The following is a 72,089-nucleotide window of genomic DNA, read 5'->3' as shown; positions in this document are numbered from 1 at the left end:
AGTCTATCGAAGTCAATCATTATTTTTCAACCTTCGGGTTGCATCCGCCAATCATTGTTATCCAAGATTTGACCTTCGTGTCCAACTCATATGCCAATTGGCTCAAAATCAATTATCAAACATTTCTCTTGTGAGGGACCCTTTCTCATAGCAATAGTTCGAGGGAGCTCGTTCTTTTTGCATGTAATTTTTTGGTTCGTTGAACCCCTTTTTAGGAAGAATTTGAAGGAACTCATATTTCGCGAACAGTTTGCAAGACAATTTTTTGTTGTCCCACAAGGAACCCTTTTTCTAGGGAGAGTTTCGACGGAAGCTCGTTCTCCTTGTGACCCCCCAATATTTTTTGTTAGACTATCCCGTCATCGACGGCCCTTTTCCAGAGAGAGTGTGATGGACTCGCTCCTCTATGATATTTTTCTCGACCTTTGTTATCAGCCACCTTTCCATAAGAGAAGCCTAGAGATAGGGAGTTTTGACAAAAACTTTATTTTTCTTCGAAAGTTCGTTTTGCAAACACCTCCTCTTTAGGGAAGAGAGGAGTATTTTTTTTATTACCCGTTCAGGTAAGGGTCAAGCCTGAGTCGCTCCTTTGGGGAAAGGAGAGGAGAATTTAACCATGGATGTGTCCATTGGACCTCAAGCAATTTCTTTCACCAAGGATTTCAACAATATTTTGCCAATTTATCATAAAAAATAGTTGTTGATTTCAAACATTTATTTCATAAAGAATTACCTCAAACTACCTTAAGTATTCTTTCCAAAAGGACAAAGCTTTTGCGAAGAAAGAAGAAAATTCAAACTCTTTTTTGTTGGTCAACCAAAATGATGAAGAAAAATCCTCAATATGACCGGCAAAGGAAAAATTCAATGATGTTGAGAAGCCATAAATGAACTAATATTGATCATAGCTATGGCACATTTTTAAAGATTATTTTTCTGGTAATAAGGCAGTGAAAGTATCTTGGGCGATATAAAAGAATTCACTCCACTCAATTTCAATATCTCTTCAATCAATCAAGCTACAATCGACTATCTGCAAAAGGGATCTCTCAATCATCATCAAGATGAAGACGAATGAATGAGTTAGACCTCCGGGGCCAAAGGAGACTTGGATCATCTCCAAATTGAAGGAGTATGTGATGTGTCTTTCCAGGGAAAGTTTAAATCATCATCAAGTTGAAGGCTGATGCGATAAACCTCCCAACAATCCCTTAAAAATATTTGATCATTGTTGTCATAAAGAGATTTTCAAACCAATGAGACAATTTTATCAATATAATTCTTGGGACTAAAAAAGACTCAAATCATCTCTGAGTTGAAGGAGTATGTGACATGTTCTTCCAGGGAAAATCAGAACATCACCAAGTTGAAGGCTGATGTGATGAAATTCTCGCCAAATCCCAAGAGAGTTCACTTTTCGTGTCTCAAAAGAACGCAAAAGATTATCAAGATACTTCAATTAAAGAGACAACATCCTTAATATAATTCTTAGGATCAAAGAAAACTCGGATCATCTCCATGTTAAAGTAGCATGTGACGTGTTCTTTCAGAGAAAATCAGAACCTCACTAAGTTGAAGGTTGATGTGATGAAATTCTCGCCAAACCTCAAGAAATCTCAATCTCTATGTCTCAAAAGAGTGTAAAAAGATCATCATGGGTAAACCCAAGATATCAAACTGCCAAGAATCCTCTTTATTTATATGAAATTCTTTTATCAATATCTTTTCATTAATCGCTTTTATGATACTGAGAACAAATTCATTTCTTTTCATATCAAGGAAATGGATAACTTCCTTGAAGAAACCCAACAACAATAAATTTGATTTTGATTCTGGATTCTACAGAGATAGCCTAGTTGGAGGTAATACTTTAGGTAGAAGAGAGAATATCTTTCAAACAAATGTGCTTACATTTCAATTATCTTGAATCAACTATAATTTTTTATCTTATTGACAATATTTTTAAGTTATCTCGACATGAAATGAGAGCTTTATGTCTATTTTGATATATCCTGGCATTGTTATTATCCCTCTTTAGGACTTGATAACAGGAGTTTTCACGATCCTTCCCTTCTATTTTTAATCTGAGCGCCTGGATTCTCAGATTTGCATACTTCCCTGTGTTCCACATTGTCCCATCATAGACAGTTCCCGTTCAGGGTAAGGGTTAAATCTGGATTATTTTTGCAAAAGGTTATCTGTTTTAAAAGTCATTTAGTCTCAGCAATGAGACGCCCAAGATCAACTCCTTTTCAAGCTTTAGGGAACCCCATTTTCTTCCTTTTGCAAACCTCTCTTGGATTTATTGTGCAAAATCCAAAGGTTCCATCATGGTTTCTTTTTTCAAGAATTATGTCGTTCCCCTTCAGGTTAAGGGTCAAACCTAAGCCTCGTTCTTTCATGGGGTATTTTTCGTCCCACTAGGTTAAGGGTTAAGCTTGAGCCTCATTTCGATAAGGTGAATGTTCTTCTTCATTCTCCATCTCATATCTACCACTATCACCCGAGCTAATTTTTTTATACCTAGTTGGATTATTCTAATTGGGGCGTTTTTATAGACCAAATTTGGTGTTTTTTTCTTTGCCACTAAACTCGGTTATCAACCAGCTTAATAGCAAAAAGGGGCATTTGTAAACACCCCAAATTTTCAACCCTCGCTCATAAACCCTTTCCTTCTACCACTGAGACCCACTCTCTGCAGCCTTTAGGGAACCAACTGGTCAATATCTAAGCCAGGGTTGTTCATAGCCCAAATTTTACAATAAATTTCAATACTTTATCCTACAATCAAGATTCAATCCTTATTTTGGCTCGATCTCAATTATCAGTTCTTATCCTCATATGAGAATTTCCAATCCATTATATTGGCCAGGGGTTCGGGATTTCAAGTCCCTCATCTAGGGTTTACATTTCATGTGTTATTGCATATCACTGCATTCATTTGGTATCTCATTCAATATCATTTTGTGTCAATTCATATCACTTCATGACATTTCATCTTATTTTCGAGATCTAGCATTTCATTTTTCAAAATCTTTAATCTAGATTCGAGTTTTAAAACCCTATTTTTCGAAATCAACTTCAAAAACCTGGGTTTGTAAATCAATATTTGCCATTTGTCAACCCCCAGGATCATATATTTCAAAATATTTTCCTTGGAAAGCGATTCAGATTCATTTTAAACTCAATTTTAACTGATCTCAATTCTCGGATGAGACTCATCTAGGTGATGTCGCTTCTGGATTACTTCTTTCATCTGGATTTCTCAAAATTTCAGAGTCCTAGTTAGATTAGGACTCTGTCTTTTCATCTTTTTAAGCCTTTTAAAAAACTCATTTTTGTTTTAAACTAGAAGTAGTCCTACCCCTTGTCCATTCCTTTCATTTTGGCCAAAATCTCATAGTCTCAATTGGATTAGGACTCTTTTTAAGAGTTTCAGTCAAATCAGGATTCTACCTTTTACTGCTATTTTTGCCTATTTTCGAGAAAACCTTTCAAAATCTTTCATTTTGGCCAAAATTTTAGAGTTTCAGTTGGACTAGGACTCTATCACAGAGTTTTAGTCGGACTAGGACTCTATCTCGATTTCACCCTTTACTCTTGTTTTTTACTTGTTTTCAAAAACCTTCTCATCTGACTTTCAAAAGAAGTCAAAAAAATAAGAGTTTTAGTTGAACCAGGACTCTATTTAAGAGTCCCAGTTAGATCAGGACTCTGACCCTGACTTCGATTTTGAGAGAATCTTTTAAAAATCCCTTCATTTATCTTTTTAGAAACCAAAATTTCAAAATTGTTACAATTTTATCACAGAGTTTCAAAATCCTGGGACTCTATTCTAGAGTCCCAGTTGATCAGGACTCTGACTCTGGTCTCGTATTTTGCTCATCTTCACCAGTTTAAGAATGGACCTTTCAAAATACTTTTGTTTTCTTTCAAAAAACCCCAAAAATAAAGAGTTTCAAAATTTTAGGACTCTATTTCAGAGTCCTAATAGAATCAAGACTCTATCCTGATTTCATTTTCTTATTTCATTCTTACTTGTTTTCAAAAAGCCCTTTTTAAAATCTCATTTGTTTTCTAGAAAACCCTAAATTTTAAGAGTTTTAGTCGAATTAGGACTTTGTCTTAGAGTCTTAGTTTGATCAGGACTCTAATTTTGATTTCAGTTTTTACCTTGTTTTAATCTATTTTTGTGAAAAAACTTCTAAAACCTCCTTGTTTGTTCAAAATTCTGAGAGTTTTAGTCAAACTAGGACTCTAACCCAGAGTTCTAGTTTGATCAGGACTCTGACCCTTACTTCATTTTTCAGCTCATTTTGAGAAAACCTTTTAAAAACTCTTTTATTCATTTTTCAAAAATAGCAAAATTCTAGAGTTTTAGTTGAATTAGGACTTTGTCCCTAGAGTTCCGGTCGGGTCAGAACTCTATTCTGATTTCACTGCTTGTTGCTATTTTCACTTGTTTTCGAAAATAGTTTCATCTATTTTCCAAAAGAAGCAAAATTCTAGAGTTTCAGTCGAATCAGGACTCTGTCCCTGAGTCCCAATCGGTTCAAAACTCTACCATGATTTCATCTGCTACCTTTATTTTACTTGTTTTTCGAAAACAAACACAAAATTTTAGAGTTTCAGTTAAACTAGGACTCTGTCTTAGAGTTTCAGGTGGATTAGGACTCTAATCCTAATTTCAAAAGTCATTCTATTTTTCACCTGTTTTTAAAAACTCTCATAATTATTGTCAGAAAAACCAAAAAACTTTAGAGTTTCAATCCGATCAGGACTCTGTGCCAGAGTCCTAATCCAGTTAGGACTCCATTCTAATTTCTGTTTCTACTTCCATTTTCATTCTCTTCACTTGTTTTTCAAAAATTAGTCCATTTCACGAAGTTTCAGTTGATTCAGGACTCTATTTCAGAGTTTCGGTTGAGTTAGGACTCTAACTCTGACTGCTTTTTTTTACTTATTTTCGCTTATTTTAAGAAAATCTTTCAAAAACTTCTTCGTTTGGCTTTCAAAAAACTAAATTTTAGAGTTTCAGTTGATTTAGGAATCTGGTCTAGAGTTTCAGTTCGCTTAGGACTCTATTTTCAAAACTTTTGATTTTCATTCGGTGATTTTTGCTCTGTTTTTAAACCATTTTCTGTCTTTATTTTAACTTTTTCCAAAACTCTGATGTGGGGCACACTCAGTTGGTGCCATATCTGGAGGATTCCCAGTCCATTCATAACTTTGATGGATTCGAAACTTTCAATTTCAAATCCAATTTCCTTTTAATCTCTTTTAAAATCTCTTATTTTCAAGTTTTAACATCATTTTTGAAAAATCAAGTGGAGCCCACTCTAGGTGGCACCACATTTGAAGAAGTTGGAGTTAGCTTAGGGTTGGTCAGTGTCCTAGTTAGGTTAGGAGTCTAGAAGAGTCAAAACTTGATTTTAAAAGTTACATTTTTTTACTTTAGATTTTAAACTTGATTTTAAATTTTTAAAAATTAAGGTTTTAGAAAAAACTAAATGGCGCCACATTTGGAGTCTCCTAAGTCATTTAGAGTTTCCTTAGGTCAATTAGGATAATTAATTAGAGTTAGTTTAGGTTAGGAGTCTTCACCACAATCGCCCCCCTTGTTGGTTAGTTTTAGATAGACTTTTGAAAAGTCAAAAGGGCATTAATTAGCTCTAATTAATATTTTGAAAAAAATCTATAAAAAGGGGCAAAAGGGGGGGTCAACCCCTATGCTCTCTCTCTCATTGTTTCTTGTTGCTTCTCTCTCCTTCCAGCACCCTCTTCTTCTTCCATTAGAACTGCAACCCAAGGTAAACTTTCTTCTCCTCTTTTCTTTGTTTTATTTTATTTTTTCCACCATTATCGCCCATTACAAACATGCTTTTCTTATATTTTCATAGAAACCACATGATCCACGACCCAAGAAGATGATCTAATGATCATCTATGGAGTTTTTCCTGTTTTAAATCTGTTAGAATCATTTATAATACATTTGTTATGCTAAATGCTCGAAAAAGATTGTGATTCGCCCATTCAATGGGTCGAATCCATTTTTTATGGCTAGATTAAAGTCCAACCATGCTTTCCCTAATTTTTTTATTTTATTTCATCATATTACTGTTCATTTTATTCATTCAAGCATCAAATCCAAATTCGTGATGTTATTTGCATGTTTTTTCTATTATTTTTCATGTATAGATTAGGGTTTTAAAGACTTTATCGATAATCCATGTATTTCAATCCCGGGTACGTGGAAATCATATTATTTTGTATTTAAATTTTTGCTAAAAAAATATAATTTTTTTAGGGTTGATTCATGGGTTTGTTAGTGACTTTCCATAAAAAATCAGATTATTTTGGGTTCTGAAACTTTGTCAAAAAAACATAAAGAACCGAACCTTATTTTTTAAACTGTGAAATCGCTATGGGGATTCAGGAATAACTTGCAGAGGTGATTTTTCTCTCATTAGAGGTACGATCGATGATCCATAAGTTACAGTGGTTTTGCTTTGATGTCTAGTATTTTCTGTAAAATTTTTAGTTTTTTTCATGGTTGTTTGATATTTTTCCTCTGTTAGAAATCAGAATCTATTTCTGTCAAGTCGTCACGTATTATGCGAACTCTAGTCCAACTTGCGTGAATCGCACCGCCCTAACCAGAGATTCGATTGACAATTTGTAAAAAGTCACGAATTTATAAGTATGTCTAGTTTTATTAGTCTAATTTCTGTAATTTTTAAATAATGTTTGTTATTTTTAATTAAACTGAAATTAGAACTGCCTATTTTTGAGTTGTTACGTGTTTGCCAGAATTAAGCGCATGTTGTCGGAGCAATATCTCCCTAATCGGAGATGATTTTTTGAATCTATAAAAAGAAAAATCTTTATTTTTATGTCTAGTTTCTTTGTATAAAATTTTACAAATTTCTATGGTGGTTTGATACCCAATTCGGGTTTGACACTGTGACAGGTTCATGAATGCTGGTAAAATCACTTATTTTTCTTGTTTTATTTCAATTTTTGTATTAGAATAATCTTAAAAATTCTATTTTTTCAATTTCAGTTTAATTTTAGGGTTATCAAAAGTGTATATGCCAATTTTTGTTAATTTTGGATTTCGTTTGAGGCTTTATTTGGTTAAATTACAAAAATAGGATGCCCGCGGAGTCCCGATTCAAGTAAAACACTGTTAAAAATTGCTCTTTTGTAATATTTTAATTTTTTATGCCTATTTTTCATATTTTTAGGGTTTGATCATGTTTATAATCATGCTAGGGTGCTTCACACCCGATTTGGTATTTATTTGAATCCATTTGAGACCTAAATCCAAAGTTTTACCAAAATCTTTTTTGAAAACCCTGATTTCAAGGCCATAGTCTTGTTTTCGGGGGTATTTTTGTTATTTTTCTTCAAATTTTGAATTTTAAAGTTATTTATCTTTATTATTTCTTCAATTTTATATCATATTTTATTATCTTTATCTCAGAAAAATATGGAAAAAGGCTTATATTCAGATAAATCCAGTAATTTTCAGATATTATTAGATAAATCCAGAAAAGTTGACATATTTTCATTAACAATTTTTCTAGTTTTGCAGGGATATTTAAGACTGTATTTCCTTTTATTTTCCTTTATTTCAATTCAATTAGTGATGTAAATTAATTATAAACATTGGAATAAGAATTTACTTTTTCTGCTTAGAATAGGGTTGTATTGCATATAGTTTATTCTTTTATAATATGATTCACGTGATGGATGATGATTCATGCATGTTCAAATCCAGCATATTCTACATGAATGGCATGTGCACTAGCTTCTAAGGAGTTGATAAACTCGGTGGGTTTCGTATTTATGGCCATAGCCAGAATACGAACAAAACCCAGATTTATCATCTTTTTCTAAGCCACAAATGACCTATACTCTTAGGCATGTTAAAAACCCATTGCATATTTCAAGGTTTTTCCAAATATTTTTTCCTTTAGAACCAAATAAGATATATTTAATTCGTATTCGTGGCCATAGTCAGGGATATGTGAAGAATTTATTTCATCTAAATTCTATAAGGCACAAAAATTCTTTTCTCAAAGATTTTTCTCAAATTCTTCAGAATAAATTTTTGTAAATTATATTCATTCATTCATTTAGGTTAGATTGCATCATGAACATAGTTTCACAGGGCCACACACACATACCTATTGATTTTTTCAATCTCAAAAATTGATTTTCTCAAAATCTCTAAGTCTTTCTCCAGAATTCAATTTTCTCAAAAGATCTTCATTTCTTCAGAAATTGATTTTCCTTTTCTTTTAAAGTATTTTCCAATGCAATTCACGATTTTCAAGGTATTCTCATTTTTCAAGTATTTCCCAATCTTTGAGGCATACATCATGTTTTCAATCTGTATTTTTCAGAATTTCATAGCACATGCCTGATTCTTTATGCATTTAGGAATAGAACATCGATTTAGATAAGTTGAGCAAAGCAAAGTATAAGATTGATCCTTGGTTCGATTACCTCTGGTTATGGTGCCAGGAATGGTTGAATCTCGTATCGATAGGTGAGTCCCATTCTTCGAAATTATTTTGCATTTTAAAACGGAGGCGAGTTATTTTCAAAATCTTTTTCAAAGGTCAGTTTGACTCGCAAAAGTAAAATTTTGCGATGATAACACATATGCTTCTAGAGAAAACTCGAATCATCACCAAGTTGAAGGTAGATGTGATGAATTTTTTGACAAACCTTAAAAGGTACTTGCGTTATGCTATCAAAAAAGATTTTCAAACAAAGAGGCAATTTCATGACATGAATCTAATCCCTAGGGACAAGGAAGGCTCTGATCACCTCTGAGTTGAAGGTGGATATGATGTTTTCTTTTAGGGGAAATCATCACATCTCCAAGTTGGAGGCTTATATGATGAACTTCTCGCCAAACCCCAAAAGAGCTCAACTTTATATGTGTCAAAAAGTGTAAAGAGATCATGATGTGTAAACCCCATATATCAAACTGTCGAATTGTCAGGAATCATCTTTACCTATATGAAATTCTTTCATCAATATCTTTTCATCCACTTGCTTTTATGAAACTAAGAATGTTTCTTCTCTTTTCATACTAAGGAAATGGATAGCTTCCTTGAAGAAATCCAACAACAATAACTTGAATTTGATCCTTGATTTTATGGAGTTAACCTTATTAGAGGAAATACTCTAGGTAGAAGAGGGAATATCATTCGCACATGCGTGCACATTTCTAATCATTTTGATCAATTATAATTTTTATTCTATTGGCAACACCTCTAACATAAAGCGAGAGCTTGACGTCTTTTGATGCATTCTGGTACCTTATCCTTTTTTAGGACTTGAATTTTCAAGATCCTTCCCTTCTTTTTGATTTGAGTTCCTGAGCTCTCAGATCTTTGCCACACTTTCCTGCTTTCCCCACTGTCCTGCCATAGATAGTTCATTTTCAGGCTGAGGTCGAACCTACTAATTTTCGCAAAAGGTCATTCTCAAAAGCTATTTCTTTGTCTCAGTCATGAGACACCCCATTTTCAATCCCTTTTCAAAGCTTTTAGGGACCCCCATTTTCCTTACCTTTTGCAACCCCTTTCGGATTCTTTGTACTAAATTTGGAGGTCTCATCATGGTTTTCCTTAATTTTTTTCCTTGATGACTCCATTCAAGCCCCCGATTCAGGTAAGGGTTAAGCCTGAGCCTCATTCTATTTGGTGAATTTTTTACCCGTTCAGGTAAGGGTCATGCTTGAGCCTCATTCTATGAGGTAAATTTTTTTTTCATCATTCAAGATAAGGTATTAAACCGGAACCTCATTTTCTGAGGGCTATTCAAAATCAATTCTTCCATAATTAATTCAGATTTTTCTCATTGAGGCATTTTTATTTCGAAATTTGGTGTCTTTTTCTTTGCCACTAAGCCCGACTTTCAACTGACTTAGTAGCAAAGAGGGGCATCTGTAAACACCCCAAATTTTCCAAGTCCATTTCAAACATTTTTTTTCATAGATGCCAATCCTATAGTACAGTGTAAGAGTCTAACCTCTAGGTCCATTCCAATTTAGGGGTCATTTTACCATTATTTTGTCAGTAAATGTACTATTTTACCCCTAGGTCATCTTAAACCCTTGCCAATTAGACTCAGCCAAGCTCTTTTCAAGTTCAGAAAAGCTAGAATGTCAGTCATTTCTAGCTCCCTTGAACTCACAATGAGTAGTGTTGTTTCATTTCAACTAAATTTGGTTCATTTAAAATGAAATGAGATCATTTCTAGCTTGAATCCCATCCAATTGTCTCCAAGTCAATCAATTCTAGTAGGTCCTATTCTCATGTGTCTAACTTGAGCTCATCAGAAGTTTGAGTGGTCTAGTTTCAGTTCAAAGACACTTCCCATATTCTTGGAATCCATTTTAGCTCATCTTAGCTCATTCCAGCAAAAATTGAGCTAACCTCAGTCAACCCAATTGGTGTTTAAGCTCTGGATTTAGTTCACCTCAATATAACTGACCTTCATTTCAGCTCAAACCTAGCACATTCTTGGCACTCACTTCACTCCACAGTTAATTTCTCATCATTTAGCTAAGAATTATGTTAATTCTCGATCACCTGATATAGGAAGCTAGCTGAGTCAGTGTCTTTTTAATTCATCTGAGTTTAGAAACCCTAGAACCGAGTTCAATTCAGTTCTATCTAGTTTAAACCAGTTGAGTCCAATGTCACCCTGCACCCTGCAGGGCGAACAAAAAAAATCATTTCTTGGTCATTTTATTCAGAACATCAATTATGTTAATTTTCAAGCTGGGACAATTCCCAATCTAGACTCGGATCAATTTTTTTATCTGATATTTTATCTATATCCAGGATCCAATCCATATTTCAATTTGGATATTAGATCCAATACTAGATTTGATATCCAATACCCATTTTCTATTATGGACCTGGATCCATTATTAAATTCACTCTATTATTTATATCCAGAGTCAAATTTACTTTCTGAACCTGGATTATCTCATTAGATATCTAGGATCCAATCAATCATTTTAGGATTTGTTCTTTAACTTTAATATCTAGGATCCAATTCTATCTTTGATCCAAGATCTAGCTTATTCTTTTCATCATCTGGGATCCATTTTGAGTGTTTTTATCCTCGATCCAGGATTCTTTCATCATTTTCAAACATGTATCAAGCTCATGGTTCGAGATCCATATCCATTTATTACTTTAAAACTTTGGATCCAAATCTGAATTCAAACTTTCTTCTCATTTCAAACTTGGGTTCAAAATAGATCTTTTAAATCCAAAACCCAGTGCTTTACATTGGATATTTTGAAATGCTTTTCAAAAAATATCCTTTTCAATATGTCAAATCTGTATCTGAATCAGACTTTTGATTTGAATTTTTTATCAAACTCAAATTTTAAAATGGATCTTAGATCCAATCTAAATCTAAAAGGCCCATCTAGGTGGTGGCACTTTTGAATCATCATTTTCATGTTATTATTTTTATTTCTTTAACTTTATTTTTAAAACCTCCTTTTAAACCTTTTAATTGCTTTTAAAATCCAATGTGGGGCCCACCTAGGTGGTGCCACATTTTGGGTTTTAATTAGAGTTTTGATTAGTTTAAAATTAGAAAAATCAAAACAAATGTCAATTAGATTAAAAAGTCAACAAAAAATGAATTTCAAATAAAACCCAATTAGAGAAAATCACCCCTCCCTAATTAAGTGTTAATGAGGCTAATTAGTTAGGAATTCTCTAGAAACCCTTACTTCAGCCCTAATGCCTATAAATATACCTCTTAGAGGGCGCCAAACCTATCTCCAATTTAGCCTCCATCTCTCCCATCCAGCCTCCTCTTGCTCTCTCTTCTTCCCTTCCTTCCTCTTCCTCTAGTTGTCGCCCCTCTCGCTTCTCCCTTCTTTTCTTTCTTTGGTTGCAGCAAGGGTGAAGGCCATCTCCAGAGTAGGTAACCTATTCTCCTCTCTTTCATTTCAGTTTATTTCATTGCTTTTACTGTTATTACGTTGTTGCATATCTTCTTTCTTTACAGACAATATGAAAAGAACATTTGATCTTCTATAGATCGAATTTCTCTTCAATCGGCTTTAGCAAATTGCTTCCATGCCTTTTATTATTTTGTTTCTTTTATTTTATTATTTCTTTAGTATATACATTTTACATTTAGATTACTGCTTTCATTCGTGCAAAATAAAAAACATTGCATCTGCATTTTCTTTTTCATCTTATGCATAATTAGATTAAGTTTTTTCATCTTCTCTTATAAATTCTGCATGATTTTTTATTTTGGCCTCATATTAGCATTGCCATTTTGGGAGTTTACTTTCATCTTTTTTATCTAAAATTTTTATGAGAGATTCATAAATATGTCTCCATAAATCTATGAAAATTTCATGATTTTTGGGAAATTGATGACCCATTTTAAAAATTAAGAATCAGAACTTATTTTCTGCATCATTATAATGGTGTGCAGAATCAGGAGCAACTTGTCAGAGTGATATCTCCCTAACCGGAGATGATCTCTCTGATCCGTAAAAAGTGTCATCTTTATCATCAAATCTAGTTTATCCTTCCCAATTTTTAGAAATTTCTATGGTCATTTCATATTTTATTTTAGCTAAATGTCAAAACACTATATCATGCACCGTTAAGATGATGTTCAGGCTCTGGGTCATCTTGCCAGAATCATATCTCCCTGACTGGATATCCTTTTCAAGATATATAAAAGAGGTTTTCTTCATTTGCATGTCTAGTTTATTTTTTCCAATGTTTAGTAATTTTCATGGTCATTTCATATTTTATTTTAGCTAGATATCGAAACCCTGTATCTTGCATCATTAAGATGATGTAGTATCTTGCACCGTTAAGATGATGCTCAAACTTTGGGTCATCTTTCCAGAATCATATCTCCCTAACCGAAGACCATTTTTAAGATTTGTAAAAGATGTTTCTTTCATTTGCATGTCTAGTTTATCTTTCCCAATTTTTAGAAATTTTCATGATCATTTGTTGTTTCATTTCTGTTGAAAACCGTGACTGGTTACAAAACACCATGTTCTGTAACAAGCTCATTTTCTTAGACAAGACCACGACTTTGCAAAGTCATTGTGTCCAAACCAAAATTGTTTTTCAATTTCTCTAATTTGGAGTGGTTTTCTGATTTTTTCAAGCAACTTTTTTCATAAATTTAGGATTTTTTGAGTTATTTAACCTCTAAAATAGCCAAATTACAGAAGCCTATCTCTTTATCTGAGACTCCTATTTCTAAAATTTAATTTCTCAATGTTTCATTAATATCTCAAAATTCAGAAATGATTTTCACATTATGTAAATAAGAGATGTTTTTCTGACTTGTCTTGAGTCTACAGACTCAATTTGAGCTTAAAGTGAGTTCTTTTAAACCTTCTTTCACTCAAAAAACGCTGATAGGTTTTACTGCAAATTTCATTTCTGCAAATTCCTGTTTCAATTTTTCAAAGTCTGATAGAAAACCTTAATTCGGGTTTTTCTTCAAAGTTTTCCCAATTTTTTTAATTCTAGATTGTTCCTAAGGTTTTTAGGAGTCTTCATACCAATTTTAGAAATTCCCATGATCACTTAGCACCTCATTCATTGGATTTTTTAAAATCGGTTTTCTTAAAAGTCATAATTTTGCTAAAACATGGGCAAATTAGGCATTTCCTCATTTGATTTTCCAATTTCGGGAATTATTTTCATGATTTAAAAATCTTGATTATATTTTGATCATATCAACATGCTCTCTAATCAATTTGATAAATTTTTGAACCTCCATGTGAGGTATATTTCAAAATTTCTTTCAGAAAACCCTAATTTTAAGGCCATAGTCTTAATTTTAGGGTCATTTTTGTTATTTTGCCCCTAATTCCAAAAATTATTTTCCAAAATAGATTGATTTTGATAGTTTGTCAAATCATGCATTTATCCTTTATTTTATTTAAGATTTTGATTTTATGAAAAGCATGGAAAAGGCTTATTTTAGGAAAATATCCTTCAATTTCTGGATATTGTTAGATAAATCCTGAAAAGCCTACATTTTTTTTCACTAACATGTTTGCTAATTTGGCAGAAAAGCTTAAGATGCTATTTTCTTTTCTTTTCTCTTTTATTTCTTTATTTTATTATTCAATTATTCAATGTAAATTCTAATCAAATATAAAAAATAGTAGAAATTTCTCTTTCTGCATTAGATAGATTGCATTTGCATATAGTTTATTTTCTCAATATTAACTGCTATGGTTTGTCATATGCATTTTTCAAATCTCAATTATGGTGAAACACGAATGACACATGCATCTTCTTATAAGAAGTTGATAAAATTAGTGGAGTTCGTAATTGTGGTCATAGTCATAATACAAATGAAATTCAGATTTATTAACTTCTTTTAAGTTACAAAAAGCCTACACTCTTAGACTATTTTAAAAAATCATTACATATTTTAAAAGGGTTTTCAAGATATTTCAACTTTAATAAGCTGCATTTAAAACATATTTATGGCCATAGTCATGGATATGTGGCAAATTCATCTTTATTAAATTTTGTAAGGCACAAAAACAAAGTTCAATAAAAAAGAAAAATTTATAAAAGTTTATTTTCTCAAACTTTTCAAAAATAAAGAGATATTCTTCAAAATCGATTTTCTCAAAATCATATAGATTTTCCTCCTTTAAAATTGATCTTCTCAAAATATTTCTTTTTTTTAAAGCAATTCCAAAGCATTTTCAAAATTTTGATTTTTTCAAAATATCTCTTTCAAAACAATTTCAAAGCAATTTCAATTTCACGACAATTTTAAAGCAATTTCAATTTCAAGACAATTTAAAAGCAATTTCAATTTCAAGTTAAATTTAAAATAATTTCAATTTCAAAACAATCACCTGGATTTTCCTTCTTCAAAATCGATTTACTCAAAATTATCTAGATTTTTCTTCTTCAAAATCAATTTTCTCAAAATATCACATTTTTTAAAGCATTTTTCAAAGTGATTCTAGGCAAGCATCACGACTTTCCAAAATATCTCTTTTCAAAATAATTTTAAAACAACTTCCAAAATCATTTCAAAGCAATTTCAAAATAAATCTCAAAACAATTTCAAAACAATCACAAGGCCATTCTAAGCATGTATCATGATTTTCCTAAAAAAATTTCTCAAAATCACATGATTGATTTCCTTTCTGCATTCTAGGACTTAAAATAATTACTTAGACATTTAAACAAAGCAAGGCATACAATTCAATCCTTGTTTTGATTACCCCTGGTAAATGCGTCAGGGATGGTTGAACCTTGTACTGATAGGCGGATCCCATTTCTCAATTTTCCCCGTATTTTTCAAAACGGGGGTTTAGTTTCAAAACATCTTTTTCAAAAGGTCAGTTGATTTGTGAGAGTTTTAAAATTTTTGCAATGATCACATGGCTAATCCAAGATTTTGCTTAAAGGGGGGCAAACAAATTTTATAATAAAATAAAATATAAAACTAAAATATAAATGGGGGCAATATAATTTTTTATAATAAAATAATTAAAAATTTCAAAACTTTAGGACAACCTCGAGCCCCTCCTTGCCCCCTGGATCCGCGCTTGGTCTTGCACTATGTAGTGTAGATTCACTGAAAGTAGGGGTATAAACGATTTATATTCAAGATCAGATGTGGCTAATATCATATTCAACTAATTAGATGTTTACTACACAGATTTCGAACTGGATGGTGAAGCTTATATTAGATCATTTTTTTTACATGAAAACGAATTTGAATGTCTGTCAAATTTAGATGTTTGTTGAATTTGGTAGTAAAAAATCAAAACTATATCTGCATCTAATTATAATTCGGTCTGATATGGAATAAAATCTGATTCTTGACATCCCCATTTGAAAGAAGTATATGTAGTTGTAGGGAGAATGGGCAAGCAATGTGAGTGTGAGAGATGAGCGCAAGCGTGGGTGTAGAATGGGACAAAGAAAAGAGATTGAGAAGATGAGACAAAAGTTAGAGGGTATTATTATGTATAAGGGTAATGTTTGCTAACCTCATGGATTAAGAACCCTTTAGTGAAAATTTCTAATATATTTTTTTTTTCAGTTTTTTTTCCACATTAACCCTTCAAATATAATTTATATATTAAGTTTAGTAAAAACTGATGTTTGCATCATTTTTTTTAACGAACATGGTAGGCTTCATGAAGGTTGAAAAATCAAGTACCTAAAATATACCAAAATTTTCAAACATAATAAAAGACATTTTTATGTCAAAAATTATGATCTAGCGGTCGATTCCTAATATTTTAACCATGTTGTATACATCTATAAGGTTAGATTTGGTCAAAACAACTTTCCCATATGAGTTTCAACTAGGGTGGTTCCTTAAATTATATATATATATATATATATATATATATATATATATATATATATATATATATATATATATATATATATATATATATATATATATATGGAGAGAAGAGAGTAACCGAGCGCATGTGGGGTTTTTGAGTTGTTTTTTTCTCAAATCTGATCACGCAGATGTGTTCAACAAGGTCGATTTGCTACAAAACAACACTTGGATCATGTTTTTTTGATAAAAAAACATGATTTTTTAAGCACATAATATTTATGATATTTATAAAAATTTCATACCATCCATTTTTAGACATTATAAAAACCTATATGGGCATCAAAATGAATGATACAAGAATTCATTCCTATAAAATCAAACACATAGAACACATAGATTCGAGAAAAATATGAAAAAACCCATCAAAATTGTTGTAGGCAGCGGTAGGCATAGATCAATGTAGGAAGCTACTCTCTCTCTTTATGTGTGTGTATATATATATATATATATATATATATATATATATATATATATATATATATATATATATATATATATATATATATATATATATAAAGTGGTTGTTGTTAACCACTTTTATGGCTAATCGGCAGCTAATTTAGCTTTTAAAGTTTTGTTTTTGTCTTTTCCTTAAATTTGACAGCTCAGATATGTTCGACATAGTCAATTTACTAAGAAATGACACTTGGATCATGTTTTTTTTTATAAAAAAAGTGTTATTATTTATTAATATTAGTATTAAAGTCAGTAGAAAAAATTCCTGGATTCTTGCATTTTGATCAAATAGCTAATAGTCTTGTTCATTGATATACTACTAAATTTGAACTAAATAAATCAGAATTGAAAATCCAACCACATTCAAATACTTTCTTATTCATCTGTTCCCAAAAAAGACTTGAGTAAAAGATCCACATTTTCTGATTTGATAATTAATTACTAATCTTTTTTTATGTCATTTTGTATCGTACAATTCCATTGTTGTGGGATCATTTACCTGCGAGGGGTAATAAGAAGAATTATAAAATGGATTGCAAACTATGCTTAGATCTGGATAGATGAAAATTTTATTGATAAAACCTCTTTAATTGTAGCCATTATCTTATTACAAAAACAATCTTGACAATTTTAGTAGAAAATCATGATTATATATATAATTCTTTGGTGCAGATGTATATACAGTATCAACTAGTTGAAACTCATTACGGTCCTGCAAATGCATTCAACCTAGTCAATTTGTTAAAGACTCTTTGATCAAGTTCCTCCAACAAAAGAAAATACCTTTTTTAAGTTGTAAAAAATTGGGGTATTTATATCTGTTGATTTTTTAATCATCATAAAAACCAATACACACTGCATTTGGGTGATTCAAAAGTGAATCCCCAATATATATATATATATATATATATATATATATATATATATATATATATATATATATATATATATATATATATATATATATATATATATAAAAGGACGTGCCACTTTCATGAACCACCTCCAAAAAAGCCTAAGCCCACTTTCACATTTTTAGGAATGAGAATACAAGAGGGAGCTGTGCGTTTTTAGTTGATCTCGCTTAACCCCTAAGGAAGAGGAGGCTGGCATATTCCAACCTAACCCATTACAATATTTTTTCCGTGCCCACTTTGACCCAACTAACGCTATACTACCCTAGATTAGTCTTCATGGATTTTTGGCTGGATTTCCAGAAGCTTCTGTCGTATCATTTTTCATTGTGAGAATTGGATTTGATAATTCACTGTTCTTGCAATATAATATGGACCTCCTGGATCCAATCCAATCCAATCCAATGAAAGATCTTATCTTTAAAAAACGGACCATCCAAAATCCATTTCCAGCAGGTTCTACTGTACAAAATGGATCCTTTATTCTATTAGCTCACAAAGTATGTAACGGATCCCATGATTCAGCTTAAGTCCCAATTTACAATGATTCAAGTCCTAATTCTTTTAGTTTGGTTCCTAAGAGCAAGACAAGGCCTGACCTCATTTGCGTTTGACTTACCTTACTCGATCAGGTATAAAAGGCTGCAAAGGCCGCGTTTGCATCACATGGCAAATGCGACGTGGTGTTTGTCCTAGACTTGCCAGTCGCACCCCAAGTGCAGACACTTTATAAAGGGTTGCACAGGACGTGCTTTGTCCTGTTCTGAACGCCGCACGCCACATGCATCAAGCGTCGGACGACGCCCGAGAAGGGATTGTTCTGTCCCGGGTATCAACTATGCTCAGACAGTACAATTCCACATAGCTTGTTTAGTAGAAAACATGTTTATGATTATGTTTTTTCAACATAAAAGTAGGTAGGTGTTCCAAGCGTTTCAAAAATCAACTGCTTCCAAAATTTCATGATTCAAAAGGCTATTTTTCTACGTGGAAAAACTTATGATTTGAGATGCAATTTCTAACAAACAAGCCATACTTAGCACATCTAACGGATTAGATCTTCCACCTATGATTTTCTTACAAGATTGTATACATAATAAATAGCAACAAAAATAAATAAATAAATAAATAAATAAAAAAATATATATATATATATATATATATATATATATATATATATATATATATATATATATATATATATATATTAGTAATGATAGGGTGCTCCAGAAACACCTACTTTCACCTAATAGAAGCTTCAAATTTTCAAAATTTGAATGTTTTTTTTGGTTGATCAGACCCTATAGATATGATCTACAATCATTATTTAGTTAATTTTTTTTTTTAGATCATGTGATTATGACATACATACATGTAGGTTTTTTAAGATCTTAAAAAATCAACAGCTCACAATATACCAAAATTTCATGACTTGAAAATATATTTTGATATCCAAACATTATCCAAAACATGATTCCTACCAGATAAATTGTTTTAAGTAAATCTATAAGGTCTGATTGAGAAGATAGAACCTACAAAGCATTACTTTATATATACATATTCAGGGAGAGAGAGTGGCTAAATGAAACGTGCTAAATGAGTTTTTTAATTATACTTTTTTTTGTTTCTGATCCTTTATATATATATATATATATATATATATATATATATATATATATATATATATATATATATATATATATATATACACGCGCGAGCTTTCTGTAGAACAATGGCAAAAAACAGGAAATTTGATTTTGAGGAACAATGGAACCATAAGGAAAAAAAATTCTTGGTTTCTTCTCAAATAAAAAAGCAAAATCCTGCCTGGTTTTGGATCCTGATCAGATCTCGGAAAAGGACCCAGGTCCGACCTTGCAACGTTTAAGTAACATGAGGCATCCCCATCTTTCACCTTCAAAGTGTTTTACACAAACGGATTCGGATCTGGTTCAATTTGGACCCATGTTCCAAACGGGAGTCCGGAAGATCCTAGCTGCCCACACTATCGAACGGGGTCCACTTGGGTTGGCTGACCTGGAATGGAAAGAGCCCTTTAACAGCTTTGCAAATACATGAGCTCGTCCATTATATACTCAAAATACAGCCATGCTGTTGCCTCCGATCTCGAAAATCCGACGGCGTAAAAGTGCTGTACAGAACCTACGCTCACACAAGAGACATCCAAACCCTCCGTTCTTCATAGTCCAACGGTTATTTACACTTCGCAGTGACGTAAAGCGATAATCGAACCTCACGCAGTGTATTCTCAATGAGGGGGGTCAGAATGGTAATTTCTGGAATCGTTGCAGAGAGGAAAACCTAACGCTACGTTCCTTCCTCCATCCCTCCATCCAAATCCCCTCGACGGAAATGTCTCCTCTCCCCAGCAAATACACTAAGTCCTCCTTGCTCCTCCTCCTTCCTTCCTCTGCTCCAGATCGTCTTCCCCAAGAAGATCTCTCCCTCAACCCACCGAATCAGAAACCCTAGACTCCTTCCTCCGATCCCTCTGAAACTAGGGCGAGAAGGTGGTCCCGATCGGAGATCCCGATCCCTTCTTCTTCTTGTGCTTTTCCAAGATTTTCCGCGTTCTGTAGTTCGTGATTTTGGGGGTTTTCTTGGCCCAGTTCGCGTTTTCGGGAGTTTTTTTGGGTCGTAGTTGGCGATTTGGAGAGTTTTTTCGGTAGCTCGTTTCGTTTTGCACGATCTTGTAGGGCTTTCCGTCTTTTTCTCTTTTCGTTTTCCCTCCCAAAATTAAGGAAATAAGTTAGCTGATTGTGGATCTCGATCATTTCCCACCCGTTCTCCTTTTCCGAGGTTTTGTCCGCGTTTGGTTGTTCGTGGGTTGTGATGGTTCTTCTCGATTCGCGTTATTGGGGCGTGCGATTTTAGGTGTTTTTTTGGGGGTTCATTGGTCTGTATTTTGGGATTTACTCCTTTGAGATTAGGGTAGGAAAGTTGGCAATCGGACGCTTGGTGCTTTCTCCTTCCCTTTTCTCAGAAGGTTTTTCTTCTTCACCCGTTTGTGATTTTCGGGGTTTAGAGCGGATTTCTGACCATCTTTCTGTAATTTCGTGCCATTTTCTGACACTAGTTTTTTTTTTCTGTTTTTTCTCGTGTTTTTCTTTTGAAGATTTGTATTCTTCTGGTGTTGGGAAAGGTGATTAGCTAGTTTGGTTCAGGTTTTCCTTAGTTGTTGCAGTTTTAGACGATCGGGTGGATCTTTATTTTCTAATTTTCCGATTACTCACTGTTTTTGTTTCGAATTCATAGCGTTCTTTAACAGAATCAAGACTTTATCTTTCTTTTCCTTTTTTCTACTGCTTGTTTGTTCTAAGCCTTTTTCTTTCTTTGCTTTATTTCTTTTGTAAAGGTTTTATTGCTTTTGTTTTTGGGTGCCAAGCTGTTCCCCACCCACCCACCCACCACCACCACCACCACCACCACACACACACACCAACCGAAAGTTGTGAGAATTCAGAAGGAAAGTAGACAAATAACAGATACGATCTGTTGTATTGGGGAAAGCGTAGTTTTCTTCCAATTCCCTTCAAATTTGGGGCTCAGAGGCGAACTAACACAAAGTTGAAAGCTTAGGTTCGATTCTTCATTTCTTGATTTCGACTCTACGCTTGCATTTCTGGTGTCCTGTTCGTTTATTGAGATGAATTCGAGAGCTCGGTACCCACCACCGGGCATCCGGGAAGGTCCAGCGGGGCCAGCGAACACAAACCTGGGTCAAGACCCTCAATGGAGGGGAAACCAACAGCAGTATGTTCAGAGAGGATTGTTGCAGTATCAGCAACAGCAACAGCAACAGCAACAGCAACAGCAACAGCAACAGCAACAGCAACAGCAACAGCAACAGCAACAGCAACAGCAGTGGCTGAGGAGGCAAGCTTCTGCTGATTCTGGTGCCAGTGTAGCAGAGAACATCATAGGCGTGAAAACTGACTCAACGGCGTTTCAACAGCATGCTGGCATCAAATCCGGGTGCGTCTTCGAATGATGCCACAGATTCTTGTTTTTGCTTTTGTTGAATTATGTTGATTATTTTTCATTCCCTCTTGCTTGCGTCTTTGTGGTTGAAATGTCTACGAGTGTTTGATTTGTTTTATGAGAATTGTAAAGATGACATGCCAATATTTTCTTCGTAGAATATTATGTTACGCTAACAAACTTTTTCTTTTTAGAATGAAATGCAGACATTTCATACTTTTTCATGTATTGGATTGGGAGCTACACTTTTCTGCAGATTTTTTTTGCTTTGTTGCTTTCCTTTTTCTCCTTCTTATAGGTTAGAAGTTAGAACCCTCTTTTTAAGGAATTCCAAAACATTAACTTGTCCCAAAACGCATTACAAGCTAAAATAATAAGTATTTTCCTAGTTTTTGAGACATTTCACTTTCATCCTTTAATTTGCATCTTCAGGAGGGAGGTATTGACTGATATTTGTAGATTTTGAGAAGAATAATGTAAATATAATTGTAATTAGACTCAGATTGGATGTGTAAGGATCAAAATCATTTGACATAATCATGCTCATCATGACACTCATCTTTTCTAAATTTTGATCTTCCTTTGCGGCTAGCTATTATTTAGCTAATTGTTTTGACTGCTCGTCTGTTGTTAGCAGCATGCTTCTATGTTCATGCACTGCCCAATAGACTGCAAACACTGTATTGTGGTTGACCGTTCCATGTTCTCATTCTTCTTTATAATTGTGTTGTTTCTTCTATTGGAACATGCAGTTGAAATTCTGCTGTTTTTTCTTGTTTTAGTCCTCAGGACTGGAAGGCTCAGTTGAAGATTCCACCAAGTGATACACGTTACATGACAGAGGTATGATGTAAAATTACATTTGTTTTTGTGTTTGTGTGTATGTGCAAGTCTGCGTGAGTGTGTTCATGTATGTGTGGGTGGGTTCATGTACGTGTGCATGCCATTATTATCAGTAATTATATAAGTTCAATAATAAAAAGAACAAGATGGCAAAATATGTCTTTACTGCTTTTGAGGATCTTGTCATTTTCTTTTCCATATTTTTGCTTCATTTATATGAACTTCATGGTGGGACTTGCATTGATTTGAAACATTTAATTTCGAGCAACATGATAATCCGATTTATATTCATGGAATTTTAAATACTCTTTGCCCTTTCTATTGTTTTATAACAATATCTGTGCACGCCTATAGAAAGTGAACATCCCTATTCGAACAGTGCATTCATCATTATCTCTTCTGCATAAGGTCCTCTGTGCTGCAGTTTTTACAAAATTAAAAGAATCCAAATGCGGAATATTATCACTTCCCAAGCATCTTTTTATTGAGGCTATCCAATAGGTCTCTCTCTCTCTCTGTTGCATTTATCATTTTTCCTTTTCTTATTTACTTTTTCCCAACCTATGGGTGCACACTCCAACTAGCGATGAATAAGATCAACACCCAGCTCTCAAATAGTGACAATTCTCTTTCTCCTTTGTGTGATCCTTCCTTGGCAAAGAGTAAAGTGCTTATGAAGTTCAATGATAAAGCCCTACTATGGCCTACATTTTTTGTTTCCTTTTCAAAACCTTGAGATGAGAATGGAAAAAGGGCTAATGCTCTCTTCATTCTGTTTTATTGGCATCCTCTTTCCTTTCTATAACTCTGGGCCACATCTTTTGTGACTGGAATTGTATATAAGAAACAAAATTATTGCTTCAAACTCTTTAGCTAAGCCGTTTCATCTTCTGTCTGTGTGTGCATGTGTGGGAATGTGTATCTTTGTGCATGTGTGTGTGCATGTCTCTGTGTGTGTTTGCCCATGTGCGTGGATTCAGATTCATTTTTTTAGTTCACTTACTGCAGGTTACTTTTTTTGAATCTTTGTTTAGCTAATGTATGCTTCTCTTCTTATGTGAGTTCTAATTTATAGATTTAATTGTGTCTTTGCAGGATGTGACTGCTACAAAAGGAAATGAATTTGAAGATTATTTCCTGAAGCGAGAGTTACTTATGGGTATATATGAGAAGGGATTTGAGAGGCCTTCTCCAATTCAAGAAGAAAGTATACCCATAGCTTTAACTGGCAGTGATATTCTTGCAAGGGCCAAAAATGGAACTGGGAAGACAGCTGCATTCTGCATTCCTGCACTTGAGAAAATTGATCAAGAGAAAAATGCCATTCAAGGTATTTGTGGTAACCTAGCTACAGGTTCTTATTGATAAGAAGCGGTCTGGTAAAGGTTCTAGTGGATTAGCAAACTTTTGTACTGAAAAGAATGAAGTCTAATTTAACTTTAAAGACATTGCTTCTCCCACATGAAAATATTTTTTAATGTGGGGATTTACATTTTAAGTTTTCAACCTTACTGTTTGGCCTGATCCTTATACCCCGGTTTGACTTTTGAGGAATGTCAAACACCATCTTTACTGTTTTCTCCCTCACTTCAAAGTCTAAATACATAAATGACCACACAGCCCTTCTTGCCACTTGGGTTTTGAAGTGTTTTCATTACAGTTTATTTTTAAATTTATTCACCTACGTTGCTAATAACATAAAAGTGTTAAATGGTCTCAGTTTTATTCATATTAATACCAAATCAGGAATATAGTAAATTAGCATGTCTGTTTACTTTTTCTTTCAATTCTTTTATGAAAATATTAGGGTAGGGTATTATGAATGATGATCAAAACGATAATGGTTGTGTATCGTTTCCTCAAATCCGAGCTAGGAATAAGGAACAACTGGAAATATACTGGGCTTTTGTTTATGACAATCATAAATTGGTTTGGCATGCAATATGATTGCTTTATGTGCTTTTATGATTCTTCAATATGATAATATTATGTTCCATCCTCTTCTGTACTGCTATATCATAGTCCAAGAACTTAATCCCTCTAAACTGTTGCTTGAGATTTGCTGTTCTATACGCCTTACTGTTTTTAATAAAAAAATTCCCAAAATGTGAATTGCTTGCTCGAAATTAATGACAAGCTAAAATTTGATTGCAGGATCCATACATTAATCTGTTCCAGTTGGTTAAATGTTGGACTGCACCTGGAACATCCATATACTAGGGAAGAAGCTTGACTGATATTGCAGCCATGAATGTCATTTGCAATTTATGGTTGCAGAAACTGTTCTGGTAAAACATATCAAAATTATACAAACAGCCTGTCATGACTTACAACATTGTCACAAGGTAGCCCATTGGCTTGCCAATGGTAAAAAATAATCAGAGAAGTGTCTCATAACCCCTGCTGAATGATGTGTACAACACATATGCAGTGTGTGTTGTAACCTGCAGATTGTGATATATTTACCCTCTATGTCAAATCTTTTCTTTAGTCCATTACCCATCTTGGAGATCTAATCACATTAGGCATCCCACTGAACCAAAACTAGGAGGCATGTATGTCCCACTAGTTTTATAGCATACTCACCTACAATCATCTCAACTACATCTTAGTGAGGCAATTTGTCATGATATTATAGGTTTTCCTATACACGTTAAGAAAATCTAATCATTTTGAAAAAGTAAAACATAAGTTAGTACAGAAGAGAAGGAACAACATATCTTGATAATTATCTTTTTGAAAAAGTGTAGAGAAGTTTTGAAATTAAAGGAAAATGAGAAACAAAGACAAATAACATATTTAACATATTAAAAAAAATGAAAATAGAAATACTCTGAAATATCATTGACGATGTCACAATAAAAACTATATGACTGCATACTTTTGTGGTAGTCTTCTGGTAGTTTCAAATAGGTGATGATTTGATATTTGGGGTATTTTCCCTTTTAAATTGCGCTTTTGTATTGTATGACAATAATATTGTTATATTTTGAAATATCTCCTATTTATGTGAAGATGGTTTAAAGTTAAGCCCAAAGCAAAACTGCAGATGAGTAGAAGATATGAATTATGAGATGGTCTGCATGAATGTAATCCATGTTCTTTTTCACCATACAAACCTTTTTGTTCCTCTCTGTTCCATTCTTTCTGTGCATATCATGCATGAGCAGTTGGGTCAGAAATCACACAATAAAGTTAAATTAAGGTTTTGTTGAAGTATGGCAAGTTTCAAAGTTTGGTTGGTTGCAAATTTATATGCTTAAAAAGCAAGATGTCCTTTTGACTGGGATGAGTCATTCTGTCAGTTGATGAAAATAGCACAAGTGATTCTTTCTCTGAGAACCTTGCCTTTCAGAGAGTTACCTAACTAAACAGGTAGAAAAAAGTTGATGATACATGGACTCAGAAACACTACCTGTTGGCATGGTTTAGACTTGTGGCTTTGTAAGGAACCATTAAACTATTGACTTTTGCCTCAGCCAGAGAAGCATGTTCAACAAGTTATACGCTAGATAAGCATGGAGGTATTTTGCTGAATAAAAGATTGTGAAGGGTTTGGTAGACTTTGAAGTACCTCTTTGATTGTTAAGGTGGATAGTGTTGATAGTCTGACTTTAACCAAAGATGAATGTGCTTTGAAGTTCCTTAATGGGAAGCAATGAAAGACTGGACATACTTTGACTCTAGGAATTGTACATCACTAAGCGAAAAGAATGATGGTGGATAGGTGTTACTTGAATGATACCATATCTAGATGCACCAAGCACATATATTCATAAGGTGAATCATTATCTTTGCATCATAATGAGTGCATGAGCAAAATGAATGCGTAGGTGTATTAGAGTTATTTCAGACTATCAATTAAGTTGAAATTTTTTGTTATTGTGGTGATTTTCTGTACATGGTAGGCTGGTGACAGAGACCACAGATGATTAAATGTGTTATTATTTGTTTGTTGAAGACAACTACATGTCATTTCTGTGTTAAGCGCCATTGATGAGCAAGATGGTGATTGGTGCCATGGTTTTTTTGAAGTGTTGTGGGGTAAGCTTCTTAGTTCAGTTGGTTAAAGAATTTAGCCTTTTTGTACCATGGCAATCTCAACTCTTTGCTGATCTTATTATGCCACCTTTCATTGGGAATCCGAGATTATGTAAAGAATTCACATTTCATTTGAGAGACAGGAGATTAATGAGAAAAGTAGATCGCAGATTTTTTCCTTGGCTGAGTTAAGTTTGCAGAGCTTAGTAACAATCTGAAAAAGGAGTTTATTATAAGATCTTGAGCAGTGTTGTGAAAAGCGTTGAGGCGTAGCAAGGGGCTCCACCAAAATCTGAGGCGAGGCGCAAAGTGTAAGCCTCATTTTTTTTTAAACTTAAAAAAACTATAAAAATGATCTAAAATTATAAATAAATAAGAAATGCTTTATTGATGAAGCACCAATCAACACGAAATAAAAAATCTCAAATAAATACGGAAAAAAATATGAGATTAACATGTAAAAGTAACATTAATGCAACAACTTGATCTATGTAAGTATCTAAGAAATAAAATATGAGCATTCATTCAATAAAAAACTAACATTAACAACAAAATGCATATTAGCACTAACAACATAACATCATAATTAGAAAATGCATGTTAACATTAACAACCAAATGTTAATGTATTTGTCCAAAACTCTTCAAAATGAGAGTGTTAACATTCGCAATTACAATTGAAAGACCCCAAAAACATATAAATGGTCAATAACTCTATGATATGAATTAGGGCCTAGGCTCTTCTTGTGTATCGTCATCATCAATATCTAAGTCTTTAATATCATCATATGAAGAATCCATATAAATAGGTTTTCCTTCATCTTCATTCTCTGACTCTTCATCATCTATACTTTCTTCATCCACGTCCTCATTTACTTCTTTTGCTTTTCTTTTTCCTTCAATAAAAAATCATGTATTAAATATTTATGTTATGTAATTAAAAAAATACATTTATATTCATAGCTAGGTAAAAGGAATATAACTTTACCTCGATCTATTGAAGACCTGTCTTGCCTAGAACCACTTTGTGAAACATGAGGTGAAGTGACTTTTTTAATAAGCATATGCTCAATGGCATTTATGTCGAAGTTCGGATCCAACCATGAATCCTCCAACAAATTGGGATCACTTGGCAACACTGGATCTTCCTTCTCTGGATCTTCCTTCTCCACAATCCACTCATCGTCTGAGTCTATATGATCTAGACATATAGGGTCTTTGGTAGCCCTCCTCCTCATATTTCTCTCTCTTAATTTCATATTGTACATTACAAAAACCAATGCATTCATCTTCTCTTGTTCAAGTCTATTCCTTCGTTTTGTATGCACCTATAATTTCAAATCATTGATAATCAATTATAAGATAATTAAACTTATAAAAATGTATTTCAAAAATAAAATACAAAGTCACAAACCTATGAGAAAGTACTCCAATTCCTCTCACAGCCCGATGCACTGCACGTCAAACTTAGAATTCGAATTGCAAAATCCATCAACTCAGGATTTTCGTGCCCAAATGAACTCCACCAATCAACTGCATTCAAATAAAATAATAAAAAAATGATAAAAAAATTAAGAATGTCATAATTAACAAAAACATAAAAAAATATTGACAAATAACATAATTGCAAACTTGCACGACATACATTTTTTCTTTCATCCTTTTTAAAAGCAGTGTTTATTGTGGTTTGTCGTGCTTCTTTATCACAAAAAGGTCTATAGGACAACCTGTGCTTGTTTTTGCATCACTACATGATCCACTAGTTTCTTTATTCACATTATCACCTGTTGATGATCCAAAATAAACACTTCTCTCGATATCTAACTTGTTTTGTTTTAACTCTTATTCTTTTGCTTCTAATCCTTTAGATGATTCTGAAAAAATCTTTTCACATCAGGTGGAACTGCTTCACATATGCTTACACCATGTTTTGTGCCAACTAAGTGATGTTTTAGCCTATAGATGCCTCCTATAGTCTCTTTATGACAGTAATTGCAAATTACATGTCCTACGAGTTTGAGATCTTTAGTGGGATTTGAAACTTTAACTCCATGATTTCATCCTACATCTTTTCTCATTGTTCAACTGCAAAAATACATATAACAAAATATATATTAACATCATGCATTATGCTGACCACATTACATGAAAACAGATGCAAAATAGACAAAGGAAACTACAACCAAAAAGACCAAATAAGCTTGTCCATGATTTGACATAATCATTTTATTTAATTATGTTTGCTCCATTACAATCCTGGTGTATACGCTATATAGGAATCCTAGAAACAAACATAATTGAGCAACAGGAGCTGCGCTGCTCATGTGTGCCAAAGTTCATGAAGTACTAGAAACAAAACAATGATGGCATACATAACTCTTCTGTAATGTAATAGACTATGTCACATGGGTGCGGGTGCGGGGATGCAGCACTTCCAAAAAACCCGGGTGCGGGGTGCGGCAGGGGGGAAAATGTAAAAAAAAAAATATATATATATATATATATATATAATTTTAAGGTTTTAACAGTTTAACATATAATAGTTAACATTGTCATAATATGATTCATCATGCATGCAGTATATCAACCTAAATATCAAATTATCAATCAAATAAGTAAAACAATTACATAAATCGACCTAAATATCAATCAAATAAGTAAAGTATAAAAGAACTAAATTACATACCAAAGTATATCATGATGAAATAATGGATGTTAATAATTTTCTTCTTCATCATCAAATGCATCATTAGAAGGAATACTAGGCTCGGCTAAATTCATGTTTGTTATGTTGAAATCATGTTCTCCTTCGAAGTCACACTCTTCTGAGTTTACATCCAAAAATTTGGATGTTCCTTGTCTGCATTATAAACCCAATTTGAAAATGATAAATAAAATACAAGTATATTTAAATGAAAACTAAGAAATAATCAAATAACTAAGAGAGCAAATTAGTACCTGTATTCATCATTGCTTCGCGAAAGTAATCGAAGATTTGAATGAACATATACTAAATCCTCTGCACGCTTGTTGGTGAGTTTGTTTCTCTTCATGTTGTGAATTTGAGAATATGTGTTTCAATTTCTTTCACAACAAGATGAACTAGCAGGCTGCTATAGCAATCTTAATGCAAGACGTTGGAAAAGAGGTGTTTCTGATCCAAATGTTGACCACCATGTGATATGATCTATATTATCTTCTTCTCTCGCGAATAATGCCGGTCCGTATAATCTCGAAGATGAAAATTTTCCAAACTCTTGTGTGACTTGATGTAGAAGATATGCTTCTGGAAAAAGTATTGTCATGCACATATTTCTATGTCTTGATAGCTCTGGGTCTAAATTTGGAGGGACACTACCAATACCACCAACCCGCCACTTATTTGCATAATATTTTGGATTAAGAGAATGTGCCATGCAATGCAAATGAGTGTTGCTCTTATCCCATCTTATGACTAAAATTGAATGAATATGATTAAAAAAATCAGAATCATCCAATGCAAGATTTTTTTCTTCATGCTTGAAAACTATAGCTTGTATTTTTTCAATCATATTATCCCACATTTCATAAACTCTGTAAAGCATGAGCTAATCCTTATCAACTTCTCTTAACATTTCTCAAATAGGTTGCGTAAATTGAAGGAAGTATACCATTCTGTCCTAAAACACATCATCAAGAATGAATTTTTTAATTTCTTGAGCCTTGATATCATCATCAGCACGATAGAATGTCCAATTTTTATCAGTCACCATGTTAATCAAAGCATTATTTACTCTTTTAATCCTCTTCATCATCATAATGATGGACGCAAAACGTGTTTCAGCGACCAACAATTTCAAATCAGAATGCCTATTAAATATAGCATTAACACGATGGTGGTTAACAACAAAATTCTTAATGCTTTTGACATTTCTTTCTAAATCTTCAATCCATGAACATAAAGCATATGCTTGTGAATTTTCTTCTTCTTTGGGGTTGCAGATGCTCTTTAGGGCTAGATTTAAGGTGTGTGCTACACAGAGAGTCCAAAAAATATGAGGATACTCACCCTCAAAACTCAACGCTGCACTTTTACAAACTGGAGCGTTATCTGTAATGATTTGTACCACTTTCTGATCACCCACTTCTTTAATCACTTCTATAAACAATCCCTTCAAATACTCTGCATTTTTATATTTCCCAGATGCATCAACTGCTTTCAAGAATATTGGGCCACTAAGCGAACAAGCAATGCAATTCATTAATGGATGCCTTTGAATATCTGTCCATCCATCAGACACAATAGAAACTCAATTTTTCTCCCATGAATATTTTTTAATCTCTAGCAACCTTTCCACATTTGCCCTCTCTTCTGCAAGAAGTGTGATTTGTATTTTTTCTGAACTTGGAAGCACATAACCACTCAAATTACAATTTGCCAAGGATGTTACTAAATCCTTCCAATAAGGATTTCTAGCTGCATTAAATGTGAGTGAACCAGAATAAAAATACCTCCCAACTTTTCTATCCAAATCTTCTCTTCCATATGTATTGAATGCTGCTTGTATCGTTCCTCTACCTCCTACATTGACTTTTTTTTTTCAGCATCTTCTTGGTGGCTTGCAAATGGCACACTGACTGCAGAAGAATTGGCCATTGCCTTTCTCTTCTCATATTCTTGTATTTTCTTGTATTGTCTTCGCATTGCCTCATCAACTTTTCTGCAAGCTGAAATGCCATGTCCTGGTATCTTCAACAAATGAGCCTTCACTCTTGTGTAAGACCTAACAAAATCTCTTTCGCAGAGCTTGCATCGAAATCTCTTGTTTCCACCACCTCTTTCTCCAGTTTTTGCAAGTTTATCTACATGTACCCATAGTGGCCCCACATCATCAATCCCACTGCAACTATCAACAAAACTAGCAGTAGAACTCACATGTTGGGATGAGGATGACACAAGTCCTTTCCCTTTATCAGTCATTTTTATCCTGAAAACACATAAAAAAAATACATTAAAATTTTCAAATCAATTATACTCGCCCCCCTCCTCCTATCGAAAACACAGGGAGAGGGGGGGGGGGTCAACCCCTCCCCTGCCAACCCAACAAGAGAGCGAGAGCGAAGGAGGCTCGTCCCCTCCCCTACCGAAAACAGAGGGAGCAGAGGGGGGGGGGGGCTCGCCCCCTCCCCTGAAATCAAAGAGAGTAGGGTGGGGGGCTCGGCCCCTCCCCTGCCAAAAACAGGGAGGGGCTCAGCCCCTTCCCTACCGAAAACAGAGGGAGCAGGGGGTGCTCAGCCCCTCCCCTGTCAACCCAACAAGAGAGCGAGAGGGGGGGAGGGGGGCTCAGCCCCTCCCCTGCCAACCCAAAAAGAGAGCCAGAGGGGGGAGGGGGGGCTTGGCCCCTTCCCTGTCGACCCAACAAGAGAGCGAGAAGGGAAGGGGGTGCTCGCCCCCTCCCCTGCCGACCCAAGAAGAGAGTGAGAGAGGGTACATACCTGCTAAAGGAGAGGAGGAGCCTAGGAGGTGGAGCTGGGGCGTCGATAGGAGAAAGCTCGAGCTCAGGGGGAGAGGAGAGGAGAGATTAGGGCAAAAAAAAAATTTTTTTTGCCCTAATCCTCCTTTTCATCGGGGATTTTTTTAACGCCAAAACAGTGGACAAAAATGACCCTGGGTGCGTTGACCGCACCCAGGGTTGTGTTGACCGCACCCGATGCCGCACCCGCGTCGCGTCGCATCGACGCGGGTGCGACACCTGTTTTGCCGAGTCCCTGTGACTTAGGTAATAGACTAATGTACAACATGCTAACTGAAGGCATAGTAGTCAGGAAGTTGCAAATCTATCAAAATATAATGTGAGTTGAAAGGTCCTTTAAGTAAGTTGTCCATCTTAACCAGGTTTGGTCCGTTGCAGGTTTTGTAAACCAGACCCATGATTGTGATCTCTTTAGTTCTTTTAGTTGAAAACACATACCACATTCAAAACTTGTCATGTTTAGTCAGCTTTTTAAAAAAATCTAAAAATCAACATACTGTATTACACTAAAACTTAAAAAACAAGTCTTTTCATTAAAACATGCTGACAAGGGCATAACTCTTTGCATCACCTTAATGAATTCTTACGAATTAAATGAATACAAATTTAATTTTTAAAATTTCATTAAAGTGTACCCATGCATGATGTACTTTGAATGTATATTTGCCGAACAGAAGGTGACAGGGGGCAAAGCGCCTTGTCGAAAAAGAAAGCGACAGGGGGCGGATCCCCCTGCCGGCGAGAGGCGACGACAGGGGCTCTGCCCCCCTGTCGGTCGACCCAAAGAAAGAGGCAGGGGGGAGCCCCCCCGGCCGATGAAAGGCGACGACAGGGGTTCCGCCCCCCTGTCGATCGACCAAGAGAGAAAAGCAGAGGGGGGGGGGGGGCTGCCGACGAGAGGCGACGACAGGGGGCACTGCCACCCTATCGGTCGACCCCTCACGGAGAAGAAGTAAAGAAGAGGGGTTTACCTGGTGGTGGTGACTCCAACATCACCGGAAAACACAAAGGAAAGGTAGCATCGGGGATGTCGGCCGTGGTCGCCAGAACGGACGGCGGTGGCGGTGAGTCGTTGGGGCCCTCGCAACAGAGAAAAGAAGATGGTGGTGGCCGGCGGGTCGCCGACGCCTTCTCAGCAAAGAAAAGAAGAAGGTGGAAGAGGCGATGACCGGTGGTCGCCGGCGACAGCGGTCGCGGGGGATGAGAGGGGACAGAGTGGAGAGAGAAGGGGCAAGGGCTTTTGCCCCTCGCCCGAGGCGCCTGTGTCTTTTTTAAAGACACAGGTTCTCTCGAACCTTCGAGAATACGGGTCCGGGTCAGACTCGGGTCCGGGCCCATTCGATTTTTTTTTAATGCGCGCCTCACGGTGAGGCGTGCCTCGCCTCAAGGCGTACGCTTCAAGGCGCATGAGGCGTACGCCTTTATGCTTTTATGCTTTTTAACTGCGCCTCAAGGCACAAAGGCCCTCGCCTCGAGGAGAGGCACGCTTTTTTAACAACACTGATCTTGAGAAATTGCTCTTTGTTTGGGAAAAAACTCAAAAAAATCTGTGTGAGCTTTAATAAATTAGAAATATCGTGATATTTTAAAAATATTAGAATTTATATATAACACGATCTTATCATGATATTATCAGTTTTAAATTTTTACTTCTTTTCTATATCTTAAATATGTTTTTTCTTTCTTTTATATTTTTTACTTATTCTTTTCTTATGTATATTTTATTATCTAAACATGATTTTTAGTTATTCTGCTATTTTTATATTCTTTTAAAATTTGTAACGGTTGAGATTTTCTCGAGGCTGAGATTTATCAACTAAACCTATATTATCATGAGAAATTGCCTTGCCAAGATATAGTTGAAACCGATATTTGTGACAATGGCCAAAACAAACCCAAGTCTGCTTTGATCCAAGTCAGATTTAGACATGGGTCTGTTTTATTCCAAGTCTGGTTCAAAAGTACAAATATTTCTTTTAACATGATCTTAAATCTGTAATAATTACTGATACTGCCTATGCTTACAAAATTAAAATCTATATTAACAAGGAAATTATGTGATAGGAACTAGGTAATATGGAAACGTAAAGTGGTGATTGTGATATTGTTCACATTCTTGCTTTGTATGATTACAAGGATTTTGTTGCTCCTTGCTCTGAATTAAACTTGTTATGTTATCATCTGCTCTTGTTGACATTTTTCCTTTTTAATTCAAATTGTGATAATTACTTTTTTTGGAAAAATGAATTTAATAGATATCTGATCATCATGTTTCAGTTGTCATACTGGTTCCCACACGAGAATTGGCTCTTCAGACATCACAAGTTTGTAAGGATCTTGGTAAGCATTTGAAGATTCAGGTAATGGTTACCACTGGAGGAACAAGCTTAAAGGATGATATCATGCGTCTTTATCGGCCAGTACATTTGCTTGTTGGAACTCCCGGTAGAATACTTGACCTTGTGAAGAAGGGTGTTTGCATCTTGAAAGATTGTACAATGCTTGCCATGGATGAGGTAACAAACTTTTAATATATCTTAAAATTAACATTTTAATATATCTTTCAATAACTTGCTTTATGAATAGTGATTTTGTGGATGTCTGAGATGCTTATTCATAACCGGGTTCTCCTGTATTATTTATTTGTTTCTGTTTCATAGTGCCTACTAATTGGTAACACCTTTCTAGACTATTGCCACTGGTTTATTTCCTGTTGTAAAATTATGTCCCATTAGAAACTATTTCCTTTTGTGGAACTTATTCTGTTGAGTTTTTCCTTATATGTAAAATTCGATGACATTTTGAATTTGCTGAATTCATGTTATTTTAAAGTTAAATTGAAGTTGAGATTTTCTTTGTTGTTTAGAATATTTTATAACTTAGTTGCTGTACTGGTGTAGAATTTATAGAGATCATTATCATATAGTGATGATAGAATATCTCCTCTCTTATCCATTCCTTCAAACAGCCAACGAATTTATAAATGCATTGATGAAAGAGGGGTATAAACTAAGTCCCACGAACACGGCTAAAAGGTCGACTTGTTAAAGCAATTAAAGAAAGAAGAAAATTCCAGAGATAAGAAGCGACTATTGCTAGTGATGAACAACAAGTGCTTTTGAAGAAAAGAAAGATGGAAGGCAATAAAACAATACAAGGGTCATTCAAAAACATAGCAAGAGTTGAAATTGATAAAATGATTGGTCGATTCTTTTACTCAAGCTCAATTCCTTTTAATGTAGCTACAAGTCCATACTGAAAACATATGATTGACTAATTGTAATTTGAGTTGTTATGTGCCTCCTAGTTTAGAAACACTAAGAGTAATTTTTGCAAAGGAAAATAGAATTGAACACTTGTTAGAGACCAAAAAATTTGCATGAAAACGACATGGAGTGTCTATTGTTTCTGATGGGTGGACTGATATACAAAGGCGACTACTGATAAACTTCATTTCTTACTCACTTAATGGGCCAATCTTTTTGAAGACTGTTGATGCATCTGGGGAGTATAAAGATGCTGAATATTTAAAGAGATTATTTGTCGAAGTGATAAAAGAAGTGGGTGAAGAAAGTGTGGTGCAAATCATTCATGATAACGCTCCAGTTTGCAGTCGTGCAGGAATGAATTTGGCAAGTGAAGATACGTATTCACATATTTTTCGGACTCCTTGTGCAGCACACAGTTTAAATTTGTCACTTAAGAGTATATGCAATCCATCAAAAGATGATGCACAAGCACGCGAAATGTGTTTATGGATTGAGGAAATAGAGCATGATATTCGAAATATTAGAAATTTTGTTTCAAACCATCATCATGCCCTTTCTATATTTAATAGGCATTCTGATCTCAAGTTGTTGAAACTCATTTTGCTTGTATTATTTTTATTAGTGAGTTTTTCTTTTAATGTTGTGAATTTGAGCATATGTACTTCAATTTCTTTCACAACATGATGATGTAGCAGGTTGGGATAACAACTTCATTGCAAGATGTTGTAGATTTGATGTCTTTGATCCATATGTTGCCCACCAATTAAAGAGATCTTCCTCGTCCCTTGCCATAAGTGCTGCTAAAGAATCAAATCTCTCAGTAGATAACTTTCCAAACTCACTATTTATAACTTTAAACATTTGAGGATCATTAAAAAGTCTTCCCTAACATATCATTCTATTCCTTGATATCTCAGGATCTTCATTTAGAGAAACACAACCAAAACCTTCTCTCAACCATTTTTTTGCATAATATTTTGGATTGAGAGAGTGTGCCATGCAATCCAAAGGTGTATTGCGTTTATCCCATCTTTCTCACTAAAACTGAATGTACATGATTATAAAATTCTGAATCATCAAGCGCAACATCTTTCTTCTCATGTTTGAAAATGATACTTTGAACTTTTTCAATCATATTGTCCCACGTTTCATAAATTCTATGAAGCATGGGTACATCTCTGTCAACTTCTCTCAACATTTCCCAAATAGGCTTTGTAAATTCAACAAAATATGTAATTTTATCCCACAAAAAATCATCACAGATGCATTTTTTGATAGCTTGAGCCTTAACATCATTTTTAGTACGATAAAAATCCCAATCTTGATCAGCCACCATCATCATCAATGCATTCTTGAGTTGCTTAATTCTTTTCATCATAACAATGATACAAGCAAAATGAGTTTCGAGATCAGAATGCCTATTAAATATAGAAAGGACATGATGATGGTTTGAAATAAAATTTCTAATATTTCGAATATCATGCTCTATTTCCTCAATCTATAAACACGTTTCACGTGCTTGTGCATCATCTTTTGATGGACTGAATATACTCTTAAGTGCCAAATTTCAATTGTGTGTTGCACAAGGAGTCCAAAAAATATGTGAATACGTATCTTCACTTGCCAAATTCATTCCTGCACGACTGCAAACTGGAGCGTTGTCAGGAATGATTTGCACCACACGTTCTTCACCCACTTCTTTTATCACTTCGACAAATAATCTCTTTAAATATTCAACATCTTTATACTCCCCAGATGCATCAACGGTCTTAAAAAAGATTGACCCCATTAAATGAGTAAGCAATAAAGTTTATCAGTGGTTGCCTTTGTATATCAGGCTACCCATCAGAAACAGTGGACACTCCATGTCGTTTTCATGCAAATTTTTGGGTCTCTAACAAGTTTTCAATTCTATTTTTTTTCTTTGTAAGAATGACTTCATAGTTTTTCTGAACTAGGAGGCACTTAACTCAAATTACAATTAGCGAATCATATATTTTCAGTATGGACTTGTAGCTACATTAAAAGGATTGAGCTTGAGTAAAAGAATTGACCAATCTTTTTATTAATTTCAGCTCTTGCCATGTTTTTGAATGACCTTTGTATTGTTTCATTGCCTTCCATCTTTCTTTTCTTCAAAAGCTCTTCTTGTTCATCACTAGCAGTAGCAAAAGGCAGATTAATCGAATCGCTTCTCTTCTTTGTAATTTTTTTTTCAGCTTTCTCTTGTTCTTTCTTTAATTGCTTTAAGAAGTCTTTGTCAACCCTAGAACATGGCCTGATTCCTTGACTACGAATATGCAAAGGATGTGCTTTCACACGCGTATAAGAACCCGTGGAAACTGTCTTACATAGATTACACAGAAACTACACATTCCCACCACCACCACTAGCTTTTATCTCTTTTGTCACAAGCCTTCAAAGTGGTTGAAAAACTTCTATTTCAGAGTTAGAACTTGAACCAACTGTATTGACACTGCCACTAGAACTCGCCATTATATCTAAAAACTGAAAAAAAGTGAAACTAAACACAAAATCGTATGCAGTACGCAACAAAATATGTAAATAAAGTTAATAAATACTTCAAAAAAATAGTAACAGGAGCTCTACCTCTCTCACTGTATGTCTCACAGAAAATAACAGAGGTAGGGGGCTTCGCCCCTTGTTGAAAATTGCGACTGAGGCAGGGGACTCTGCCCCTTACTGGAAAACCAAACTGAGGCAGGGGCAGCGCCCCATGACGAAAAACCAAACAGAGGTAGGGGGCTCCTTCCTCTGCTGAAAAACTGCGACTGAGGCAGGGGGCTCCGTCCCCTGCAGAAAAACCGGATTGAGGCAGGGGGCTTCACCACCACCACCACAACAACAACAACTACGCCTTCATCCCAAACAATTGGGGTCGGCGATATGAACCAACAAAGAAAATCATTCTGGGTCTTCCACATGAATCCTTCTCCTCCAATCATTTCTATCCAATGCCATGTCCTCGGTGAGATTCAAAGCCTTTATATCCTTTCCTATCATCTCCATCCAAGTCTTCCTAGGCTTACCCCGACCTCTTTTAACTAATATATTTTTCCATTTCTCCATCCTTCTAACTGGAGCATCATTAGGCCTTCACCGAATATGTCCAAACCACCGTAAACGATTCTCTCTCATCTTATTTTCAATGGGTGCAACGCCTACCTTCTTACATATCTCCTCGTTCTGAATCTTATCTTTTATTGTATTTCCACACATCCATCTAAGCGTACGCATCTCAGCTACACTCATTTTTTGAATATGATGTCTCTTGGCATCCCAACATTCCGTACCATATAGTAAAGCGGGCCTAATAGTCGTCCTATAAAACTTTCCCTTCAACCGCAATGGCATTCTACGATCGCACAACACTCGAGCTGCACTTTTTTATTTCATGCACCCAACCTTTATCCTATGATTTACATCTCCATCAATTTCTCCATACTTTTGAATGATAGATCCCAAAGGTAGGGGGCTTCACCCCCTGTCGAAAAAACAAATTGAGGCAGGGGGGGCAGATTCCCCTACAGGAAAACAGATCCGAGGCACAGGGCTATGCCCCCTATTGGAAAAGAAACTAAGGCAGGGGCCTCCACCCCCTGCCTGAAAACACGAATGAGGCAGGGGGGTTTCGTCCCCTGCCGGAGGAAGAGGAAGAAGAACGAAAGAGAGAGGAGGGATATATCGGAGAGGACCGGTGGTTGGCGTTGCCGGCGGCTACGGTCGCTATGGTCTGGGTCGTCGACGAGCCTGAAGGGGACGAGGAGCGAGGGACGAGTGGGGTAGAGGGAGCGATCGGCGGGGAGGGGTCTGTGGTCTGCCCCTCCTCTTGCGTAGCCTCTTAAGGGTCGGGCCCCGACCTCGATATGTCTTGGATCCAGGTCAGGTCTGGACCCGACCCGAGTCCAAATTAATTTTAATAAATGGACAACAATAGACTCAGTCAAAGTTGACTGGGTCCAAAATGTGGACGGACTCGGCCCCGGTGTGTTGACCGAGTCCGACATTTAGTTGATTGTGTCCGCCCCGTGTTTGAAGTCTCACCCGTGTCGGGGCGTGTCGACCAGGGTGCGTCGACCTTTTAGCCGAGTCCGTGTTACTTAGCCATTTCCTCATGTCCAAATTTTTTGAAATTGCTCTACATTCGTACCCACACCCATGTGACATAGGGTATAAATTTGTGGTTTTCACCGGAGACTGAGAGGTTGCTAGATTATAGTCTAACTTACTAAGTACTCATTCAAAATTTGATCTGTAACCAGGATCCTCAGAATCTTGGGATTCTTCAGAAGGAACTACAGGATTCACATATACTAGGAATCTGAGAATCCCACTGATATATACAAATTTATTATTTCTAAACTCTCTTGTTTTGGAAGGGGTTTCAGGTTCCTAGAACTTAACTGTTAGATTGGGCTGTCTTGCATAGAAGCATAGGCACCCACAAAATCACTACTCAAGTGACTCAATTCTGTTCATGGCTGACTTCTAGTCAAATTGTGGTTCCTTTGCATTTTCTGGTTGGACTTGGATTGGGCCTTTTTCACTGTGTGATCCCTGACTATTTTGATGCAACCTTTTCTATTTTCTTGCAAACAAAGGGTTCTAACCTAAGTCACACGGACTCGGCTAAAAGGTCAACTTATCCGCGTCGCCCGTACTCGACAAAGGTGCAGACACGGGTGCGGCTTCGGACACGGTCAACGCACCGGGGCCGAGTCCGTCCACATTTTGGACTTGGTCAACTTTGACCGAGTCTATTTTTGTCCATTTATTAAAATTAATTTTGGACTCGATCAACTTTGACTGAGTCTATTTTTGTCCATTTATGATTGTTATATATATATATTTATTTATTGTTATTATTGTTATATATATTGTCAACTTTGACCCGTCAATTTATTGCTTTAAAATTTACAATCTTTTATATATATATATATAACTGTGTCCCCGTGTCCAAAATTTTTGAAATTGCTTCGCACCCGCACCCATGTGACATAGGTTCTGACCATGACCTGCCTTATATCTCACATGTTTTGCCAGGTTTAGTATTATCTTAATTTGAAACGCTAGATGCATATCCATCTCAGCAACTGATGTGGATTAAGATAATGTGGCTCAGATCTTATCCGGTTTCATCCTCAAGCAAAGTTCATAAAGAATCTTGGAGTTTCAGAGCAAATTAAAGATATCCATTAAACATGGCTGTAGGGATTGACAATGTAATTTGGTCAGTTCCTATAATCAGGTAGTTGGCTTTTGTTGTAATCATTGTGTTTATGTGATATGTATATATATTTTTTGATAATAAAGTGATGTATAATTGGGTTACCTGCAAACACTGTATTACTTTAAGCAGTAATGAGGATGATATTACCTCCAGATATTCTCTTTATTGTTGATTGTAATGAGTTTTATGTTTTGAAGTAAATTTATCCTTATGAGATGCATTGCATATTTCATAGAGTTGGAAACATGCCTTTTTTTTTAATTGCTTGGAGAGACCCTTTTAATCGTCCCATTTTCTAATATTATTTGTTCTTGACACAGGCAGATAAGCTTTTGTCCCCAGAATTCCAACCTTCAGTGGAGCAACTGATCAGTTTCCTTCCACCAGCACGGCAAATTTTAATGTTTTCAGCAACATTTCCTATTACTATTAAATATTTCAAAGATCGATATTTGCGGAAGCCATACATCATTAACCTAATGGATGAGCTAACCCTCAAGGGTATAACTCAATACTATGCTTTTGTTGAGGAAAGACAAAAAGTCCACTGCTTAAACACACTATTCTCAAAGGTCTAATTACTGATGCAAGCAAGTTTTTGCCTTTATATGTTCGAAAGTTTTCCATGAAATGAGAGTGATGAAACTTGTGCTTACAATTACAGCTTCAGATCAATCAATCAATTATTTTCTGCAACTCGGTGACCCGTGTAGAACTGTTAGCAAAGAAGATTACTGAACTTGGTTATTCATGCTTTTACATTCACGCGAGGATGTTGCAAGCACATCGCAACCGAGTTTTTCATGACTTCCGTAATGGTGCCTGTAGGAATCTTGTGTGTACCGGTATGCTTCTGAACGGATCATTCTTAATTTGTCTGTGTAATCTGCAATGAATAAATTCATGTTTTGTCTGTTGTACTGCAATGATGGTAGTTTTCATTTCATTATTCTTTTTTTCCCTATTCCTTTCTGTTCTTCATGGACCTTTTCTGTTTGTCTATTGCAGTTCATAACTGCTGAAGATTTCTATGATAATTGTTCTCGGTCTTTGTCACACCATATTGATGCAATTGTAGTAATCCAATTCCATTTCAGGATTAATTTCTCATTGTCTCTGTTGCGTTATATCAATATGGATGTCTGTCATCCCATCTTACTGCTAACTAGTTGCAGTATTAGACTTCTGTTCGCATCTAAGTTTATTGTATAAAATAATAAGTTTGGAATGGTGGGGACTTTGGAAGTTAGATGGATATACACCTCATATTATGATCCATATTCTTTTTAATTTTATAATCTTCTACTGAAATTCTTGTTTTGCACTTGTCTGCTGCCTCTGGTATATTCTTCCAGTCATTATTACCTGTGTTTGCTTCATGGTCTTCTGTTTTGATCCTTCAGAATGACAGTCATCTGACTTTCCTCAATTTGGAAATGCAGACACATCCTTTTTTTTTCTTTTTGTTGATTATGTTGTGTGTACAAGCTTAAGGTCTTTTATGAGTTATTAGAAGGACCATTATGTATTTCTAACCAAGTTATTATGAAAACATGATTTTTTCCCACATCTGATGGACAACTGATCTTTCTAATATTTAATCCATTGCAGACTTGTTTACTAGGGGAATTGACATTCAAGCAGTGAATGTTGTTATCAACTTTGATTTTCCAAAGAATTCAGAAACTTACTTACACAGGGTATGAGACTTTATTCTGATAAACAAAATAAACCTTTGTTCTTTTCTCATCTCATTTTGCTTTCACATTTGCAGGTTGGTCGCTCAGGAAGGTTTGGTCACCTTGGCTTAGCAGTGAATTTGATCACTTTTGAGGACCGGTTTAACTTGTAAGAAAATTTAGTTTCCCTCTTATCATTCAAGAATTAGGATTTGAAAATCGATATTTGTCGATTCAGAAGGATGAGATTATCGCCTAGGCGGGCTCCATTTACCTGGTTAGGTGGGTGGCTAGATTTGTCTTGAGATGAAGGGACATCAGGAGTGCAAAACCTGGGGAGGTGCACCCCGTGCTCAAGCTGAAGCGCAATGGAAAGCTTTCCCAGGTGGAACTGCCCCTGGAGTTTTACACTGAGGATACCAAAATAGGCCACAGTCAATGTTGCACCTCTCGGCCACCAAAAAATGAGTGATTTCTCCTTGACATAAAAAAGATGTTATTGATAGAAATTCTACTCTACTTTGTCTGACATAAGAAATGTCATGTGATCTAGCTTTAATAAGTTACATTCGTCCCCAAGGGGTTTGGCATAGTGATTAGGGACCGAGACAAGCTCCATTGACATCAACTCCCCGTTAGACGGGTGGTCAAGGTTCAAATCCCACGGGCATCACTCTCCTGTGTAAGCTGAAGCAAGGTGATTCCCTGGGGCACGAGGGCCCACGGAGTTTTATGCTACCAGAACGGTGACAGTAAGTATGGCAGGCTAAACCACCGTGACTAGGTTTCCAATCCTGGGGGCAGTTTCTCCGTGTCATAAATAAAAAAAAATTACTTTCTGAAAAAAAAATAACTATGATAACTTAATGGTTCCCCTAAATAATCTTGAAAAAAGCAATCTCCAACCTTCGCTCTGGGTTTGGAATTGTGGCTTACCAGCTTGAGTTTGATCCATCAGTACTCTTGTGGTTCAAGGTGTTTATTTTTGAACAGGTACAGGATTGAACAAGAGCTTGGAACTGAGATAAAGCCAATCCCACCTCAGATAGACCAGACACTTTACTGCAGCTGATTCGCAAGTAGTTTCCTTGTTCAGCAATGGGGAGTTGATGTTGATCCTGTGTTTTGTACATATCTCTTTGTAAGGTCAGATTCATCAGAAGTCTTCAGCTTTCATTTAAATTTTTTTAACTTTCTAGTAGCTTACTCCTTTTCCCTTTGGCTGATCTTCCCAGTACCAAGGCACCGCCTCTTCCAGCAATGATATGCAAGGCACATTTTATAGCAGCACTCTGGGGAGATAATGGTGGAATGCAGGTCTTGTGATGAACCGTACATGCTGATTATTCGCCATCTATAATCTTTAGATAGTCTGACTCTCATGGACAGTGGATATTATGTGGTTGTCCATGCAGACGATTTTTTTAGTAGAATTTTATGGAATTTCCCTTGGTGAATTGTTGAAGATTAATGGTTTTATGTCTTGAGAACTATTTTAGCTGTTACGCTTTATTTGCAATTTTAAACATAGACTTGCTACTACGTTTAAGTTTCTAGTTGAGTATTCGTGGATCTTGGGCTCCTTTCTCTTGATTGTGTTAAAATGTATACTTTTGCTTGTTCTTGTATGGTGGATTTATGGTCCAAACATCTGTTGCATGATCCTTACATTTCAAGCCACTCAAAATATTATAGCAATATTTTGAAACTGTCTTGATTTTATTGTAGGGTAGATTAATGGTTTTATGTCTTGAGAACTATTTTAGCTGTTACGCTTTATTTGCAATTTTAAACATAGACTTGCTACTACATTTAAGTTTCTAGTTGAGTATTCGTGGATCTTGGGCTCCTTTCTCTTGATTGTGTTAAAATGTATACTTTTGCTTGTTCTTGTAGGGTGGATTTATGGTCCAAACATCTGTTGCATGATCCTTACATTTCAAGCCACTCAAAATATTATAGCAATATTTTGAAACTGTCTTGATTTTATTGCAAATATTCAACAGATGAAATATTTCTGATATTTTTAAGGTCACCTTTTTTCACAAAACAGTGTTTGTATCATGATAGTACCGCAGATATTGACATCCTACAGTTTTATATTTTTCATATTTTTACGTGTATATTCTTAGTTTTTTCTAAATCTCTATGTGCCGGGTTTTTCTTTAGATTTTACCGACAAACGAAATGGAGGGAATTTTCCTGTCAAGGAAACCCTGATAATGAGATGTTACGTTGATGTCTTGTGATGAGAGCATGGGTGGTGTGACCGACCATCTTACTCTCATCAAGAGACAGACGTAATGCGCCACCAACAGAATTGTTTTACGTCTGCCCTAATAATTAGATTTCACAACGCATTCCACAGAAATTCTTTAATTAACTTCTCAATCAATCAATAATTCGTGGCATAACGATTCTGAAACGCTAGTTTGTTGAAGATTGCAAGGCTGAGATTAGGGCAGTACCCGATGCCAGTTAAAAGGGAAAAGACGAAAAAGAGAAGAAAAAAAATTCAAGCAAAACCCTAATTTCTCAATCACAGACACAACAAAAGAATCACCAACGCAAGCGCCTACTTGTGCATTTTCTACATGCTTTAGGCAATTTTTTTTGTAATATTTGATAGTACAAAACATGTTTATAGGTTAAGCGGCTAAATGTAAATTTCTCCTAGAATTTTACATATAAGTCATGTTTCTGAGCTTTTAGAACCATTAACAGTCGAAAAACTGAAATTGGTTGTGTGATATCTGAATAAGCTTTGTTCTTGCTAGTCATGTGCACTTGACCAATGGGTTGCATCACCATGGCTGTTTTTGTTTCATCTCATCAATGTATGTGGAAAATGACTACTACAGCATTGGCCACATGAACAGAAAAGACTCTTTTTTCTAATCTAGACTGCATCCCTTTAAGTTCAAAGCTATCAGTGATTCTTGGAAGAATGCTGATCAGGGAATTACTTCAAAGGGCTTTACAATATGGTACTGGCGCCATCTTTTTATGTCTGTGCATCACTTCAGCAGATTCTAAGTTGAAACAGGATTTGGATTTTAAGTGTGGCCAAGTTCATGAAGCACAATTGATCCACTGATGTTGGCGTTCATGAATTTGGTCAAGCTTGATTCTGTCTCAAAGGATCAGCTTTCCTTTGGACACAGCTTTACCTAAAGTTGTCAAACCGCTGAGAGTTTGATATATATCTTAATATTTTCAGATAGATGCTTCAACAAACCCTGGTGTCGTGTCCCCTTGTAGGAAAATTGAGCAAAGAATGGTGTGTCTTTGTGACAGATCTTAATCAACCAAATTACACGCCCCTTTTTATTCTCCATAAGAGTTCGTCTGGTAGGAGTAGCTATTGCACGTCACCTTGTGTTGGGACGTTGCATGTTCAAAACCCAATGGTATAGTTGTATAACTGGTAGGGGTCTGCCTAACCCCAGCTTGTCTTAAAAAAAAAAGGGTAAGAACTCTACGACCCGTTGGAGTTTGAGCAAATATTTTCGTTCAGGTTTTATTATTCACTGATTCTTTTGTGGCTGCTTTGGCCTATAACAAAAACCTGAGTACTTTTAAGAACGAGTACAGATACAGAAGTTCTGGATTTTGTAAGCTAAGTGCATTCATGACTTCCCTCTGGTTCTCAGAACGAGCAGTCATCCTGGTCTGCTGATCAAATGAGTAGAGCAGCAAGCGTTAGTTAGCAAAGGGCAAACGTGTTACACCGTGCTCACTGTTGTCTTTTGGTGCACCTAGGCAGCATGTGAAGTATCCCATTGCTACAAGTTGGACATTATTTTACACTGTTGGAACTCATGAACTTTCTTAACTTCCACATGACACCAAACGTCTTCCCAAAACCATTCTTAAGGTCAATGCACGTCGGCATCGTGTCAAATATCGCATTCCTGCAAGTTAAACATTACCAAGTGCAAGAATTTCATGTTAATGGAACTCATGAACTTTGCTCATCTTTCACATGGCACCAAACATCTCTTTAAATGGTTTGGCGAAGGAAAGATGATGGAGTGTTGTAGTTTTCCATAAAGAAGCCTCTCTAAGGGAGAAAGCATGGGAAAAACTCGCTTCTCATTTGGGGGAAGTGTGCTTCTCTCTTGCATCCTTTTTGTTTTTGGAAAACGATCGTACTGTATGTGTAATTTGACGTGATACCCTAAAAGTTATACAATTTTTATATTTGCTTGATGTCCAAAATCGTAAATATCCGACATCGCTAAGACACTTTTACACTTCACAACTATGAATATAGGTATTTTTGCTATAAAATTATACAATCTGTCAAATATGTCCAACATCCAATTAAATCCAGAATCACGAGGTTTTTTTTTTTAAGAATTTAGACCTCACAAACTCATATAAATTTATTTGTGAAATCTCTGTGAAACTAAAACCACCAAAATCACAAATATCATCCTCTTTCCATATATTTCATGAAATTACAAAAATATATGTGCTAAACTCCACTTATCACTTACCACTAAATTCGCAAATATCAAACTTTTTCGCATATACTTCTCGAGATCCCATAAATTTATGTGCAAAATGGCACTTACCATAAAATTTGCAAATATCTTATTAGCATAAACAACACGATATTGCATAAATTAACATTATTCCATTTTGCGAAACCCCATTAAATTCGCAAATATCTTACTTATTCGCATATACTACACGTTCTCGCATAACGTAATTTATGAATTACCTTATATTGCAAATATCATACTTAACTATTTACAAAAGCATGAAATATTTTCTTGAATCATATATAAACCCAGTGTCATCCCTAACTTGAATATTTTTGCATAATATAGGGTTGTTTCTTGTCTTTTGTTCCCAATCTGCTTCCCTTCAAGCAACTATTTTCGTCAAATATTTTTGGTAACTATTCATCAAAGGTATTTCATCATTGCTAAACCATCAATGACATATTTTTCTAGTAAGCACAATATGCTCTTTTGTTTAATGGTTGAATCAAACGTTGTTCCATTTTGTTTAACGGCTGAATGAAATACTATTTCTATTTTGTTTAACGACGGAATCAAACATTGTTTCATTTTGTTTAGCGACTGGATGAATGCAACAATGCTCACTTTTTTTTTAAATGCTTTTTGAAATATAAATATATTTGTTTTTTGCAATGCTTATTCAATATTTTTTGTATTATTATTGTAAAAAAAATTGAATGTGTTTATTATAAAAATATAGCCAATAAGAAGAAGACTGTATCGAAAGAAACTACACCCACATCATCTGAAATTTCTCAAGTACAACAAAAGCCAACAAAGAAGTATAAACTGGGTCATCCTCATAATTTAAGAGCATGGCTTAGTGTGTATAAGTGGGTAGAGAGAGAGTCATATCCAATGTCAAAAATGTGAGTGTCTGAAGTTTTTCATAAAAAATGCACCATCGATAATCACATACAACTGCAGTGAGCTATAAATTCCGAAGTGACCCATATCTAAGGCTGAATGTGCAAGAAAAGTTAAGCAATTTATAGGCACATTCTTGTCTCCCATCTCAAAAGTATCTAAGGAGGGAGAGGGTGACCCATTGGCTCGCTATGAGGTTGTTGTAGCCACTTGTAGTGGCATTGGTAAGAGAGCGAAAGAAGTACCTGACCAAAGTGACTGAGGTTAATGCGGACCCTCCTCAAAAAGTAGATGTAAGTGAGGGTTATGTAGCTAGGTCGGATACGAACATCGCTCAAGAGTCCGATACTGCTCTTCATGCGTAAGAGAAAGTGTATGCTCCAACGAAGAGGTTGCAATAGGAAAGAAGATTCGGTGCTCGTGGATTGGTAAAAATTATTGTAACTGACTGATTTCATATATATATATATATATTGCGATTATATCTCAATGTAATTGATTAATTTGTCATGTATATGTGCAAAATATAAAAATTCATTGTAATTGACTGATTTTATTGATTAAATTGATATATATATATATATATATATATATATATATATATATATATATATATTGCTATTATACATGAATGCAATTGATTAGTTTGTTATGTATGTGTTCAAAATAAAAAAATCATTCCAATTAACTTATTTTATTGCTTAAATTGATATATATATATTTATATATATTGCTATTATATCTCAATGCAATTGATTAGTTTGTCATGTATATATACAAAATATAAAAATTCATTGTAATTGATTGATTATATATATATATATATATATATATATATATATATTGCTACTATACATGAATACAATTGATTAGTTTGTCATGTATGTATGCAAAATCTAAAAATTCACTACAATTGATTTATTTCATTGATTATATATATAATGCCACTATATATTGCTACTATATATATATTGTTACTATATCTCAATGCAATTGATTAGTTTGTCATGTAAGTATAGAAAATATAAAAATTCATTATAATTGACTAATTTTATTAATTAAATTGAGATATATATTGTTATTACTATTATATATGAATTCATTGAAATTGACTGATTTAAGTAAAATTAATTTGGATTGTAGGATTCTTTGTCATTTGATTCAGAAGAGCCAACATCCTGCATACACCGGTTCTACTAGAACCAAGCACACTAATGTTTTTTAAAACTAACGGAAGAAGTGAAGGAGTTGTTGGATCAAATGCATTTTTAAAATTCTTGAAGATCACATCATGAGAATCAATCATCACCTCTTATAAGTCATTATGCAGTTTTGAAATCTGACAAAATACATTTAATTTCAAAGATCTTGATATGACCATCACATTGGAAGACGTGGCACAAATAACAAGACTGAAGTGCCATGGAGAGTCAGTTAGTGGACAATGGTGAATTTTTTTAAAGCAATTGTATAATATTTATTTGCAGGCATATATGATGATGTGTCCGAGGTTGATAAGATAAAGTTTTCATGGCTTTGGAGCAATTATAACCTCAATAAGACGAGGAGGATGAAGGCAAAACTACCGTGTGTTGGAGAAAATGGTGGTAGTAGGGTGGACAAGACTGTGAGAGCATTCCTGCTATACTTTTTTGGCTTATACTTATTCATTGACACTATTGAGAAGTTGGTCCATGCATCATACATCGAACTGTTGAAAGACATGGATCGCGTCAATCAGTACACATGAGGAGAAACTACACTTATACACCTATATGCAAGTTTGAGTAGCACAAAAAGTGAAAGGAAAAATCTTGCTGAGATGTTGGTGTTATTGGAGGTATTTATTCTTTTATTATACCTAAACTTTTATTATTTATAGTTATTTTTATACTTACATACTGTGTATTAATCCTTATTATGCAGGTTTGGATATAGGAGCACATATCTATTGAAAGGCCTCAGATATGTGATGTTACCCATGAATTTTCACGTGTCGCGATATGGAGTCGATCATGCAATGAAGAGGGTCGTGATCAAAGATTGGTGGGTCATCGCATATCACGTGCCGACCGTGCTGCATCTTTTCGCAAGCTGACTAGGGAAAACATAAGTATTGTTGTTGATATTTCATATATTTTTTTAATAAATGCATGTCTGTAAGCCTAACCATAAAGAAAATCCAGGTAAACTGGTGCCTCTATGAAGGTGCGTTGGAGGATAAGGAGAATGCTGATATGGTTATGGGGGCAAAGGACATTGCTAGAAAGGATATTTGGATGCACAACATGAATAAAATTGAGCACCAAATGGCAATCCGAGTCGTTCAAGATTTTGGGTTTGTTCATCAATCAACTAGTCACCCTCACACAACTAGAAATTTTCTCTCACATGCCACGAATGATCGAACAAATGATTACCCTATGATATTCCTCTTCGAACTTCAAGACTGGTGTGAGAGCAGCAAAAACATTGGCTTGTCATCCATGAAATGTGTTATCAATGACGATTTTGTATCCGCCCAACAGGTTGCATGTTTTTCAATGACAAAGAGGGTCTTTCAAGGAAAGAATAAAGTTTGAGAGAAGTACAAAAAGAGCATAAATTGATCGAAGGGAGAGTTGGGTCTTGTACTTGAAAAATCTGCATGCTGAAGAATATGATACATATTTAAGATGATACGATACGTACTCAAGCTGACCTTCTAGAGAACACAAATAAGGTCATCGAGAAGCTACGATCGTGGCAATCATAACATCCTCAATCATAGAAATTCATTTGATTAATTTTTATTTTTTTGTATATATTCGTAGATCAATAGTGTAACACATTGATTTGTATATAATGTCATTTAAATATTTCTATGAATGATTTTTTATATGTAGATAATGTCATTAATTAAATGTTTAAATGATTTGACTATAAAACTGAAATCACTATTGAATGCTTAAACTGAAACCACTACTCTTGCACTTTAAATAATTTGAATATTCAAATTGAAAGTATCGTTGAATGATTTGTATATAATGTTATTATTTATATGTTTATATGTTTTCAAATCATTTGAACGTTTAAATAATTTGAATATTTATTTGCTTATATTCACTATTATTTGGATTATTATATGCAAAAATCCACAACAGGTATATATATGATTCAAGAAATTCACAAAAAAATTAAGAAATTTTGTATATTTGTCATAATTCCATAAATTTTTAAGTACAATATTTGTGATAACTGGAGATTCACAAATAACTTCATGCAAGAGCGTTTAATATATGCGAAAAGTAAGACATTTGCGAAATTAGTGGTAAGTGTTTTGCAAATATATTTTTGTGAAATATTAACATATATGCGAAAGAATATGATATTTGCGATTTTGGTGGTTTTAGTTTCATCGGGATTTCACAAAGAAGTTTATCAGAGTTTGTAAGGTCTAAATTCACATAAAAACCTTTGATTCTGGATTTAAGTGGGTGAACATATTCGATGGATGATACAATTTTATCATAAAATATTTAAATTTGCAATTGCAAAAGGTAAAAATGTCCTAACGATGTGGATATTTGTGATTTTGGACATTGGGAGAATATAAAAAATTGTTGAATTTTTAGAGAATCACATCAAATTTCCTGTACAGTACCATCATTTTCTGTTTTATTTTTCACCCATTTTTCCTTCTCTTTTCATTGTTTCTCCTTTGTTTTTGTGTTTTTATGTTTTTTATACTTGATTTCTTCTGCTACTTTTTAACATTGGCTTCTCTACTTCATTTTCACGCATCATTTTTTTATCCTCTTAGTTTCTGCTAACTATGCATAAAACTCTCTCTCTCTCTCTCTCTCTATATATATATATATATATATAACTGTCAAGGAACAAGTCCACTCCCCTTTTATAACTAATGACACTCTGCAGCATGGTGCACAGAGGCATATTCACCAGGTGAGTCATGGGTACGAATTGCAAGTTGCCTGAACCACATGAACCATTCTATGCTGTCCATACAACATCTTCTTTCGATTGAGAGCAGATCAGGTGATCTCTCAAATCACTCTAAGAAAATGATTTGACATCTTCACCGTCCATGGCATCGTGAAGGACCCATGGTCTTTACGGTGAAGGGATCAGGTGCAATATGGTTGCATAAATATTTGTGCATTAAGCACTTGACCACCTTCTATCTTCGCGCGAAGCAGGTTATATGTTCCCCCTGAACAGGGCCGGTACTCCATCTCATGTTCGGGTGTTCCCAAAGAGCGCCACGTATAAGATGCAGACCGACATGTATCCCCATGTGTGTCCTCATCATATTGCATCGTAATTTGGTGCCGTCGCAAAGACTTAAGTACCCTTTACCGCCATTCTCTTCCTCTTCCTCGAACGAACATAAATGCCCTCTATCTAGAAAACTGAATCGGCGGTTCGTGAAAAGGACAAAACTACCCTCCATCGTTATCGCGCCAAAACGTTGCGCAAAGTTTGTGTATGTAGCAAGCTGTATGTTGTAGGATTTAAATAGTTCAAAACAATTCATTCTCGGCCTAAGCAGAAAACTCTACCGGAGCATACTTTGCTTTCATCTGTGTACAATGGAGCATCCTTTCTTTTGTTCCAGAGCATCCGTTTCTGTCTTATGCGCAGTCGCAACATCGTTGCTACCTTCTGTTGCGTATTAGTTGTTACTGTTGCTTACTCTACAGTTGGAATATCAAAATTTCTATCATTTCGGTGAGTTTCATGTAAGGTTTCATTATTCAATCAGTAGGTTGCTTCTTATACAACGATTTGTAAGTTTGATAAATCTTACAAAGATGTGTACTTATGAACCCAAATATTGCAACAATTTGTAATCATGATGATCGTTTAATGTATTGTGCATGTTAGCAATGTCTGCGGCTCATCAGAGAAGAGATGCCCCGTCGTTCTATGGTTTGTGTATTAGAGAAGTGATCCGCCAATCTCATCTATCTAAGGTTCTTGAGAGGTACCAAAATATACTTAAGATTGAGAACGATGAAGACAAAGAGAAAGCCTTGGAATTGTATTATGCGGAGGATTATCCCTCAGATATCGAGGCTGCGGACCAAAGGAAGAATGCTAAAGAACGAAAGATGCAGAAAAAGGATGACAAAGAGAAGGCAAAGCAAAGAAATAAGGAGGAGAATGAGAAGAAAAGGTGGAGGAAGAAGGCAGAGCTTAGGGAAAGGCAAAAAAAGAATGAGGAGGATTGACAAAGGTATTTTAACAAGGTAATGATGGAGTCAAGAGCGGAATTGGATAAGGAGACCTTGGAGAATAAAGCAAAGTGAAACAAGGCAAAGCTACTGAAGGAGGCGGAGGAGAGGCAAAGGCAAATGAATAAGGAGGAGGAAGAGAAGAAACAAAATAAGCCTCAGGATGAGTAAGAAAAGGAAAGGCGAAGGAGGGAGAAGGAGTTTGAGGAAGGTAAGGAAATGCAAAGGCAGGAGAAGGAGGATGAAAAAATGAAGGAAAGGCAACGAAAGGAGAAGGAGAAGGAGAAGGAGAAGGAGAAGGAGAAGGAGAAGGAGAAGGAGAAGGAGGAACAACAGGAAAGAGAAAGGAAGAAGCAGGAAGAGGAAGTGCAGGAAAGAAGGAAACAAGAATTGGAAGAGAAAGAAAGGCGGCGGAAGGAGAAGGAGGAGGATGAAGAAAAGGAAAGAGAAAGGAAGAAATAGGAGGATGAAGTGCAGGAAAAAATGAAGCAAGACTTGAAAGAGAAAGAAAGGCGGCAGAAGGAGAAGGAGGAGGAGGAAGAAAATCAAAGAGAAAGGAAGAAGCAGGAGAAGGCAGTGCATGAAAGAAGAAAACAATATTTGGAAAAGAAAGAAAGGCGGCGGAAGGAGAAGGAGGAGGAGGAAGAAAATGAAAGAGAAAGGAAGAAGCAGGAGGAGGAAGTGCAGGAAAGAAGAAAACAATATTTGGAAGAGAAAGAAAGGCGACAAAAGGAGGAGGACGAGAAAAAGGAGAGAGAAAGGAAGGAGAATGAGGAAAAAAAGGAGAGAGAAAGGAAGGAGAAGGAGGACGAGGAAAGGAAGGAGAGAGAAAGGAAGGAGAAGAAGGAGACGATAAAGGAGAGAGAAAGGAAGAAGAAGGCGGAGAAAAAAGAGAGAGAAAAGAAGGAGAAGGAGGACAATGAAAGAAAGGAGAGAGAAAGGAAGGAGAAGGAGGAGGCAAAAAAGAAGAGAGAACGGAAGGAGAAGGAGGAGGAGAAAAATGAGAGAGAAAGGAAGGAGAAGGAGAACAAGCAAAGGAAGGAGAGAGAAATGAAGGACAAGGAGCACGAGAAAAGGAAGGAGAGAATAAGAAAGGAGAAGGAGGGCGAGAAAAAAAAGGAGAGGAAAATGAAGGCGATGGTGGAGCCGGTAGAGAAGGAAAGGGAAAGACAGTTTGAGGTAGTGGACCCACCAGAAAGGCCTAGGTTTGAGGGAGAACAGGAGAAAAGAGCGACCAAGGTAAATAAATCCGTTCTGTCTTTGAAGATTTAATAATATGTTTAGCGATTTTGGTATAGCGATTACTGTGTTAGGTATTAATATGTATAGCGATGACTGTGATAGTTTGTGTGCAACCAATATTATTTATAGCGATTAGTAGAATATTATTTATAAGTACAAATAGAACTAATTTACAATTGGTAGGAATAATATGTTATTTTGTGTTATAGGGAGGTCACATGAGAAGTAGAGCACCAGATGAAAAGCTCGGAGGTCGGTGTCAATGGCCTGTAGTTCTGTCGTGGTATGGTCAGCTGAGTGCATATCAGAAGGACCGATTAAGAAATATGCACTTCGGTGCCCTTTTGGACCAGCAATATTTTAAAACCTGCTGGAATACCATGACCCACCTGGTAAATAAGTGGAATGATAAGACCAACACATTTCAGTTTGATTCTTTTGAGATCACCATGACTCTAGAAGATGTGGCGATGATCATTGGCCTTAAGTGCGATGACAGTGCTGTCATAATACGACATTCAAACTATAACGCAAGGAAAAAATGCACGGTTCTTTTAGGAATGTCGATGGACGAATGGAGTCAATGTATTTCTGGTGGAATGAAGTCCACATCAATGAAAGTCTCATTTTTCTGTAAAAAATGGGAAGGCCGCTCCGCTACTTGTGCATCTGAAACAACTAACCAAGAGTTGCGCGACTTCCTTCTTTATTTTTTTGGTCTTACATTATTTTTCGATTGTTCTGGTTCGAGAATAAGTTCCATGTGGCTGCAGTACGTGACAGACTTAGACGAAGTCGACAACTATGCCTGGGGTGCCGCTATGCTCGCACACTTGTACAGTCAACTCTACTGTGCGAGTAATGGTACGAAAACAGTTGGGGGATTTTGGCCATTTGTTCTGGTATTTGTTGATTGCATACTTAGTAATTATAGACTAATTTCATTGAAGGTTGTAGTGTATCTAATAATAATTTTTTTGTTAGGCTAGAGCGTGGGAACATATTATCCCATTGCGTCCACGTGGTGCCCCTGCGAGTTGTGGTTTTTCAAAGATCGGTCGCTGGGCTAGAATAAACATCACAATTCATAATGCTAAGTCCATTTTAGATGGGCTGCAACTGAATGAGGTAAACGTTTTAAAATTGTTTACAATCGTGTCAGCATTTATCATTGAGTATTATAAATCATTGTAATGTTTAACATTCTTAAGTAATCATCGTTGCAAGATTGTCTTCCGTAGTACATATCATGCTTAAGTAAATTGTAATATATTTGTCACTCGTTATTAAAAAGAATTACCAATGTACAAGTTTTGTGGAGACCTTATGGAGATAGGGAGGCCGATGACCAAGACGTTGTTGCAGAGGCTGCTAGATTGTCTGACCGCGATTTGTGGTTGTTTTGCAATTATGAAGCCGAGTTGCAGCATGATAGTCAAGTTCTCCTACAATCTGGCTTGGGGCAGTCTATCCCAAATATGCCTTTGGAAGTGAGAAAGAAGATGAATAGTGGTGGGTGCAGGAACGTGAATTGGTGCGAACGCTACAAGGACAAATTATTCATTTGGAACTCAGGTGGTGTCAGTGCCGTATCGTATGATTCTAACGGACGACAATTTGATCCCTTCTATTTCAAAAATTATTGGGAACCAATGCGCCGAAATCTGTCGATTGATAAAATTGGGAACCCATGCATCCCAACTGCCCCCTCTCATGTTGCATCCCGGCCTCTACAACCAAAACGTCGTCTCTCTTTGGTTACAACAACGATTCTCTCAGTAACAAAGCGCGATGAAGAGCGAACACTTGCTACAAAAGAGAACATTGTCTCTGCCGCAAGGTTCGATCTTATGGAGAGGGAGAATAAGAAATTAAGGACAAAAATTAGCAATATGGGGATACAATTGAACCGAGTGGTAGAGATGATGACCAGTTTTTTTAGTAAGATGAACGCTACCCAGAGGCCACCCAGGATAGACAGTCCATCAATAAAAATAGAGAGACAAGTGTATGATATTTCATCTGATTCGTCAAGTGCCTAGGAATAAACCCTGGGCATTATTTTTTATCACGATAGCTATTTGTTGTGATTGTATAATTAATTGTCGTAATGTGACATTCTTTTATTTTTTAATTCTTTATTATTACATGTAACAAACACGTTTCGTCTGTGGATCTCGTAAATAAATAAACTTTAATCGAAAATAGATGTCTGTTGTTCAGAATCCGTGACATTGACTAAGGTCGCCATCGTTATGATAGAGCATTTCTGCCCAGCAATCGCTGTGTTTGTCTCTGCCTCAAGAATACATGTATGCCGTGAACAATAATTTAACGAGTTTTGACATCGTAAATGATAACAGTCAATAGCGATAAGAAAAGTTTGATGCTTAGAAATCGCTACTGATGATCATAAGTAAATTGCAATCGCGCAATAGGATGTCGGTCAACCAAAATCGGTACGATATCTTTTCTTGACAGAAATTGCTCATTTGTGGGGACACCTTCAATGCAAACCGCGAAATAGGATTGCAATTCATGAGGTCAACAACGCAAATGGCAATTGCTTGTCCCTTTATAAACGTTGTAGGTCAACAACGATTTGCGGTGTTAAATGATACTAGTATAAAGCGACAATGGACATTTGTTGTTAAAAAACCGATAAGGGCTAAGTTATGTGGCATGAATATATCAATGTATCTATATTTGATAATCAACTCAATAATCGTCAAAGATTATTCATACCTGAAAAATGGGTTTATTCGGGTTGGGTCAATCTCCCACTCAACCATTGTTATAATATGAAGTCGAAATGATGGTTTTTTAATTATTTAAAACACAATCATTTAAGCTGCGGGTTGTTTTCGATAAAGAACGATATTTGAAACAATGGGTTTTTAATTATTTAAAACGCAATCATTTAATTTGTGGGTTATTTTTGAAAAAGGGCGGCATGGGAAAAGACCTATTTTTAATTATTTAAAACGCAATCATTTAATTTGTGGGCATTTATCGAACAAGGGCGGCATGTGAAAAGACATATTATTAAATATTTAAAATGCAATCATTTAATTTGTGGGTGGTTTTCGAAAAAGAGCGGCATGTCAAAGGACGTTTCCTTTATATTTGACTGACGACGTCAATTCCGTATCTGCATTGCAAAGGTGGCATCAATATCTTTGTCCAAGCATGGCGCCGAAGAAGAGGATGATGGAAGCAATACGACCAGGCATGGCGCCGAAGAAGAGGACGATGGGAGCAGTACGACCAGACATGGCGCCAAAGGAGAGAACGATTGGAGCAATACGACCAGGCATGACGCCAAAGGAGAGCACGATGGGAGCAATACGACCAGGCACGACGCCGAAGAAGAAGACAACCACTTCCACAGATCCAGCTGTAGCGATTAAGACGTATATTTTTTGAACCTCCTGACCGGTTTAGTCAACATTTGCCTTTTCACGTCGTATTTCAGCTTGTGTTGTTTACTGTGGAAAATAATTTCAATGTCGAATTCTGAATACTACGCTCATGGTGCACTCAGTGCAACATCCACAGACAAGGGTGGGCGGCAACGCCCTAACGAGGTCGTAGATGACATCGAGTATATGCAAGATGAATTTGCAGACGGGAACACTATCAGTAATTTTGTACGTACGTAACCACTATCATTCTCTAGGTCTTCAGTTTGTATGTTCTGAAGTTTGTAAACTCTTGCAACCAGACAATATGTGATTTTGTCAATTATATTCAAAGCAACGAAACGAGCAATACAGTACACATCATCACCCCTTATTTCATGGTATGTCTTGTCTGCCATTGTTTTATTTGCTTCACTTTTTTTGGTGGTTAAACATTACTATTTCGTGCAACAGATGTACGTCCAACGAAAGCCATACACCAGTGGATTGCTAGATGCACTACCTTGTTGGAACAACAGTGATGAGTTCGTAGACTTTTCGAATTTTGAAAAGGTAAGTGAACAAACCTCTTCTCCAAGGTTTAATCGTTACATCCCCATCATGATATGTCTATGGAATTATAAATTATTGTATCGATTCGCAGATTTTACTTCTTACGCTGTGGCAAAATCCAGAACATTAGGTCTTATACGAGATGAATTTTGTGGAAAAACAACTATGGTGCTACAACTCATTGGACTGCCACAGTGGTGTAGAACGTGACGCTATGCATTTGGTAAGCTTCTGCCCATAGGTGAATCGTAGCTATTTGAGGTGGACCAGACTGTACTTTATTTTTCTTTTATCACAGGCGGGATTCCTAAACGACTATGTGGGTCTCGACATTGTTGAGTGGATGTTGCTCTGTGCTGACGATGCTCCTGTATAAAGTAATGGGGTCGATTGTGGAATATTCGTAATGAAGCATATTGAAGCAATATACAAGGGAGAAAAACCTTTTTTCGACGATGTATGAGCTTTGTATCCGCTGTTATTGGGGATTCCTGTTATATATTGGTTTCACATTACATATTTTTGTTGCAGGAAGATATACCAGAATTACGCGAGGAAATATGCGGAAATTTGATTGAGTTTAAAAAGAACGGGAGACAAAATATGTAATGTGAAACCTATCGATTGCTCTCTCTATACAACCTAACGAGCTCCGCCATCACCGTTCTCGCCCAACTCCAGTGGTGCAGTCGCAACATGGTGAGGAGCGGTCGTTCCTCTCCCTCGCGAGGAGGAGGTTTCAGAGGAGCGGTCATTCCAGTGACGGGGGTTCATCTAACCCGGTATCTGAATAGTCTTGTTTCTGGTATCAACACAATCGGAGAGACAGACACAGAGAGATAGAGACAGACCTGAGATATGTAGAAGAAGGACTTCCGGTAGGCAAATTTTGTAGGACTACAATTTTTATAAATCTGTCTCCGTTGAAATATAATTTGAACATACAAAACACTCTTATAAATCGTTGTACGACTTCATCTACGCAAACTAAATCATATCGAGAAATAGTTTTGTGTTGTATGCGCTTAACAAATGCTAGTAATGATGCTCTTCGATAATTAAAAATACTGTACAACAAAAGATATTTTGTTGCTGTTCTGAAATCGTTGTATAGCTCGCATTACGTGAACGAAAAGCCCGGAAATAGATTTCCGCGATTTGTGGTCCACAAAGGCACGTAATGTTCGCTTTGAACAAATGACAAAATATTTATCGATAAGAAAAGTTTGTTCTCAGAAATCGCTGTGTTGCTGAACTTGCGAGAATGAAATCATAATATATATGCTCCATCGTGAACGAATATAGTGCATGGCTAGATGATAGTGACTCGCGTCGACCAATGTCGAGGTGTAAATCCGTAATATACACCTAAGGCGATTTGTTGGGACGCATGTGGACGAAGTTGTGGATTTATATAACAACAAAAAATATTTCTACAATCAAACCCACACGCTACTTGCTACCGTGATGTTAACTACCAGGTCCAATCGCATTGATTAGTTTTGAGAATAGCTCTCTGACATGCCATTCTTCAATTTCATTTATGCGGAGGGTATTTTATTTGAGATTTGCTCTTTGTTTATTAAAACTGTCGTATTTATTTGAAAACTGGCGGAGGGTGATAGGACGTTTCATTAATATTTGAATGACCCATCACACAGGTTAAGGATGTGTTCCACTTTGCTTCACGAATAAGGAACCGACAAATCGACAATTCCTGCAAAAAATGACTTGTTCTTGAATCGAGTGTATAGGCGGATTCGACGCAGTTGTGTTATCCGTGTAGACTCTTTTCATATGTATGCAATATCATAATTAAAGGAAAAGTCATTTTAAATTCAAAAAATTTTCAAATTCTTACACGAGATTTCATGGTAGTAGTAGTGAAGATGACGTTAGACCACCATTTCTCAACAGCAAACCCGTCTTATTGTTGTGTACTATTTGTAATTACGGAAGCGACATTAATGACTCTTGTTCACCACATTCATCTTGAATCTCTTCAACGATTTTCATTCTGTTCGTGTCAGCAATAAGGCGATGTTTAAACATCAAACATTTCATAACGATGTTGAAAATTATTATTTAAAACATTAGAAGGCTTCTTTCATTGCATATATTGCAATCTAAATCTACGACTGTCAATCATGCGGGTTGGGCACAGTTGGTCGTTGCCTTTTAGATCCTCGTGGCGGCTTAGTTAGTTTTGCCTCCGCAATTAGAAAAGACGTCAATTTTTGGCAGAGTTCTTCGCGGAATCCTGGTATATCAACCTGCAAAAACAAATTCTAATGTGAAACCAATAGACATGCATTTAATCACTAATAACAGAGGCCAAGAAATGGCATACAATGTCGAAACAAGGTTTTGCACCATTGTATATCACTTTAGTGTACTTTATTACAAATACGCCGCAATCAACACCATTATTTTGTAAAGGAGCATGGTATGCTGTGCGATAGATCCACTCGCTAACGTCGACTCCCAAAATGGCTTTGACGAAACCGATCTGAGAATAATGCAGCCAAAAGTAAATTCATGACCCCAGTACACAACACGATACTCATATAGATGGAATCTTACAAGAAGGGAAATGTCAAGCTGTAAACCACTGTCAACTTCCAACGAATTGTAACACCATAGTTGTTTTTCGTGTAAATTCATCACGTATAAGACCCAATGCTTTTCAGCATTCCAAAGTGTAGGAATCAATATCTATAAATGGATCATAAAAAATACTGTTAGCATTGTTATGCTGTGACCTTGCACTCTAGGGGTGTTTACTTACTTTTTCATTAGACAAAATGTCTTCGCAATGATTACAGTTAACCTAATAAGGTAGGCCATCTTTAAATCCACTGGAGTATGACAAACGACGTAAGATAGTCTGCAAACCGAAACCTTATTAACAACAATGTTAACATACGAATCAACTGGACTAAATCAATAACCAAAAGCAACATAAAATACAACTGATATACCATGAAATACAGGCTGACGATGCTTATAGTCTTACTTGGCACGTTGCTTTTAATATAACTGACGAAATTGGATATAGTCTATTTGCAACAAATATGTGGTTGTTAACGTACATACACATGACTTACGTATATAGACAACTCCTACTACTTTCATACGAACAAAATTACTGATCATGTTGCACTGTGCGAATTCATTGTGCATTCTTTTGATGTCCTGCAGGAGTGATTGACTAAGTTCTCCCCCAACTTTGTCGGTGAATGTTCTACTGAAATGAACAAGGACATTGCAATGAACGGTATTGAAATTAAATTATAGAGTACACAACACAAAGCACAAATACGACATGAAAGAGATGGATTTTGATGAAAATGGAGACGATGTGTAGACAATATCGTACTGATTCGCCATTGTTGGTCGTGTAGCTGTCTTCCTTTGCCTCACATGTTCGAGGGAGGAACTCCAGGTTTATAAAGGTACCATCAGTTTGACTATTGCTGGTTCACGAAGTAGAAGATAATCACACCGTCCAGTGCTTGTGCGACTATCTATGAGCCAAAAGATCTATTGCTCAACCACCATGATAAATGAATAATGTACGATTAATAAAAAAACTTACGATACATCCTTTGATGTCCGTACGCAACACATATGTGTATTGTGAATTATAAACAACAAACGTTCCGTTCCTTACTAGGCCAACCTATTGAGGACCTATTTCCCTTTACTCGTAGAGTACTGTGGAACATGCAATGCGTGTAAGTAGTACATCGATTGGATGAGGTGGTCTTATGACCTCGATCAATACAGACGAATAAGAAGAGGAAGGAGAAGAGGAATAATTGCCATAGTCCACTGGATTTCATGCAGGCCTACCTTACTGGGATAACGTTAATAATTACGGAGACCCTTTTGTCTAGTGAAAAATTAAGTAAACAATCCTCGAATGCAAGCTTACAGCAAAACAATCCTAACACCATTGGTGGACCGATTTGCATATATTGATTCTTACACTAGCAATCTTAAAAGCGTTTGGTCTTATAAGTGATGGATTACAGTGGAAAACAATTATGGTGTTACATTCAAAGCTGTTTGTGACTGGTTTCCCTCCTTATTCAATTCCACAGCAGAATTTCAAGCGCACCGCCTGATCATTTTGTCCATGTCCTTCCTATTCGCTGGACAATGATTTATAGTAGTGATCATCAACTGAATGATGATTTGTAGTAGTGGTCTGTCTGTGTCTATAAACTCAACTCCATTTTCATCCTTTGTTGTCCTCTCCTCTTTAACAACCACAACTATCTTTTGATACTTGTCAACAAGCCACTGGTAGAAGGATGACACACCCATCGCTGGATAGTTTGTGTTGTGAGCCGGACAACGATTTGTGGCTTCTGTAGGAAGTCGATTCATGGCATCACTGAATGGCGATTTGTAATTATCGTTGAATAGAGATTTGTGACATCGCAGCATAGTGATTTGCGGTTGTCCTTCGAATGTCAATCTAAGCGGGCTGAGAAGGGTTGTTCAAGTAAGTTTTTTTGGGCCATTGATCAAGGTTGCGATTCATTTTATGATCTGAGTAAGCTTTCACCTGCGTTTTTCAGGTAGGTGGTTACACAATGTTGGATTTGAGTAATGATAATAAAAGGAAATCATTTTATGATCTGAGTTTTTTTGGATGATTTAAACAAGTTCCTTATTTATTGAATTGCGATTTACATCCAATAAATAGAATGTGTCCCAACATAGCTGCCAATCTACTTCCAACATTGAAATAGAAAATATAAGACACATACTGCAAGTTTCATAGGAAAATGCAAACCTCCTCCCAACATTGATTATATACCAAAAGACTTCTAAAGCGCAATTTACGATAAATAAAATAATAATCTATTTTACAAGATGTTTATACGCACAAGTACAAAGAAAAAGAAGGGCACTCATAGCTTGTGAACATGACACTATCTTGGAAGTAGATTGGCAGCTATGTTGGGACACATTCTATTTATTGGATGTAAATCGCAATTCAATAAATAAATGACTTGTTTAAATCAACCAAAAAAACTCAGATTATAAAATGATTTCGTTTTATTATCATTACACAAGTCCAACATTGTGCAACCACTTACCTGGAAAACGCAGATGAAAGCTTTCTTACATCATAAAATGAATTACAACCTTGATCAATGTCCCAAAAGAGCTTACTGGAACAAACCTTCTCAACCCGCTTGAATTGACATTCCAACAATACCCGCAAATCACTATGCTGCGATGCCACAAATCGCTATTCAACGATAACCACAAATTGCCATTCAGTGATGCCATGAATCGACTTTCTGCAGAAGCCACAAATCACTATATATCGATTTAAGCAAATCCAACAACGGACCGCAAGTCGTCACTGACAAATCACTATAAACTCTTAACAAATCCGACAATGTGGAAATTGGGTCATGCAAAAGGGGCATGACAACTAAATTAATAGCCCATACGAGATTCCTGTGTCCCATACCTATCTGTCGAATGCATCAGAGCCTGTCATGAAATAGAAAATATAAGACACTGCATTAAGTTTCACAAGAAATGCAAACCTCCTCCCAACATTGATTACATACCAAAAGACTTGTAAAACTGAAGCTATCGTTGCCAGAAATCTGGCCGGGAGGAATGAAGGTTTCAATGTTTGGTGTTACTTCTATAGGGTATTGCTGCATGTTGGACATTAAACGAGTTAGATATTGACAAGCTTTACGTAATGAAAAGCAATATAATGTCTTACATACCTGTTCATTTGAAGGGCTTTGTTGTTTTTTATTACAACTTGGTTGTTTCTTAGTCCTTTTCTTGCCAACCAATTCTAGTGCACCCTTTGCCCTCCCACGACTGCGATCAGAGGCATGTTTTATTTTCATACCCTTCGCTTCATAAATATGTCCATCATAATCAACAACGTTCACTACTGACTTGTTGAAGATAATGTTTATGCTTCGGCGCAACTTCTCAGGAGTGTCAAGCGAAACATCATTTTCACCTACGCTGTTCGATCCCATTATATTCGGCTGGTATTCATTCGCTGCAACTGTCTTAAGGTGAATTAACTTCAAGTTTTCAAGTAACTCCATTGAAGCTTTTCTCATGCATACATAGCCTTCTTCACTTCTCGATGCCAAATAAGCAACATACATAAATGACCTACACAGTTGTTGGTAACGAGAGGCTATGTGGTACTTCTCGTCAACACCAGATTTACTCACATTGTCCATAACAATGGTTTCAATCTTTGCACGTCTCTTTCCTCTTTGCATTATGTAAGACTCAGGTATTTCTTGTATCTTCTCTTGATTGAGTGCTTTTAATGCATGACAATATAAAATACCTTTGAATTCATACATTTTGCACGAACATTCAACTCTTCCATTGTCAACATTGTACGTGACATGTGCTTCTCGCCTTTCGTGATACTTTTTGCCCTGCCATAAAATATGATATTTGCGCATATTCTCGGTTTGCGTGAGTCCTTCTATTTTGCAATTCATGACATATAACATCTCTTTCTTGATCCATTAAAATACAGCTAGTGTATACAGAGCTGCTGGTCGCATCAATATTTTCATGCCAAAAGTTAGAGGTCTTGTATTGAAGCATTTCACGTCTTGTTCAAGTTCATTCTGTCTTAGACCGTCTACAAATAATTCATATTGTTCCATGAAACGAAACATTGTCAAACATGAATACATGGTTTTCTTCAGCGTGGCATGCATAGATTCAACTCTTTGTGTGCTTATCATACCAACACAAAAGTAATGTCTTCCATATGCCAATGCCCACTTCTCTTTTTCTGTATATAAATTTTGTAACCACAGACAATCTTCAAGGTCGTATGTCTGAATCATTTCCTCTAAATCAGACATAAAGGTGATCTCGTCTACGCTCTCAAGCACACACCTAGTAAACTTTTTGTCAAACCCCGTCTTCTGATTAAATATGTGTCCTATGTTCTCTGCTGCATTTTGAAAGATATGCCACAAACATAGGCGATGATGTGCATCTGGCCACACATGAAGCACCGTAGCCGCAATTGCGTGATCACCATCCGTAAGTACAACTTCAGGTTGCTTCCCGCTCATTGCTTGTGTAAATACTCTGAACAACTACTCAAAGCTTTCCTTGGTCTGGTCATACAAAAATGCCCCACCTAATATACAACTCTGTGCGTGATGGTTCACTCCGACAAACTGCGCAAATGGCCACTGTTTAGTATTAATCTTTACTGTAGCATCAAATACAAGCACATCATTCAAGCATTCATAATCTACTCTTGACTTTGAATCTGCCCAAAACATATTCACAGCATATCCATTTTCGTCCACTTGCATTGCACTAAAGAAACCATGTTCATTGCTTGATTTATTCTGTAAGTAATCAACCAAAGAACATATTTCTCCTTTCTTCATGTTATCTGTCCTATAACTTCTCAAGTGGTTTCTTAGATCCAAAGGTGTGAATGGCACATTATCGCGACCACCATCGATGTAGGCAAACAAATTGTATGTCTTCCTTAGTGCAATGCCGGCGCTATCGGCTATTTCAGCCATTGCAGCATGCGCTACAGTTACTTTACGATGTGACCTTAGCATAGGAGTCACAAATGATCTAGATAAATCATGATTATGATCACTTATTAAAGTACGAACTACAAATTTCTCATTCAGATGTCTTCTCAAAACCATTCTCGCTTGACATCCACATCTTGATTCTGGCATGCTCCTTGTTGGATTTTCCATTGATTTCTTCCAACCTTGCTTGGAACAAACATACGTCTCTTTAACCAAGACACCCAGTGCATTTTTTGACTAAGAAAACCTTCTCACACTAAAGCCAACTTTTAAGGCATAATCATTGTAACATTTATATGCAGCTTCCTCGTTATTAAACTGCATTCCTTCTACAGGAACAGAGTCAAGTGTAATTCCATGTACATTCCCAGTTCCTACACTTTTATTATGTGTACTGACATCAAAATCTACCTCATTATTGAATTGCATTTCCACTACTGGAACATTCAAGTCTAGTGTGCTTCCATTTACATTCCCGGTGCCTACTCTTTTATTATATGTACTGTCATGGTAATCTACCTCATTATTGAATTGCATTTCTTCTACTGGAACATTTAAGTCAAGAGTGGGTCTAATGCCTGCACCTTTCTTTTCATGTGGATCAATAGCACATATGTTCAATTCTTCAGTTGCGTCATTAGTATAGATGTTCAATTCTCCAGATCTTTCAATTGATTGAGCTACATCATATTTATTACAACCTGATGATAAGCTCAACAAAGTTTTAAGCAATATATCAATTGGTTTTTGCAGCAAAATAGCAAACAAATCGATATTAACTAACAAAAATATATCTCACAAAAAATGGGAGTATGTTACTAATACAGAGGTTTGAGATACAATGCATATAATGAGTGAATGTAGGATACCTGATGGGGTAGAGGCCCTTCCTAGCATTTGTAAACAAGCATTCTTGTCAACAAGTCCCAGCGTCTTACAAATATCGATAAGTTTCCAACCATCATAAGAACAAGATCTACCTGCAATAAACAAACAATGCCTTAATGACACACAAGACAACATGCCTTCTTCATCGATAGCATGATGAGATGAAAAGCTACTCACGCAGCCTTAATGGCACTGGTTGGAATGTTTGTGCATCATTGCTTTCTTCCATAATGCCAAACAATAACGAAAAAGAAGATAAAAAAGTGGAATGTTTTGTAAGCAATATATCAATTTGCATTAGCAAGCGCATACGTTTACTGCGATTTAATCAGGATGCATATAACAACGGATACCGATAAGGTTAAGCAAGTCAAAACAACGATTTAATGAATGACAGTATCCAAGCAAGTGCGGTTTGATATTTGCTTATACTGAGCATGGAGTTGTCACTTACCATGCCAATAAAAGATACATGTCGTACATGTGTGTTGACGATAATGCTCTCATTATATCCATGATGCTATAAAGCGAGTTCAATAGAAATCGCTGACAGAGCAGCGGTATGAATGCGAAAATCGCCTCGGCAATCGTGTAACGATGTGTTTCTGCACGCACACGTTTTCAAAGTCTGCGTACAAATATCTTAGAAATACATATTACAAAACATATAATATCTTACAAAGCGATATGGATATCAAATAATATATTGAAAATCGATACGACAATTCAACATAATAACTTACAACTCGACAATACAAAACCATAATATCTAAAAGGTCGATAAATATATCGCACAATAAATTACAAATCGATACGGAAGAAATCGAGCAAAATAGCAAACAAATCGATATTAACTAACAAAGATATATCTCACAAAAACGGGAGTATGTTACTATTACAGCGGTTGAAGATACAATGCATATAATGAGTGAATGTAGGATACCTGATGGGGTAGAGGCCCTTCCTAGCATTTGTAAACAAGCATTCTTGTCAACAGGTCCCAACGTCTTACAAATATCGATAAGTTTCCAACCATCGTAAGAAAAAGATCTACCTGCAATAAACAAATAATGCCTTAATGGCACACAAGACGACATGCCTTCTTCATCGATAGCATGATGAGATGGAAAGCTACTCACACAGCCTTAATGGCATTGGTTGGAATGTTTGTGCATCATTGCTTTCTTTCATAATGCCTAACGACAGCAAAAATGAAGAGAAGACAGAGGAATGTTTTGTAACACAAGGCAGGCACGAGAAGGCGACAATGTGTTGTAAAACAGGATAAAAAACAAGGCGGAAACCTCGACTGGAGACGAAGGCAAAGTTTGGGTTGATAATGGGAGCTACTGTTACAGCAGATGGCGCAGGAGTTTCATGAATAGGGAATCTCTCCACTTTAAATAGTTAACATCAAACTTTATGGATGGAGGACTTTTTTGTCCTTTTTCTCGAACCGTATTTTCCCAATTTTTGAATGGAGGATATTTTTGTCATTTACTCGAACAATCATTTCAGGGCAAGAAAAGCAAGTAAGGGTGATTAAGTCTTTGCAACAGCACCAGAGTCCGATGCAAAGTTATGTCATCATACACGGGAATACAAGCCTCATGTGCCTAAATACGTGCTGCTCATTCAACCCCACGAACACATACGTGAAATTCAGTGAATCATCGGGGGCGAACATACACCACCCTCTCATCTTCGGGACAGGGCCTGTCAGTTGTGAGGCCCAAGGCCTGATGGCGATTAGATACATAATGCACAAATTTTGTGCCATGTGATTGCACCAGATTTAGACTCGTCTTTATGCAATTTATGAACGGTGGGGATGTCAAATCACTTTCCTTAAAGTGATATGGTAGATCACCTGATCAGCTCTCCTTTTTTATATTGACAAATTTTATGAATAGGGACTTCTTGATACGGTTCTATTATCTATACCGTGCTAGGAAGTGATTGTGGTTAAACTAAATTTGGGGAACAGCTACATTTGACAATTCTGCATACAACCACAAACTTGCCTATTTTCGTTTAGGCTTGTGAAAGTTCTGTTTTTTAGATTCTCTTGCTCCTCTTTCTCATTAGGCGTTTAGTCCAACATCACCATTATGGTCTTGTACTAAGACTCACCGCCGATTTGGACATCTGTAGACTTTCAGTTATATTTCGCATCAGATGGAACTTGAACAAGTTCATGAAATCTAAACTTTTTCAACCACCAAATTAAAAAAAAAACTAAGTTGTTTAAGATTACAATTCAAGTAAACTGACTAAATAAAGTCACAGTTTCAAATGTTTGTTATTATGATGGCAAGTTCTTTACAGAATCCATGGATACATGGGAACGCATGGTTCTAACTATGGCAACACGTTTGTTTGTTTGTTTGTTTCTCATTTTATATCAAGTGTGCGTACTCGAATGTATGCCAATAGAAATGAAAAATCAGCGAGCGATGAATCGTCCTCGATCCACCTCTGGCAACCTCCGATGTCTAGTTTCTACACAACCACCACCCATTCTGACCCAAAACCTTGGCCATTGACTTGCAATAGCACCTTCGTCGTCTTACAGCATGTCCACCTTCCCTGGCGCACTATTCATTTGCATTATCGCCTGCTTTATGGTTGATAACTCTCAACATCTGGTGATATTTTGATTATCGTCCCCTATCCTTCCTCCCTTCTCTTCTCAACTTGTCCTATCTAGAACATGTTGGCCTATCTCTCGCTTGCATTATGGATGAAACGATACTGTGTATCGGAACAGCGGGACTGCGAGGCTCTGGTAATAGCGGGGTTAAAGGCTCAGCTGCGCCTGAAGCCTCATTCATTTCAAAGCTGCGACGAAGAGTCTCCTACGTTCGGGGCCAGCTCAGCGTCTCCATCTTACCTTCTGCCCCGGAAGCCTGTGCACCGACAGATGATGCTCTCCGCAGGAGTTTCGCTGATGTTGTTAAGGACAGCGACACGCCGGCAATGGATCCTGTGAATGAGCTGACTCGGTACGAGGGTGCTCGCTTAATTTGGTGGAACCAAGCTGTCCGAAATAGGGTCAAACTCTGGTTCTTTGAGAACAAATCATTGGAAGATATTGATCGATCGGACCAGAGATGTTAACCTGTCCTTCCTCCGGCTACTCTCCGATTTATTTTCGAAGATGGACAAGATCACCTTCAGAGAGGCTTGGATGCCTATGCCGACGTGCTGCGTGCAGTGGGGGGGAGCGGCTCTCGTGGAATGATATGCTTCCCGTCTTCATGAAGTTTGGTCTCGTTTAGACCCAGAGCCGTGCCTGTGTTTTATGGGGCCTGAGGCAGAGAATGGGCCCCCTATTAATAGTAGGTGTTCGGGGGCAGCCCCTCCATTTTTTTTAAAGAATCAAAATAACAATAAAATTTGTATTCACATTAAACAAATATAATATCCCAAATATTTATATTATATTAAATAAAAATAGGGGAGCTCGGACCTTAAATATGGGCCCCTAAAATTTTTTTTTGGGCCCAGGGGCCCTGAGGCCCAAGCCTCATTGGCCTCTTTACAGGTCCGGCTCTGTTTAGACCCAACACCAGCCACGACAAGATGGCGGTACTCGCATCCTGCATTCAGACTCCACCTTAAGGTTGATACAGGTTGCTAACCGGCTTCACGCTGCATCACAGGGATGGTGGTGTCATCAATGTGCAACTTTGAATGACCTCCCCAGGTCATCCTGTTTGTGATGCGCCTTCGACCATCATCAGTGTTCGCCCCATCTCTTCACCGCCATTCGAGCAATCGGAGGGAGCGCCAATGAACTGGAATCGAAATCGGATGGCTGGACCTTGTACAGGTCCAAGAGAATGATACGGGCGGAGAGGAAGACAAAGCGTGTTCATGAATCATAACGCCAGGCAGTTTCGTGGAGACTGGATATGTTCCTCCTGTCGGTACAGCGACTTTCGATGACGTTCGAGATGTCGGTGCTCCGACTCCGGACGTCATCAGACCGACTTCCTCGCCACACACGCCGGATCAAAACGGGTGGCTCCTGGATGCTGGAGCCATGACACTCCTGGCGACTACTTGCAGCGCATGATCCTTCAATGGACGTCGGCGAACAGCACACCATTGAATCTGACCAAACCCGTTCAACAGTCTTCATGGTCGGTCAGATCTGATATAGCTTTCGCCCGCCACCATCCTCGCCCAAGACATCGAAAATGCCTCCTCCTGCTATGAGGCAGGGTCTGGTCTTGATGCCGGCTTCCTCTTCATCATCTCTGTAATTCTCGCCGTCCAACTGCCGGTCCGGCCATAGTTGATTCTCCCCACGTGGAAGCAAAATAGGTGGATCATCATGAGGTGACGACATCTCCCAAAGCACACCATCATTTGGTTGTTCTTTTAGCCAATACGCTTCCCCCTCGGATTCACGCCGAAACAGGTTATATGTTCCCCCGGAACACGCAGGTGCATGTTCTCGGGTCTGAATGAGCACCACGTATGTAAGCACGTGGGGCTCGTTTCTCCGTATGTGTCTGCATCACTTAGCATCGAAGTCCGGTGCATTTGCAAAGATTTAAGTACCTTTTCTCGCTATTAGCGCCATGAAACAATATTTTGAGTAAATGACAAAAATGTCCTCCGGTCAGAGTTTGCAAATACTTAAGTACCATTTCCCGCCATTGGCGCCATAAAACGATGTTTCTAGTAAAGGACAAAAATGTCCTCCCGCCTGAAAGGATTAAAATCATCATCGTTTTTGCCCTAAAGAGTAAACTTCTCTGCTTTAACAGGAGCTCCTCGCAATATGTCGCCCTAAACGTTCCGGATCACCCTTCAACGATGCACCATCTATTGTAACAAAAGCTCCCTTTGATGATGCAACCTTTACCATCATCTGCTGCAGCCAGAGTAGCCTTTTCCGTCGTCTGCTGCCGCCGGAGCATACTCGACATCTACCTTCTAGGTGTTTCTCCTCCTCTGTCGGAATAGCAAAACTTGTGTCCTAGAAGGTGAGTTTTGTTTAAGTTTTCGTTATATAAACAAATCGATTTGTAAATCCGAATGCTAAATCTTACAAGTGGTTGTACTATACATGCTAAATAACACCTATTTTCATATTGAAACAAGAGTCATGAAAGGCAACAATATGTACTTATGAAGGCTAAATTTCTACAACGATTTGTAAGTTTGAAATTAACAAAGAGTTATACATTTAATACAGTAGCGATTTGTTTGATGCAACAACAATTTATACGTTTGAAGAAGTAGCAATTTACGATTTATGATTCATGATTTATACATTTAAAGCAACAATGATTTATACATTTAATGCAGTAGCGATTTATAA

General features: G+C 36.3%; 1 protein-coding gene across 1 annotated transcript; it reads left to right on the top strand.

Moving 5' to 3' along the window:
* The first annotated feature begins 21,341 nt into the window (after positions 1 to 21,341).
* On the top strand, positions 21,342 to 43,952 carry LOC149813279 (uncharacterized). Its single transcript, XM_089991470.1, has 10 exons — positions 21,342 to 21,809; positions 22,598 to 22,658; positions 23,754 to 23,988; positions 34,489 to 34,727; positions 41,052 to 41,303; positions 41,396 to 41,576; positions 42,343 to 42,431; positions 42,506 to 42,579; positions 43,404 to 43,556; positions 43,646 to 43,952. Exons 1-9 carry the CDS (start codon positions 21,481 to 21,483, stop codon positions 43,480 to 43,482), a joined length of 1,539 nt encoding a protein of 512 aa, XP_089847596.1. The 5' UTR covers positions 21,342 to 21,480; the 3' UTR covers positions 43,483 to 43,556; positions 43,646 to 43,952.
* Positions 43,953 to 72,089: the final 28,137 nt, after the last annotated feature.

Source organism: Nuphar pumila, chromosome 16, assembly GCF_984573655.1.
Source record: "Nuphar pumila chromosome 16, dmNupPumi1.hap1.1, whole genome shotgun sequence".
NCBI classification, from domain to species: domain Eukaryota; kingdom Viridiplantae; phylum Streptophyta; class Magnoliopsida; order Nymphaeales; family Nymphaeaceae; genus Nuphar; species Nuphar pumila.
Note: the sequence above shows the minus strand (reverse complement) of the source record. Positions and strands in the feature narration are given on the sequence as shown.

What these genes read in the sequence shown, in the direction of transcription:
- LOC149813279 (XM_089991470.1), top strand. Translation starts at nt 21,481, where the DNA reads ATGAATTCGAGAGCTCGGTACCCACCACCGGGCATCCGGGAAGGTCCA. An exon ending in TAGGAATCTTGTGTGTACCG is followed by an intron (nt 41,577 to 42,342) that starts GTATGCTTCTGA and finishes AATCCATTGCAG; the next exon opens with ACTTGTTTACTAGGGGAATT. An exon ending in TTTGAGGACCGGTTTAACTT is followed by an intron (nt 42,580 to 43,403) that starts GTAAGAAAATTT and finishes ATTTTTGAACAG; the next exon opens with GTACAGGATTGAACAAGAGC.